General features: G+C 41.8%; 4 protein-coding genes across 4 annotated transcripts in view; 3 read left to right on the top strand and 1 right to left on the bottom strand.

Annotated features, from left to right (window-relative positions):
- The window catches only part of LOC139472875 (esterase OVCA2-like), a 9,021-nt gene extending 7,025 nt beyond the window's left edge, over positions 1 to 1,996 (top strand). Inside the window, exon 8 of the mRNA XM_071255343.1 lies at positions 1,561 to 1,996. Within this exon, the coding sequence (XP_071111444.1) occupies positions 1,561 to 1,700 (140 nt within the window). The 3' untranslated portion in view covers positions 1,701 to 1,996. The remainder of the gene's footprint in view (positions 1 to 1,560) is intronic.
- A 20,454-nt stretch (positions 1,997 to 22,450) lies between these two features.
- Positions 22,451 to 35,778, top strand: LOC139472717 (lachesin-like). The gene is made up of 7 exons (XM_071255167.1): positions 22,451 to 22,614; positions 23,314 to 23,420; positions 27,172 to 27,424; positions 28,581 to 28,741; positions 29,237 to 29,438; positions 30,098 to 30,331; positions 32,744 to 35,778. The coding sequence occupies exons 1-7, from the start codon at positions 22,551 to 22,553 to the stop codon at positions 32,875 to 32,877; spliced, it is 1,155 nt and encodes a 384-aa protein (XP_071111268.1). The 5' UTR covers positions 22,451 to 22,550; the 3' UTR covers positions 32,878 to 35,778.
- A 4,545-nt stretch (positions 35,779 to 40,323) lies between these two features.
- On the top strand, positions 40,324 to 54,571 carry LOC139472767 (protein amalgam-like). The gene is made up of 8 exons (XM_071255234.1): positions 40,324 to 40,458; positions 44,836 to 44,972; positions 46,715 to 46,937; positions 47,722 to 47,882; positions 49,324 to 49,435; positions 50,343 to 50,493; positions 52,928 to 53,073; positions 54,179 to 54,571. The coding sequence occupies exons 1-8, from the start codon at positions 40,398 to 40,400 to the stop codon at positions 54,301 to 54,303; spliced, it is 1,116 nt and encodes a 371-aa protein (XP_071111335.1). The 5' UTR covers positions 40,324 to 40,397; the 3' UTR covers positions 54,304 to 54,571.
- A 7,849-nt stretch (positions 54,572 to 62,420) lies between these two features.
- LOC139472841 (zinc finger protein 236-like) lies at positions 62,421 to 66,548 on the bottom strand. The gene has a single exon (XM_071255309.1). The coding sequence runs from the start codon at positions 66,489 to 66,491 to the stop codon at positions 62,433 to 62,435; it is 4,059 nt and encodes a 1,352-aa protein (XP_071111410.1). The 5' UTR covers positions 66,492 to 66,548; the 3' UTR covers positions 62,421 to 62,432.
- Positions 66,549 to 72,089: the final 5,541 nt, after the last annotated feature.

Below are 72,089 nucleotides of genomic sequence, written 5' to 3'. Positions count from 1 at the left end.
GTAATTATTTTTGTACAGTAGAACACGGATATAACGAACACGGATAGAGCGAGCGATACAACGAACTGTTACAAAATCCTGATTTATCTCCTATATAATATGGGGGCATGGATGGCTCAGTTATCTAAGTCGCCGCGATTCGCTGTGCAGAGTTGCACGCCAGAAACCTATGATTGTGGGTTCGAATCCCGGTTCGCCCCGATTATGTATCTAGGTTTGTCAGCACCATACCCGTGCTTGTAGGTTTCACCGAAGTGGTAAATGTCTGAGACCTGCATCACTTCGGGCTTTCCTCCCACATTAAGCTGACACGCCGTGATAGACAGTAACTGGAATACTGTTAAAAAGCGCTATTAAACCAAACTCACTCACTCCTATATAATATCACATAAAATTTACAAACATAACAAACTCTCATCAGTGAACTAACGGATACAGCAAACGCCATGAACAAAACAGGCTCAACGTGGGTTTCTGAGAGGTAAAAAAAATCCCATAAGCCCCGGTTCGAAGCAAAGAGCTGCATGCTTTTTCCAAGTCAATGAGAGTCACGCTCAATCTGACAGCTGTTTTCTATCAATTTTGAATTTGTTTAAATTCTTTAACAATATCATATTAAAACATGTCGGTAAGATAAATTTGTTGTAGGATCACTTGGGGGACATGCGGATTTCCCTCGTTAGGTTTAATACCACTCCCTTCCAGCACGTGGTATAAAACCCATAAACTCCTCAATTGTAAAAAAGAAATTGTTTTTCCATAAGACTTTTTCCTTCCTCATCGTGATCATAACAATGTATTTCACTGACATCATGATCTACATAGACTAAAATTAAGGGAGTGAGAGAGTGGGGTTTAACGCCGCTTTTAACAGTATAACAGTTATATCGCGGCGTGTCAGCTTAATGTGGGAGGAAAGCCCCAAGTGATGCAGGTCTCGGACGTTCAGTGAAGCCCATAAGCACGGATATGGTGCTGACAAACATAGAAACAGAATCGGGGCGAACTACGATCATAGGTTTCTGGTGTGTGTGCCCAATGGCTCAACTCTGCACAGCAAATCGTGGCGCCCTAGAAGACTGGGCCACCCGTGCCCCCCATATAGACTAAAAGACACTAATACTTTGTTTTACATTGAATTATATACCGTATTCGAGGTAATAAGCGCCCACGGCGACATTTGCTAATATATTGGCTGGTGAACAACCCCAATCAGCTCCCCTTCCGATTGATCAATGTTCACACGACTTATTTATTCGTGTATAATACACACTAATGTTTTATATGCACCCTTAATTATGGGCAATTAAATTCCGGAAAAATATACATAAACACTTCAGGCTGTCAGCATAAACCACGAAATTTATCTTTCAACTGTTTTTTTCACCAAAATTATATTCTAATAACAGCCCCCTATTTCTAATTTTGAGAGCGCCCTGGGCGCTTATTACATCAAATACGGTAATACCTCTGAATATATTCCAAGGAAATATCAACTAATGCTTCTTGCCAATTTGACTGCCACAGGCACTTGGTTAGATAAATTCTATTATTTTTCAGAAATGAGTGAAGCCCTTCTCCCATGCTATAAAGAGCCAGTGATTCTGCAACATCCCGGAGGACACTTCATCCCAGCATCTTCGCAACAAAAACAAGTCTACCTCCAGTTTCTTGATAAAATGGCTGCCATAAAGTCCTAGTCAGCTAGGAAATGAACGCTGTGTATTTTCAGATTTGCTGTTTTAATCCAAGTATTCGATTCCTGGAAATTCAATTTGGAACTGAGTCAACTGACGCCGTTTATGTTTATTGACACTCAGGGTTGTGCCTTGACTTACAAAACTGGGGTCCGACTCCAAATACTGAATATCAAGAGTCTTTACCGGAAATATGAGTGCATATATGTTTACTATGCATCTAATCTTTGCATTGGTGTTCAGGGGATGCACATTTCTGTGTTGAAAACAACCCTGGCATTGTAAAGTACAAAAGTCTCTCTCTCTCTCTCTCTCTCTCTCCCTCCCCCACTCTCTCTCTCTCTCTCACTATCTCACACACTCTCTCTCACTCCCTCTCTCACACTCTCTCTCTCACACACTCTCTCACACACTCTCTCTCACTCAATCTCTCTCTCCCCTCTCATTCTCTCTCACTCCCTCTCACTCTCTCTCACTCTCACACACTCTCTCTCACACACTCTCTCTCATTTTCTCTCTCCCTCTCTCTCTCACTCACACTCCCTCTCACTCCCTCTCTCTCACACACTCTCACTCACTCACTCTCTCTCTCTCACTCTCTCTCTCATTCACACTCTCTCACTCACTCTCCCTCTCTCCCACTCACTCTCTCTCTTCGTCTCCCTCCCTCTCTTTCTCTCTCACACTCTCTCTCTCACTCTCTCTCTCCCCTCTCACTCTCTCTCACTCTCACACACTCTCTCTCACACACTCTCTCATTCTCTCTCTCCCTCTCTCTCTCACTCACACTCCCTCTCTCACTCCCTCTCTCTCTCACTCACACTCCCTCTCTCACTCCCTCTCTCTCTCACACACTCTCTCTCACTCGCTCTCTCATTCACTCTCTCACTCACTCTCCCTCTCTCCCACTCACTCTCTCTCACTCTCTCACTCAATCTCTCTCTCCCCTCTCATTCTCTCACACTCCCTCTCTCACTCCCTCTCTCTCACACACTCTCACTCACTCACTCTCTCTCTCACTCACCCACTCACTCTCTCTCATTCACTCTCTCACTCACTCTCCCTCTCTCCCACTCACTCTCTCTCTCTTCGTCTCCCTCCCTCTCTTTCTCTCTCCCACTCACTCTCTCTCACTCTCACACACTCTCTCTCACACACACTCTCTCTCATTCTCTCTCTCCCTCTCTCTCTCCCTCACACTCCCTCTCTCACTCCCTCTCTCACTCCCTCTCACACACTCTCTCTCACTCGCTCTCTCATTCACACTCTCTCACTGACTCTCCCTCTCTCACACACTCTCTCTCATTCTCTCTCTCCCTCTCTCTCACTCACTCCCTCTCTCACTCCCTCTCTCTCTCACACACTCTCTCTCACTCGCTCTCTCATTCACACTCTCTCACTGACTCTCCCTCTCTCACACACTCTCTCTCATTCTCTCTCTCACTCACACTCCCTCTCTCACTCCCTCTCTCTCTCACACACTCTCTCTCATTCTCACTCCCTCTCTCACTCACACACTCTCCCTCTCTCACACACTCTCTCACTGACTCTCTCATTCACACTCTCTCTCATTCTCTCACTCCCTCTCTCTCTCACTCACTCTCCCTCTCTCACTCCCTCTCTCTCTCACTCACTCTCCCTCTCTCATTCCCTCTCCCTCTCTCACACACTCTCTCACTGACTCTCTCATTCACACTCTCTCACTCACTCTCCCTCTCTCACTCACTCTCCCTCTCACACACTCTCTCTCTCTCTCTCACTCTTTCTCACTCTCTTTCTCTCTCCGGGGCGGTCGGGTAGCCTAGTGGTTAAAGCGAAGACCCGGGTTCGATTCCCGACATGGGTACAATGTGTGAAGCCCATTCTGGTGTCCCCCGCCGTGATATTGCTGGAATATTGCTAAAAGCGGTGTAAAACCATACTCACTCACTCTTTCTCTCTCCCTCCCTCTCTCTCATTCTATCTCACTCACTCTATCTCTCTCTCTCACTGTCTCTCTCACTTAAATAGCTGGTGTCATCATTAGGAAGTGGTAAGCCTCCATTCCTTGACTTAGATACCGATCCATGAAGATGTTGAGATGTGAAACCTGGGGTAGAATAGGTCTACCCAGCAACCCATGCTTGCCCTTAAAGGCGACTATACTTGTCGTAAGAGGTGATAAACGGAATCGAGTGGTCAGGCTCGCTGATTTGGTCGATACATGTCATCGCATCCCAATTGCGTGGACCAATGCTCATGATGTCAATCAATGGATTGTCTGGTCCAGACTCGAATATTTACAGACCGCCGTCATATAGCTGGAACATTGAGTGCGGCGTTAAACAACAAACAAACAAATAAAACCCACTTAGATACCATTGCACTGATAGAAACAAGTGACAGTGTGCAGCAACATTAAAAGACAACAGAGCCCTGGAATGTCATGTCATGTGTTTTTATTTGCACAATAACAAATATGCAATCATGGGAAAATATCCGCCGTCATTTCATTCGTCAGTGTTATTTGTAGGTTCGATATTTCTTGGTCCACATTTTTTTCACATCTATAGCACCATCATCTGTAGGGAAAAGTATAATATTTCCCTGACTGCCCCTCCGTAGGCCACAAACAGGCTATCCGTATTGATAACATCTTCCCGAGGCAAGAGCGTCCACTACCCTTTTTATCAAAGTCTTGTTTCCACAAACTGAGCTTTGATATAGGCCAGTGGACACGCTTGCCTCGGGAAAATAGACTAACAACTGCTCCTTCCACAGTTAACGCTCTTCCGTTCAGACACTTAAATCTTGCCCGAAATAGAAATATAATAGAAATATCAAATTAAGGAAATTATTATAAAGAGAAAATGAGGATAAAGTCAGATAAATGAAACGAGATATGGCATGGCCTGTCACCAGGTGATTACCACCGTTCTTGATGCAACCACACTGGTTTTGAAAAAAAATAACTCAGTGATTGATATCATGAGCATCTATCTAGCACTTGGGATACGATTTCATGCATCAACCAAGTCAGCGAGCCTGACCACCCGATCCCGTTAGTCGCTTCTTACGACAAGCATGGATTGCTGAAGACCAGTGGGATTCGTATGAAAAGACTGAACCTAGACTATTGTGAATTATTTTGACACTCTGTGTCAAAATGCTTAGCGTGTACAAAAAGTCGAAATCCGGTGCGAAACGCATTATGAAAATAGGGGCGGAGCAGTCTTCGTGACAGGCACGTCATACCTCGCTGTAACCAATTCCTCACAGCCCTTTGAGTGAATGAGTGAGTGGGTGAGTTCGGTTAACGCCGCATTTAACAGTATTCCAGTTTTATCACGGCGTGTCAGCTTAATGCGTGAGGAAAGCCCCAAGTGATGCAGGCCTCAGACGTTTACCACTTAGGTGAAACCCACGAGCGAGGGTATGGTGCTGACAAACCTAGAAACAATCGGGGCGAACCGGGATTCGAACCAACAATCATAGATTTCGGGCGTGCCCAAGGGGCGCAACTCTGCACAGCGAATAGCGGCGCCTTAGACGACTGGGCCACCCATGCCCCCCTCACAGTTATAGAAACAGGCTCTCATCTTTTGTTCAAGTTTCCGAGGCATGATTCTTTACCCCAACCCCCCCAACCCCCCCAACCGTGGCCTCCAGAAGAAGCAGGGATATTAGGATGACCCTCAGCAACATTGTACACTGAAAGAAAGAAGTGTTTCATATACTTAGTGACCGACCATAATCTGATTTGGCACACTTAAAGGGCAAGTTCACACGGAAATGAACCTATTTTTCTTGTACTTTTTCCACATTAAAAATGTTAACCTAGAAATGTCAAAGACAAAAATATAAAAATATCACAAATAATTAACATATTTTTCGCATAAAAAATATTTATATTTTTCACATTTTCCAAGTGTTCTATTTCCATAACAAAAACACCATGGCTTATGCCCCTTGCAATATGACGTCATTGGTGCCAATTGATATACATGATGACGTCATTATGCTTTGTTAGAGCCGCTTCACGCTTCACGTGGTGTAGGTACAGTTGTGTGATTCTAGCGTCTCAGATGCCAGCCAGCAAAGTGCTATGCTGAGTCACCACTGCGCCGGTGTGTGTCGTAGGCCATGTTGTTTTACGGCAAACTGGTACTTGATATCTTTTGCGTTGAGAATAGACAGCGACCCAGTTGAAATGGCACCAATTACGTCATAATCTAAGGGGGATAACTCATGCCTGTTTAACTCGAAAAAGGAAGGTCTCATAACGGCATATCATTTTCACACTATTGTGAGCTTCCTACTTTCACTGTGAAAAAATTGAGTGTATATTTTCAAACACAGATACTAACTAATACTAAAATTGCAGTTTGTTTAGAAAAAGAAAGAAAGTGTACACTTCCCCTTTAAAAAGTATATTTCTTGTCACCTTGAGCAAGACGTATTCCTCATGCATTCACTATTGTTTAATTGGGCCTTTACACAGGGTGGTACCCGTGAAGATCCGGGGTAGAATAGGTCTTCAGCAACCCAAGCTTGCCGTAAAAGCCGACTATGCTTGTCGTAAGAAGCGACTAACGGGATCGAGTGGTCAGGCTCGTATCCCAATTGCGCGGTGATGCTCATGATATTAATCACTAGATTGTCTGGTCCAGACTCGATTATTTACAGACTGCTGTCATCTAGCTGGAATATTGCTGAGTGCAGCGTTAAGCAACAAACCAACCAACCAACCAGCAACACAGGCAGACGCTGAACAACTTGAGCACCTACTGCTGAACAACTGCTGGAGCAGTTACATAGAAACATGATTATCTGGGTTCAGGCCAACATTGAGTGTCCTGGCCAGTTTTTGATCGCATTACGATATTACGATTAAAACAGTGGTCTATATTTAAATTACTTGCATAGCATTGACTATAGACAGAGAATTTCGGAGATCATGTTCACCCCGTTAAAAACTGTCACAGTTATCGAAACGGGCTTTCATCTTTTCGTCAAGTTTCCGAGGCATGATTCGTTAACCGTTCAATATTTCTTAAACCCCTCCAGCCCCTGGTTTATACTGATCATAATATGTTAGGGGGGCCATTTGGTTTAAATTCTTTTCTTGAAATTTCAAGATACATACTCAGTTGTAATTGTTTTCGATACTAAGTTGAAATTTCAACTTGTTATCTTGAAATTTCAACTTAGTATGTTTCGGTTACTAAGTTGAAATTTCAAGATAATAAGTTGAAATTTCAACTTAGTATCGAAAGAAATTACAAAAACAAATGGCCCTAAAAGGCTTCCGTAGATACATATATTTTAATTTTGAAATTAATTCTTAATATTGTTTTACATGCTATACAGTCATTGCAATTCATTCATCTTCGACAGATTTTCAAACACATTTCTTTGCATCATTTTTTATCACATAATATTCTCATCGTTTTAAATATTGGTTAAGGTGAGTGAGTGAGTATGGTTTTATGTCGCTTTTAGCAATATCCCAGCAATATCACGGAGGGGGACACCAGCAATGGGCTTCACACATTGTACCCATGTCGGGAATCGAACCCGGGTCTTTGGCGTGACGAGCGAACGCTTTAACCGCTAGGCCTAGAAGACAGAAATGTCAATCTCATTAAAATCATATCTTAGTTTTCGCTACCGCTGGGGTCTTGATGGACTTGCGACGTCCCTCAACAGCTATCCTTCCCACCTAGTCTCCAAAACCACTCGCAAGACCCTCAAGAACTCTGACCCCAGGCCCAAACCAGCTCCATCGCCCATCAGAATTATCGTACCCTACCAAGGCCCTGTCACTCCCGATTTCCCGCCTCATCAAGAACAAAGCCAACATAGATGTCACCTTCTCTAGCGGCATGTCCACCAAGACCTATTTACAATGGCAGAGGCACAAGCAGCGCAAGTCCCAACCCCCGAGGATGTATATACCAGATCCTCTGCAACTGTGGCCACCAATACATTGGAGAAGCCCTTAGACCCCTCAACACAAGATTCAATGAACATCAGACCTCCTGAAGAGCCAAAACCATAACATCATGTGGGAAGCCACCAAAGTCCTGTCTACCAACAACAAATGGCGACAAAGGAAACTAAAAGAGGCCATTGACATCAGGAGACACCAGCCAGCTATGAACCGTGACCAGGGAACCTATCTGCCTAGTGCTTGGGACTTATTGCTTGGATCTTCGTCGGTGCTAAATACCTTGCTGGCTTACATTTGCCAGTTGCTATGTCCACCAACTCCCCTCCCGTTTGCCCATTGTCCATTGCCTATTACGGTGTCCTCCCAGATCGCCTAATTTCTCCCCACAAGGTACCAAAATTCAATTAGGTGATGTGTGTAGGCCATGCCTGGAGGAGTTTTATAATTAGGTAATGTGGGTAGTTGGAACAGTCCACTTTACTGAATGAAGGGATGACAAGACAGCCAGAGATACATACATATTTTAATCAACAACATATTATAACAAGTAGCCTCTATCAACAACTATGTGTGTATATCCTTCACGTCATTTGACAAAGGCAAAATATACTGATCTCTCTATCTCAGTGGTTTAAGATTCTTACTTACTTACTTACTTACTTTGGAGTTTTAACGTGCGCTTTCCGACTGATGCGTATTTCGCACACGGGCCCGGCCAGGCCATTTAATGTGTTTCCGAAAGGGGCGAAAGTGATGTGTGCAACCCAAGAGGGGGCTTTAGGGGTTGCTTATACAGAATTTGGGAATTTTGAGATTTGGAATAGATGCCGATTGGGTTGGGGAGTAGAACTAAGGGAGCTGGGTATGGTGGATGTTTGTTTGTTTATGTGATTTTGATTTGTTAGATTATAGTGTTTTTAGATGCGTTTTATTAGTTCCGTTTTGATTAAGAATACGCCTAAGGCCTTGAAGTTTTCTAGTTTATTTTGTGGGTTTAGTATTGCTTCTAGAGTGAGAGCCTTGTTTAGATTGAGGGTGGTTTGTAATGCGGTTCGATGTGTTAGGATTCTTTACTCATGTGCAAGCTATGCAACGCTAATATTCCCACTTAAGAGCAGTGTTGGTTTAAGGGTTAATCAGCTATGACTTCCCCGTTGCTCAACATGGCCTACTCCGGGAGAGCGCATGGATTAGTGATCACACAGATTAGGCCATCTGGGCTCACCAGTAATTAGACAATGTGGGTATAAATTGGTTTAGGAAATTAGACGATCTGGGTATACTCCCTATTACTTATCTATGATAACTTAAGTACAAAGCTTCCATACCTCCAGCGCTAATTACTATAAAGTGTTGGCTTCCATTGTCTATTGCTAATCACCTATCAGAACTAATCATCTATTAGCTTCCCTTGTTAGTTTCTACCCTTTGTTATTTTCCATCCACCTTTTGTTATCTTATTAATTTTGTTGTCCGTACATGTACATATATACATGCTCTCTGCCTCATGGCATTCACTACAGACCACCCTAAATCTTAAAACCGGACTTACACTAGAATCAATCCTAAATCCACAAAATAAATTAGAAAAATTCAAAGCCTTAGGCATATACCTAATAAAAACAGGACTAATTAGCCGCATTTAAACCAAATAAAATATTAAAACCCAAACTACCTTATTTAATAACCACCCAACACACACAGCTCCCTTAGTTCGCCCCCCACCCACTCTTGGCATTCTTTCCAAATCTCAAAATTTCAAAATTACTATATAAGCAACCCCTAAAGCCCCCCTCCTCGGTTGTACAAACTCCTTTTTCCCCTTTTTGGAAACACATTAAATGTTCTGGCCGCGCCGTGTGCGACATACGCTTGCAGTCGGAAAGCGCACGTTAAATCTCCAATATAAGTAAGTAAGCATGGCATTCATTCACCTGATGAAGGAGTTAGCATAAATACTCCGAAACGTTGTTTTCCTTAAAATAAAGAAGTTGACATCCATAAGTTCTCTTCCTGATGTGTATCACTTCTAAATGCCTTTCAAAGACATGATTTTCGATGATAATAAAAATATATATATATACCCGGATGAGTAATGTATCTTTCATTCTATCGGTCAATTTCTAAATATTATTTTTTTATTCCTCCGGAATTAAACTTGCATACCTAGTACTAATTCATCTCACGGGCGGTCGGGTAGCCTTGTGCTTAAAGCGTTCGCTCGTGTTCTGTGTGTTTTTAAATCATGCTTGGAATTATTTCCGAGTGTGACGTCACATGCTCGATAAATTCTTAAACCAAAAGAATAGAGCTCCGCTCGTCACGCCGAGGACCCGTATTCGATTCCCGACATGGGTACAATCGTGAAGCCCATTTCTGATGTCCCCCGCCGTGATATTGCTGGAATATTGCTAAAATCGGCATAAAACCATACTCACTCACTCACTCATTCATTCATCTCTCACATAAACACCTACCTTCTCTTGTGTGTTCGGGAACGTGGCTTCGTCCACTGCTGCAGTCGTATTGTCATAGTCCTAAAATCACTATAATTAACCCATAATTATAGTGGTAATATTTCAATAATATGTTTTGTATTTCTCTCAATATTGTATCTTACAACTAGCTATACCTAAATATATTTCTGTCGATAATGTTAGTCAGTTGCTGTGCACGTAACTGACCGTCACAAACCAGTGACTCCAGATTATCTAACTCAGCCAGGTGGCCAGGCTAGGGTTATGCCCCAGGCTATAACATGCTGTGTATGGCCGGACGCATCGTCATTTGAGTATCAGATAGGTGGAATATAAAGGATATTACGCGGTCGGTGCGCTCCGTAATTGTCGAATAATTGTAATTAATACGCCACGCATGTAGCAGATTTAGATCATAGTTTCAATATTAGGTAACTAACGCATTCTACAGAAGGCCTGAGTCCCTATATATACGGAGTCCAGTGGCAGATACTTCACTCTGCCACGAATAAAGACGTAAAGGGACTCAGCAGCCTTCTCTCTGTTTTAAAGGTAAGATATCATTATTTTCTTGTTAAATTCTCCTTGCCTTTAACTTATATGATATCCTGTGCAAGCAACTATATATTTACCATGGTTTGTAATATTTAAGAATAAGTTATATGTCATTCATTATACCGCAAAGCACCTTGAATGTTAATTGTATGTGTGTGTTTATATAGATGTTAGTAGATTAATTCACTTGTACATTAACTGTTGATATGCCAAGTGATAGATAAAGCCGTACATTACATAACATGAGAAAGAGTACATTGTGGTAAATACCCTCGGGTAATCTCACGTAAATACCGTCTCATGCGAATATTGGCCATGCTACGTCTATCATTTGGTTAAGCATTTACGGCATTGAAATTATACAGTATGTTAAATACATTTGTATGTTAATACACGAGTAACGCTAGAATACCGTAAATGTAAATGTTAACAGTTCCTGTATGAAATGTTGTAGCTAAAATAACATGAAATACCTCCCAGTCGCTTATTATTCACAATTCGTTTTTGTACCTTATTTATTAGAACAGTCCTGTTAAGAAAGTTTAAACGAGTCGCTGCCAATTCATGTATGGTTGTCAATTATATATTTAATGTAACAAGTCATTGACTGCATCTATCTTGTAATGTAATATTGTTTAAATATCTCTCTATATATGAAATTACACTCTGCCACGAATAAAGACGTAAAGGGACTCAGCAGCCTTCTCTCTGTTTTAAAGGTGATAGCCGAGTAATCAGCTCTACCAAGTTAATTCCCCCACTATCTTGGCTATTGTGACGTAGCAAACGGGACCACGCCCACACAAGGCAAAACGGCCCGAACGCAAGCTACGTCAGTTGATGGAGATCAAAGTTTCCGGTGCTGATGAAAGGCAGAACACAGAGAACAGGATGAGGCTGCAGTCTTTTAGTCTTGACTCGTTGTAACCCTGAGTTACCAGGCAGAGTCATCATCAACAACAGCTCCACATCACAGACACCAACCTCTACAATACCAACATCACCAGCAACATACACAACGTCAACATCAACGGTACCAACGTCAACGTCAACTTCAACATCAACATCTACTACTCGAAGTATTTCCTCCACAGCTTCAAACACAAGCATGGCCATGTCACATATTCAGCTTCCTAAATATTCCGGTAAGCAGGATGCAAATAACTGGTGGTCAGATCTAGAAACTTGGGTTAAACTCCAAGGTACTGACCAAGACAGAGCGTGTTTAATGTTGAACTTCCTCTTAGAAGGACCGGCCAAAAATTGGCATCATGCCTTGAGTGACGATATCAAGTCAGACTGGAATAGCTTGAAACAAGCTTTCATTACTAGATTTCAACCATCAGGACAATTTGATCTGTCAGTATTGGCAATCAATCAGCAACCTGCTGAATCAGTATCAGATTACATCAGTAGGTTACAGCAGTCCACCTCTAGTAAATCCATACCAGTCGACATCTTAGTTGCCATAGCTGTGAATGGTCTGTGCCCTTCCGTCAGACAATGGGTCTATAACAAAGAACCCCAAACATTGGAAGAAGTGCGTCAACAGGGTGAACTAGCAGCCAAGTCATACCTCAGCATCCAACAGCCAGATCAAGCTAGGCTCACAGACCAGGTGACTAAGCTATCAACACTAGTGATGTCGCTAATGGAGAGCCAACAGAAGCCTTTGGCAGCAGCAATGTCAACAGAACAGGGGACGCTTCATGATGACTGTCAGCGAAGAGTCAGGTTCCAGTCACCACCTCGATTTGATGACTACAGCTTGAGACCAAGTCATCAGTCATCTTATTCCAGTCCACAGTCGCAGCACAGACCACGTGACTTCAGACGAGAGCAACTCCAACCATCCAGCAGAAACAACAGAGAAAGATGCTCAGGATGTGGTGGGTATTGTTCTCAGCGTAATTACTGTCCCCATCGGCATACCATTTGCAATGTTTGTAGAAAGAAAGGTCACCATACATCTGTATGTTACCAGGTTCTTCTGTCTAAGATAGATAATAAATAGGGACACGTGCCTGATTCCAAGGATCCACCTAGAATCAGGCACCCATTGAAACAATCTAAACCATCTGACCCACCCACTAGGCATACTACCCCTACTTCCCCATCCTCTACTAACTCTAAACAACATCATGTATCTCTTGTAGCCCCATTATCTAAAAACACCATTCAAGTTAAGGTCAGACAAGTCAAAACAACAGCATTGATAGACACTGGAGCAACAATCAGCTGTGTTCATATGAAATTTCTGAAGAAAATAGGACTCACTGAGTCCCACCTTCAGAAATCTCATCTAACAGAGATTATTGGTGTAGGAGGAGAACGCCATCCTGTGTTAGGTTTAGTCACTCTACAACTTAACATTGGCCATGCTTCTTATTCACAGGATTTTCATGTCTTCACATCATTACATCATACCATCATTCTTGGTTTAGACTTTCTCCAGTCAAACCAGGTCAAAATTGATCTATCAAACCGCACAGTTCACCTGCATGATGGATTAATATCCGTAAGCTTGGTGGACGCCAATGCAGGGTTTGCTAGACCTCGCAAAACAGTTCAGATTCCTCCCCACTCCCAGGCTGATATTCCTGTTAAAATCTCCCGTTGTGAGAGCAACAGAGTATTGCTACTGGAACCATTTCCTGGCTTAGAGGCACTCCCACTCCAAGGAGCCAAATGTCTCATTCAAAGTGCCAAGGGTAGACCATGTATGAGGTTTCTCAACCCAACTGATAAACCTGTCACACTTTGTTGTCAACGAATAGTAGCCACAGCATCCATCATTGACCCATCATCTGTCCATACATTGGAATCTGAGCCAATCTTAGACCATCCTTCAGTCAACACTGCAGTCCCTTCTAGCCCATCAAAACTAAGTGCTAACCTGAATTTTGACCTGAGTGACTCAGATCTCACAGAGACCCAGAAGCAACAGCTTGAGTGCTTCCTGTTGTCTCAAAGATCTGTTTTCGCACGAGAATGGTCAGAGCTAGGCAAAACACATCTGCATCAACATAAGATTGAAACAGAGCATACCCGTCCTGTAAGACTCCCCTTCTACCGCCAGTCATCTTTAGTTAGAAAAGAATGTGCTAAGCAAATTAAAGAAATGTTAGACGCAGGCATAATAGAACCAAGTCATTCTGAATGGCATTCGCCAGTAGTCATGGTCAAGAAATCTGACAACAGTTATCGATTTGCGGTAGATTATCGTAAGCTCAATGCGGTTACGAAACCAATATTTTTCCCTCTTCCACGCTTGGAAGATGTCATAGATGCTATTGGTGAAAAACATGCTCAGATGTTCTCTGTTCTTGATTGTGCAAGTGGATTTTGGCAGATACCACTTCACCCAGAAACAAAACATAAATCCGCCTTCATCACGCAAGATGGCATTTTTGAATTCAATCGTCTTCCTTTCGGTCTCAAAAATGCACCAGCAGCATTTCAGCAAACCATTTGTTCTGCTCTTCAAGCTATGAATTGGAAACACATTTTAATATATGTTGATGATATCATAATCTACAGCAGAACATTTGAAGAACACTTACATCATCTGAAATGTGTTTTTGGCAAACTTAAAGAAGCTGGTCTTACCTTAAAACCAAGCAAATGTAGATTTGCAGCTAAGAGAGTAACGTATTTAGGCCACGTCTTCAGCAAAGATGGAGTAGAAGTTGACAAATCAAAGGTAGAAGTTGTTAAAAGCATCCCTTCTCCCAAAAATGTCCATGACATCAGACATTTCTTGGGTCTTGCAAGTTACTACCGCAAATTTGTCCCAAATTTTTCCCGCATAGCATCACCATTGTATAACTTGCTTCAAAAGGATGCCACCTTTAATTGGTCAGACGAGTGTGAGCAGGCACTTAACAAATTGAAAGCATGCCTAACTTCAGCCCCTGTCTTAACATATCCTGATCCCAGTAAACCATTCATTCTAACAACAGATGCTTCTACCTCAGCCATAGGGTATATCTTAGGTCAACGAGATGCTTCTGGCCAAGAACACGTCATCTGTTATGGTGGCCGTGCCCTTCATGCTGCTGAGAAGAAATGGGGCATCACTCAACTAGAATGTTTGGCTGTATTAGAAGGCATTAGAACTTTCAGGGTGTATCTCACATCGCAGAAGTTTAAAGTCTTCACAGATCATCATGCTCTGAAATGGCTTAAGGACATCAAACAGGAAACAGGTCGTCTTGCTAGATGGTCTCTCATGCTGCAGGAATATGATTATGAGATCGAACATAGAGCAGGTAAAGCCAATACAAATGCTGATGCTCTCTCTCGCATTCCATATCCTGCACAGATCATAGAACCTGTCACTGATGATTTTCCTGTCCCACCAGTCCCCTCTATCAGCTACACCTCAGCCACCACCCAGTCAAATCATCATCCAATCCAGCATTCATATGCTGAAGTGGTTTCAACACCACCCAAAAACCCATCATCAACAACCCATCACCAGATTGCTAGTCAGCTTACTACAGCAGATAATGACTATGGGATATCTCCTGAATGTTCAACTTCAGAAAACCCTCATTTATCTGGTCAGAAGGCTATAGCACCTTCTTCAGCATCGTCGATAGATCTGTATGTTGAATTCTGTTATCAAGATGAGATTCCATCAGGACCAACAGTTCAAACAATTGGAACTGATATCCCGGAAAACAATCTTGCAGAAAGACAGCAAGGTTCACCAGATTTCAAGCCGATCATTGACTTTCTAGAGAATGGTGAGATTCCCTCTCATTACACTGATTCTCAAGTCAAAGGTCTCCAAGGTCTCTCACAGGAGTATGATCTATGTGATGGCATCTTGTATCATTTCTATCTGCCAAAGCATAGAGGACACAAGAACGGACGTCACCCATTGGTTACACAACTGGCAGTTCCTATTTCTGACAGGAAGTCCCTGCTTTATGCTTACCATGATTCAAAAGCAGGTGGGTGCCACTTTGGTCGTGATGCCACCCGTCAGTCCATTTTGACCAAATACCATTGGCCAGGCTTGTACCAAGATGTTGAAACATACATCAAATCTTGTGAAGAATGTCAAAAAAGCAAACGTTGGGCCCATTCAAAACCAGCTCCAATGGTACCAATGCCTATTGAAGACAACTTTTCCAGGTTACATGTTGACATCCTTGGGCCTCTTCCTCAAACAAAGGATGGGCATAAGTATGTTCTTGTAGCTGTGGATTCATTCTCAAGGTGGATTGAAGCATTTCCATTGCACACTCAAGATGCTGTGGAAGTAGCAACAAAACTCTTTAATGAGGTCTTCACAAGGTATGGTGCACCTCGAACTCTAGTCACTGATAGAGGTCGCCAGTTCACATCAAAGCTGGTCAATGCTATTTGCGAAATCTTTGAGGTTAAGCACCACTTCACATCGTCATACCATCCTCAGACAAATGGAATGGTTGAACGACGTAACAGTACAATTGCACAAGCCTTAAAATCTTACTGTAAGCCTGACCAATCCAACTGGGCTGATATTCTTCCATGTGTTCTCATGTCAATGCGAAACACACCATGCCAATCAACTGGTTACTCACCACACCATATGCTCTTTGGCAGGGAAATGTGTCTTCCATTTGACACTACACTCACACCAAAGCCAACACTTGGTAAAAATGCAGAGACACATCTCCAGCAGCTCATCGACAATCTGAAGGTTGTCAAATCTATTGCTCGTGACAACATGTCTGTAAGTCAACAGATAGACAAGGAGCATCAAGAGCTAAAATCATCAGAACCTTCATTCATGTTAGGTCAACAGGTGCTTCTACACAGCCCTGTAGTCAAACAAGGACTTTCCCCGAAGTTGTCCCAATCATGGACAGGTCCTTATTATATCACAGACATTGGTCCAAACCACACCTTCAAAATTCACAGATGTTCAGATGACAAAGAACATAAATCTTTGGTCCATGCCAATCGCCTGAAACCCTATGTCCTCAGAGGTAATGTTGCACGGCATGTTGACGCATCAGGTTCTTCTGCACCTACATTGGTTTCAAGCAGAGCACAGGAACCATTACCAGATCCTCCTGCACAAACTTTGCAAGGCAGTCCTCCACTAGAATCACCAGTCTCTAGTGAAAAGCCAACTGCAAAAGCAGATGAAACTGTGCCATCAGAGCACAATCACAAGCAAACAAAAGATCGCAATCAAGATCAATTCTATGATGTTGAAAAACTCTTGAAGTACAAAGACATCAATGGCATACGCCATTTTCTTGTCAAATGGGTTGCGCATCCTACACCAACATGGGAGCCACACCATAATATAGGACAAGGACTTATCAGAGACTTCCACGTGCATAAAACACAGGCTGGACGCAGTCGTAAGCACAAACGATCACACAAATATTTTGTCTAATCTCTAATAATATAGTTATCCTTGACTTTGATAGTACCTGGTAGTTAGTTTCATTGTGAGTGGTTAGATGTTGTCGACAAACCTGCAGGGCCTCCTGTGTTATTAAGTGCTAGAAGGATGATAGTTGCAAATGTCATCTCTTCAAACCCGTTGTCAACACTGATCTACCCACTTGATCTTCTCTCAGAGTTGTCAGATTCACTTATCTATTATTATAGATTATGCTGTTATAATGGTGTATATTTCAAAATCGAGACAAACGTTATGTCCAAATATGACACTATTTGTCCACCTTCATTCCCACAACTATTTAAAAACTTTAAGCTTAATAGAAAAAAACAAACAGTTAACGATGTATGAACTGTTACTCATCCATGAACTAAACTGATACATATACATGTCTATGACCCCTTTCATCATGTAAAGTTTTCAAACTGCCGAATTCCTGCTGAGAACAATACTCTACATGTTCTATTAAGCCAGATGTTGCTAAAACTATTGTATTATGCTTCATTATGTTGTACCTTTTTGGGTTCTCATAACAGAACAATATTCTGTCATAACATGTTCTGTTTGGTAGACTATTGCTCAAATATTGTATTCTTTTTTCAATACCTGTATTCTGTTTGTTACCACGACAAAGGGATATTGTATCTTTCAGTAGCACTAGTTCCATGTAACATATTTTGTGCTTTTGCGGTCAAAAGCTTCCCACAGCGGAGGGATATTGTCATAGTCCTAAAATCACTATAATTAACCCATAATTATAGTGGTAATATTTCAATAATATGTTTTGTATTTCTCTCAATATTGTATCTTACAACTAGCTATACCTAAATATATTTCTGTCGATAATGTTAGTCAGTTGCTGTGCACGTAACTGACCGTCACAAACCAGTGACTCCAGATTATCTAACTCAGCCAGGTGGCCAGGCTAGGGTTATGCCCCAGGCTATAACATGCTGTGTATGGCCGGACGCATCGTCATTTGAGTATCAGATAGGTGGAATATAAAGGATATTACGCGGTCGGTGCGCTCCGTAATTGTCGAATAATTGTAATTAATACGCCACGCATGTAGCAGATTTAGATCATAGTTTCAATATTAGGTAACTAACGCATTCTACAGAAGGCCTGAGTCCCTATATATACGGAGTCCAGTGGCAGATACTTCACTCTGCCACGAATAAAGACGTAAAGGGACTCAGCAGCCTTCTCTCTGTTTTAAAGGTAAGATATCATTATTTTCTTGTTAAATTCTCCTTGCCTTTAACTTATATGATATCCTGTGCAAGCAACTATATATTTACCATGGTTTGTAATATTTAAGAATAAGTTATATGTCATTCATTATACCGCAAAGCACCTTGAATGTTAATTGTATGTGTGTGTTTATATAGATGTTAGTAGATTAATTCACTTGTACATTAACTGTTGATATGCCAAGTGATAGATAAAGCCGTACATTACATAACATGAGAAAGAGTACATTGTGGTAAATACCCTCGGGTAATCTCACGTAAATACCGTCTCATGCGAATATTGGCCATGCTACGTCTATCATTTGGTTAAGCATTTACGGCATTGAAATTATACAGTATGTTAAATACATTTGTATGTTAATACACGAGTAACGCTAGAATACCGTAAATGTAAATGTTAACAGTTCCTGTATGAAATGTTGTAGCTAAAATAACATGAAATACCTCCCAGTCGCTTATTATTCACAATTCGTTTTTGTACCTTATTTATTAGAACAGTCCTGTTAAGAAAGTTTAAACGAGTCGCTGCCAATTCATGTATGGTTGTCAATTATATATTTAATGTAACAAGTCATTGACTGCATCTATCTTGTAATGTAATATTGTTTAAATATCTCTCTATATATGAAATTACACTCTGCCACGAATAAAGACGTAAAGGGACTCTGCAGCCTTCTCTCTGTTTTAAAGGTGATAGCCGAGTAATCAGCTCTACCAAGTTAATTCCCCCACTATCTTGGCTATTGTGACGTAGCAAACGGGACCACGCCCACACAAGGCAAAACGGCCCGAACGCAAGCTACGTCAGTATCATGTGATGAGAGTTTTATATTGACTCCCGTTTTATAAATATTTGTCCAGTCTGTGTTATCCTGACGATGAAACCTAAAACCATCACATTTCAAATCTAATCACATTACAACACATTATTTGACACATCACTATTCATTATGCCTTACATCACCATACACTATGCATATGTTTGACAGATTTGTTTTGAAATGTAATTTTGTATTCATGACTCAATTGTTCTCGTCGCAATATTGCTGACATAATGACGATGCGACGTTACATTTTAACTCACTCACAACGCCATACATCATCAAACGTTACCCGACACATTACTATATACTATTCGACAGATCACTATACATTATTCAATACATTACTATACATTATTCAATACATTACTATACATTATTCAATACATTACTATACATTATTCAATACATTACTATACATTATTCCACAGTTCACTCTACATTATTCAATATAGTATTCGACACATCACTACACATTATATGATACATCACAATACATTATTCGACACATCACAATACATTATTCGATACATTATTCGACACACTATACATTATACGATACATCACTGTTCATTATTCGACACATCGCTATACTTTATTCGACACATCGCTATAGATTATTTGACACATCACTATAGATTATTCAATACATAATAGGACACATCACTATACATTATTTGTGGCGGTCGGGTAGCCTGGTGGTTATAGCGTTCGCTCTTCACGCCGATACAATATTCGGCACATCACTATACATTATGCGAGACATCACTATACATTATGCGAGACATCACTATAAATTATGCGAGACATCACTATATATTATGCGAGACATCACTATATATTATGCGAGACAACACTATAAATTATCAACACCTACCAATGTAATCACCTTACTTCTCGAGTGATGCTTGCTCGGTTATTTATGACTTGGGGTGGGTATTTTCTGGAGGTGAGATGAAGAAGTGAGTGTGTATGGTTTTACGCCGCTTTTGGCAATATCACGGAGGGGGACACCAGAAATGGGCTTCACACATTGTACCCATGTGGGGAATCGAACCCGGGTCTTCGGCGTGACGAGCGAACGCTTTAACCACTAGGCTACCCGACCGTCCGTAAGATGAAGAAATGGAGTTCAACGTCGCGTTCAAGATAATTCCACATACATAGCGACGTGCATGCACATATGTGTGTTATATTAAGTGCAGCGTATAATTATATAACGTCTCGAGTGACAAACTCCGTTTTATTTGTACCCGTCCAGAATAAAGCCGGTGTATGTAGACTAGGTGCTTGGCTACTGAAATACCATGCCGCAGTTTAACACGGATACCCAACTCAGACACAGTATACTGACTCCGAGCTAACCTTGTTGTAGCCCCTTAATGCCGAGCGCCAGGCAGGGTAACAACAAGTACCATCTTTTAACGTCTTTTGGTATGACGCGGTCGGGTATCGAACTGCCGACCTTCCGCTCTCCGGGCGGACGCTCTACCACTAGACCATGGAACCCTGGATTTTTTTTAGATAGAAAACAGTTTTATTTGAATCAAGTTGGGGACAAGTTATACTTGTGCAAATATATATAATAGGATATTTCATATGTCTCTTGAAATAGCATGTTTCCCTCGTCGAGTGGCTGGGGGTTGTAAAACATCCTCTATGTCTCGTCCAAAACCAATTATTCAGTGGCTGTCGTGATATATCTGAAATATGGACAGTGACGTCAACTCACTCACAAATTCACCGGTATATATCACGTGAGGCCCTCATATTGCCAAACAAAGTCTTGTCCTTAAAGTTGCATATATGATATCCAGCCGTGCATGATTTCCTAGTTGTTTCCTGATTTGCTGCAATCAGTTTATAGTCTTAAATTTGAGTTTGGAGTTTGGAGTTTTAACGCCGCTTGAACAGTATTCCAGTTATATCCCATCAGGATGACGTGGGAGAGAGAATGCAGGTCGTTTACCACTACGGTGTAACGATACCTCTGATTGTCCAATCAGAATCGAGTAAATTCCTAATACCTGGAAGAGCATACATTTAGGCACGAAATGGGTCAAAGGGAGAGTATATTCATAAACATAAATCTCTTCACCTAATCCCGAATAAAATGTTGATTGTACTTATGGCACCGACCCTTCGCTTTTGCATTTTGAATAATAATATATTTTTAGCAATATTCAAGCAATATAACGGCGGGGGACACCAGAAATAAGCTTCACAGAATGTACCCATGTCGGGATTCGAACCCGGGTCTTCGGCGTGACAAGCGAACGATTAACCACTAGGCTACCCGACCGCCCCTGAAAAGGCTGGAAAACCACACAGAAAATACACGCATGAAATCTCGTTTACTGGACATGCTGGATGTTCTGAAAATAATGTGTTGTAGGTAAATAAGTGAGTGAGTTTTAACATCATTCCAGTTATATTGCGTCATGTCAGCTTAATGTGGGAGGAAAGCCCCAAGTGATGCAGGTCTCAGACGTTTACCACTTCGGTGAAACCCACGAGCACGGGTATGGTGCTGACAAACCCAGAAACATAATCGGGGCGAACCGGGATTCGAACCCACAATCATAGGTTTCTGTCGTGCCCAAAGGACGCAACTCTGCACAGCGAATCGCGGCGCCTTCTAAGACGACTGGGCCACCCGTGCCCCCCGTTAAAACCAAAAATGTTCATATACAAAAGAGTCTATATGTTTCCAATACGAATTTTAAAAAGTAATATACACTACTCTAAAGAAGTTAAAGGACAGACACTTTTTCAATCCGACTATAGCCAATTAAAATGTCATTTAGTAAACACAAAAAGAAAATACTGGGGAACTAGATTTAGGAGAAATTACAACGAAGTGGAATTGGTGGAAAAATGCACTGTGAAAAAATGTTCAAAAATATATGACCGGGAATACATTCTGTATAAATAAAAGTCCAATTTAGATAATGTACCATGTTGTACTAGTTGCAGGTGTAAGTTGATGCTGTCATATTAACTTAGACGTTTCGTGTACTGATTTCGTATCCGGAAAGGTAAATATTCCTACTTTTATATTTTATTTCAGGTGAAGGCAAACAAAACAGCAAATCTGGGTCAACGAGTTTTACTCAATCTGAAAACCTGTCCACATTTGTGTTATATCGACAACGATATTTCAAACGTTAATCTTTTAAACGAAATAGAAGTCTAAAATGAATAAATTGTTAATAACTGGTATCCACCTCGATATGCGCGGACGCCGCCCAAAATACCAACACTAGTAGACGGAAACCCAGTCTAAATTCGCCACATTGTCACGTGACTTCAGGTACGAAAACGCAGGTGAAAACCAAGGTTTTGTTGCTAATTTCCGTGTGGTTTCGTCTTGATATCTTACGATCGCATGGTGTCACGATAGATGCGAGCGTCCAAAATGGATAGAATACTGATTCTGGTGGTGCTGGCAGCTCTGATGACGACAGGTGAGTTGAAGGGACAAAATTAACTTCACCTTGATGTTGGTATTTCCGGATTCGGTTTAAAATGGCGGCCCAGAAAGTATGTTGACAGGAATGAAAACTGGTTCATTAGCTAGTTTAGCTTGGCATTACATTGTTATTATTATCCATCCTAAATAAACATTAAGTTGTTAGTATTTCACTAATGATATCCTTCAAATATTAAGAGAGAAAAAAAAAACCACTCCATTTTTCTGTAATTAGTCATCAGAGAGAATATGTTATACCATGAAGTCAAATCATATATTATCTTTATGAGTTGGATATAAAGTTTATATTCACCCATTAGGATTTTGGGTTAGAACGATGCAGGCCTCCAGAAACCAATGCTGGTCTTAAGAGACGACTCAATAGATCTGGTGGTCAGGGGGCCACAGGTGGACCAGTCGTCTAAGGCAACGCTATTTGCTGTGCAGACTTGCGTCCCTTGGGCACACCTATGATTGTGGGTTCGAATCCCAGTTCGCCCCGATTAAATTCGTTGACAGACTGCTGAGTGCTGTGTTATACAACAAAAAAACACTATAGTAGCACATTAATTTGAAACATTGACAGTAAGTTTGTCCTAAGCACAGTTAAGTACTCAGGCTTAGCGTGTGTTTTTGGAAGGCTGTAACTGGCCAACAAATATTTGTAAATTCTCATTCTCGTTGATGATTACAGTTGCTGCTCAGGATCCTGAAATTGTGGACGAGATCTGGCCAGAGGTGAAGCCCGTGGGACGTACAGCTCGGCTCAACTGCACAGTGGCCAATAAATTAAACCATGTGGTGAGTGTTTGATCGTGTAGCCTAGTGGTTAAAGCGTTCGCTTGTCACACCGAAGACCAGGTTGATTCCTCACATGGGTACCGTATATGACCGCGGATAAGCCGACCCCGTAGATAAGCCGAGGTGTTAACTTGACCATTGAAATAGGAAAGATGATATGATAAAAATGATATGACCCGCAGATAAGTCGAACCAGGAATTGAAAGGCAAAAAAACACTGCGAAGTCGGTGTGCAAGACATGTGCCGGTACTCGCAGATATTCAAAAATATAAGATGAAAAATGTTGTAATTATATTAAAAAAGTCATTATTATTTCTAATAAAGATTTAACAAACCAGTCATCCACTTTCATAATGTGGGAAGCTGTTTCTCGTGGGTTTTTTTAATCTCATAATGATCGTTATATGTTGCCATCAACAACGAAGCGCCATTTTGTGAATCGGTGTATATAGAATTATGAACCTGTGAGAAAATATATCAGCTAGAGCGAAGACTCACAGTTTGAATTCAACATCGTAAGCATGGCGTTTTCGTTGGAGAATGTCAGTCAGTAAAAATATACTAACTTTTATAACCCCCTTTACACCACTATTGTATGATAATCCAATTGAACATGTTGAATTAAATAAACTATCATACTATGAACCCATTGAATGACCATCACTTACTCACAGGCTTCTCCAGTTTATTAAACTAATCTCTCGAAAACAAAGGAATTAAGCCCTTGCTACCAACACGATCGCTAAGCACCCACAACTTGAAAATATTTGTGTAAACAACATGACAATACCAATCAACCCGTTATTATCAATGCTCATTTCCTTGTGTACCGTGTTGTTTTTTAAACAACAGGAAGCAATCACAGTGGTCACCGTTTGTGACGTCACAGGAAACAGCTGATCACATGTTTTTGCAAATGGCGAACGGAATAACTCGCCGATACAGTGGTTTATTTGCCTCTTTCAATAAAGGTAGACACTTGTTCACTATCAATTTATGAACTTTGAAAAACGTACGTAATAGATATTGGCGATTTCATCTGGGGATTATATATTATAGCTGTGAATTACATATATTGTTACATGTAAAAATTGTCGAGTTTACGAAGAACGATAAACTTTGAACATTCAATTGAAAACTTATTATCGGAAGTAGTAACATGCATAACATTTTTTTAATAATGACAACATTGGTGTATAATAATAACTTTATTGATAATTTATAACAATAATGGCTCTAGTCGTGGCAACTTCCAAACTTTCGGGAAGTTGTGATCTATCAGACCGTCATTCAGGCGATGTTTCTGACAGATTACGATCTGAAAAATACTATCATGAAAGTGTATCCTGTGGATAAGCCGACCCCTTACTACAGAATCTTTTTTCTGGTCCTCAAAATTCGGCTTATACGCGGTCATATACGGTATTATGTGCCAAACCTTATGCGTGTGATGTGGCAACCCCTCCTCCTCCCTTCCCAGGAAACATGTTTTTATCAGTTATTAAATTGTTTTGTTTACATGCACCATTATATGACAAATATGATGTCGGATATCCCGATTTGAGTGGGGTATTCATGTTAAACTGCAGCATGGTATCTCGGTGGGCTAGCACTATAAAATCAGGGGCGGTCGGGTAGCCTAGTGGTTGAAGCGTTCGCTCGTCCCGCTGAAGACCTGAGTTCGAATCCCCACATGGGCACAATGTTTGAAACCCATTTCTGGTGTTCTCCACCGTGATGTTGCTGGAATATTGCTAAAGGCGGCGTAAAACCCACCATACTCACTCACTGTAAAATTGGCATTAGTCTTATCAGTACAAGCAGCCACAGACACATGCACGCACGTCGTTATGTGAGTGCATATATTCAACATGACTTTCCCCTCACTTCATGTTTGTAAATTGGTCTTGATTTAAAAGAATCAAACTACCTACCTGTCACGTTATCCCAATCTCATGAAAGTCCAATCTTGTACTCACTCTGATTAATCCCTCTCTGCATGAAGATCTGACGACACCTCCATAGAATGTTATGTTGAACCCTGAGATAACTTGACCGTCCAGTCTACATGACCTAAATGAAGCATGCGTTGGTTCTTTAAATGTGAAATTTGGTGTATATAGGTCTTTAGCTACCCATGCTTGCTGTGCGTGTAAAACGCGACTATGCTTCACATTATCTCATGAAAGTCCGCTCTTGTACTCTTATACAATACCTCTCTGCATTATCTCCACACAGAACACATATATATATTCCTTCGTTTGAATTCTTTTATAACTTGTTTGGGTGTACATGGTGTAGATGTGCTTTCTGAAACGACAGGATGTTTATTGAATACTTGAACCCAAGCCTGCAGCAAATATGAGTAAAAATTCCAAACCTGGAATTAGAAATTTCCCAATTCATGCAGTTATTATTTTAACTAATGTTATGTCTTTATAGGGTTACTTGTGTTTTAATTATAACAGGACCAATAATAAGGAGGAGACTTCAATGATTATTTTAACATTGTTGCATCGAATGCAATGTTAAAACCTCCCAATTTAGGTAAATAGGAACTTATATACCGTATTCGACGTAATAAGCGCCCAGGGCGCTCTCAAAATTAGAAATAGAGGGCTCTTATTAGGGTGAGTGGATGAGTTGGGTTTAAGGCCGCTTTTAACAGTATTCCAGTTACAGCGTGTCAGCTTAATGTGGGGGGAAAGCCCGAAGTGATGCAGGTCTCAGACGTTTACCACTTCGGTGAATCCACGAGCACGGGTATGTTGCTGACAAATGTAGAAACGTAATCGGGGCGAACCGGGATTCGAACCCACGATCATAGGTTTCTGGCGTGTCCAGGGGACACAGCTCTGCACTGCGAATCGCCGTGCCTTAGACGACTGGGTCACCCGTGCCCCCTGGCTCTTATTAGAATATAATTTTAGTGAGAAAAAAACAGAATTGAAAGATTGAATATTTCGTGGTTTATGCTGACAGCCCGAAATGATACACGACAGATATATTTTCCAGAATTGAATTGCCCATAATTAAGGGTGCATATAACACACAAGTACGTATTATACACGAATAAATAAGTCTTGTGTACATTGATCAATCGGAAGGGGTGCTAATTGGGATTGTTCACTAGCCAATATATTAGCAAATATCGCCGTGGGCGCTTATTAGAGCGGGGTGCTTATTACGTCGAATACGGTAAGTTACAAAAAAATCCAAAGAGAACAAAATAGCTTTTCCCAATTTGGATGCCAGAGACACTTAGTTTGGAATCCTAGATAAATTCCAGAGAATATTCACAACAATAAAATGGTACTGCTATGTTTATCTGCAAATGAAATTTCCGAGCTTAGAATAGTCAATAAAACCACAAATCTGTAATAAAAACACATACCGTATTCGACGTAATAAGTGCCCCGCTCTAATAAGCGCCCACGGCGATATTTGCTAATATATTGGCTGGTGAACAATCCCAATTAGCACCCCTTCCAATTGATCAATGTACACAAGACTTATTTATTCGTGTATAATACGCACTTGTGTGTTATATGCACCCTTAATTATGGGCAATTAAATTCTTGAAAAATATACGTCGTATGTAAACATAATCTACGATCTTTCAACTCAAAATAATATTCTAATAAGCGCCCTCTATTTCTAATTTTGAGAGTGCCCTGGGCGATTATAACGTTGAATACGGTAACATTTATCTCCTCCATGAAATCACTTCCTCACTTTGATCTCCTCCAGGTGACCTGGGAACACATGGACACCAACCAGATCATCAGTTTAGACGAGAGCATCGACTTGTCCTACAACCCCATCGAGGGGGGCCAGCGGAAGTACGAGGTCCAGAAGCGGGGCCCCGATAACCGCGTCACGTACATGTTGATAATCAGGCGGCTGCGGCAGCAGGATGCGGGCCGATACAGATGCTACGTGAAGATCCAGGCCCTCGACTTCACCAAGTGGCCGAGCAAGATCGGCTCCCTCACTGTCCAGGGTAATGCGCAGATATAAGTAACTTGAACGTTTTCCGTGCATGTCAGTTTTTTGTGGAATATTTAGTAGGATATAGTACTGCTTTTACAGGGACGGTCGGGTAGCCTAGTGGTTCAATCATTCGCTTGTCACGCCGAAGGCCCGGGTTTGATTCCCAACATGGTTACATTGTGTGAAGTCCATTTCTCGTGTCCCCCGCCGTGATATTGCTGGAATATTGCTAAAAGCAGCGTAAAACCATACTCACTCACTCACTGGTTATGCAGCAGGCTGATGACAACCAGAACTGCCATATGCTTGAGGCGTTCATCAAAGACAGGGTTTGTCTCACCAGTCTTGAAGTGTGCATCTTCCCGAGGCAAGAGAGTTAACCGACTTTAAAAACTTTCCACCCTTGCCGAACAAGGCTGGAATTCCTGGGCTAGATCGTAGCACCACCAGTGGCTATTATGAGTTATGTCCCTTCAAAGCTTCTCCCATGGACCAATCAGAACTCTAAAACCATGAGAGATGTCTTCACCAAACTTAGCACATAGATAGGTCTAGTGGTGAACTGGTGCCTTTTGGTAGTTTGGAATTTTTGAAAATCTATTTGAGTTTTCATATCAATGACTTAGACTTAAAATGGCAGTATGGCTCATTTCTGAGCAGATCTTGAAAACCGTACAATATTTCGTGCCTTGCACGCAACCGGACATGTCATATGATATTGGTGGGGGATATGAATATTTCATGCTTGTTGTCCCCCGCCATTACGAAGTTGGTGGGGGATATAGAAATGGGTTCCGTCCGTGTGTGTGTGTGTGTGCGTGTGTGTGTGTGTGTGTGTGTGTGTGTGTCCTGAAATCGTTTCCGGGGCATAACTCAGAAACCGTTAAATATTTCTCTAGGATTGGTTTACTGAAGGAGTAAAACAAATAAACTGTTAAATATTTCCTTGCCAAACATTGCATGTCTATATATAAAGCGCATACTGAACTAGTGCCATTTCATATTAAGGATTTTTAGAAATGTTTATTTTAGAATTTCCATTGAAGCTATTTTGACATGGGCTCAGAGAAATGTTGGGTCAGTTACCTGGTTTGGGACCATAACATGTTAAAATGGGTGGGGGATATAGATGACTTTGTCAACTATATGCTTGTTTTGCATTTCAGTTGCACCATCAATCCGGCCAGGTGAGACGACGACAGTTCTAGTTGTGGACCAGTTATCCAACTCTAACCTGACGTGTGCTGCCACTGGCATCCCAGCACCAAACATCACCTGGACACGGTCTGACGGAGGCAAGCTGCCAACAGGTGGCGCTCAGTTCAGGGTTAGTCCACTTTTTCATCGTCTGCGACCTTTGTTCATGGAATAAATTGAGTTGCTACGATGACCTGTGATATCCCGCTGATACGGTGATGGTTTTCTGATTTTCAGTTTCTGTTCTGCCCCGTGAAGATCTGGTGTGGAATAGGTCTTCAGCAACCCATTCTTGCCGTAAAAGGCGACTATGCTTGTCGTAAGAGGCGACTAATGGTCTGGCTCGCTGACTTGGTTGATGCATGCCATCGTATCCTGATTGCACGGATCGATGTTCATGATGTCAATAACTGGATTGTCTGGTCCAGACTCGATTGTTTACAGACCACCTTCATAAAGTTTGAATACTCCTGAGTGCGGCGATAAACAACAAACAAATCAAATGCTACTCGTCAGTGAGGACAACCATCATTGGATTTTTACTTGTCCACAGCACAATTTAGTAGTCTCGGTCTAGCGGACCAGCGTGAATGTCAAAGGCTGTAATCATGACTTGTTCACACAGGGAGCAGTGCTGCCACTACTGAACACCACAGTAAAGATGGGAGGCGTGTACCGCTGCGTCGCCGACAACAACATCAAGCCTCCAGCGCAGCATCTGGCGGAGGTGTTGGTGTTCAACGCCCCGACAGTGCGGGTGGTGCAGGACTCGGTCGGCCAGGCCCAGAACAGGAGGTTCTACGCCAAGCTGGAGTGTATCACTCAAGGTAGGGGAACTCCCCGTTCAAAGACATCTTTCAGTTTAATTGCAGACCGCCTCGTTGGTCTAGTGGTAGAGCGTCTGCCCGTTGAGCGGAAGGTCAGGGGTTCGATGCCTGGCTGCGTCATACCAAAAGACGTTGAAAGATGGTACTTGTTCTTACCCTGTCTGGTGCTCGGCATTAAGGGGCTAAAACAAGGACTGGTCGGCTTTGTATCAGTATACTGTGTCTGAGTAGGGTATTCATGTGAAACTGCAGCATGGTATCTCATTTGGCTAGCACTACAAATCGGCATCAGTCCGGACTAGTACAAGCAGCCACGCACACACACACGCAAAAAAACCCAACAAATTCCAAATTATCTGCCAATTGCACTTAGTTTGGAGTCCTATATAAATGCCTGGAAAGTATCAGAATAGTTCATGTCTTAAAGCATCTGTTTAAAAAAAGGGGCGGTCGGGTAGCCTAGTGGTTAAAGTGTTCGCTCGTCACACCGGAGACCCGGGTTCGATTCCTGACATGGGTACAATGTGTGAAGCCCATTTCTGGTGTCCACCGCCGTGATATTGCTGGAATATTGCTAAAAGCGGCGTAAAACCATACTCACTCACTCTGTTTAAAAAAAGTGGAAAGGGTTTGCAAAGTGCTGAAACTTCTCTTCGTAGGCTACCCTGTGCCGACAGTAAGATGGGAGCGGATTGTCAGCGGTGGTCGATCACCGATCAACGACGACGACAAGTTTGACTTCAACAAACAGACGACCGACAACCAGAACCTCAAGGCGGGGGAGCAGTGGTACACGCTGAAGGTGAAAAACGTGCAGGCCAACGACTACACCGACTACTTCTGCATCGCCACCAACACCAAGGGGGCCAGTCAAGCCACCATCACCATGTTCGGTACGTTTTGGCTGCAATCCCCTGTGAGAATTTCGGGTTAGAGTTGATCACCAACTATGAAAGAACATCCGAGTTAGAATTGATCCCCAACTATGAAAGAACATCCGGGTTCGAATTGATCCCCAACTATGAAAGAACATCGGGGTTCGAATTGATCCCCAACTATGAAAGAACATCCGGGTTCGAATTGATCCCCAACTATGAAAGAACATGCAGGTTAGAATTGATCCCCAACTATGAAAGAACATGCAGGTTAGAATTGATCCCCAACTATGAAAGAAGATACGGGTTAGAATTGATCCCCAACTATGAAAGAACATACTGGTTAGAATTGATCCCCAACTATGAAAGAAGATACGGGTTAGAATTGATCCCCAACTATGAAAGAACATCCGGGTTAGAATTGATCCCCAACTATGAAAGAACATCCTGGTGAGAGTTGATCCCCAACTATGAAAGAACATCTTCCCAATGCAAGGGAGTTAACTGACTAAAAGTCCAGTTTCCACCTTGCTGAACTAGCCTGGAATTTCTGAGTTCAATTGTAGCGCCACCAGTGGCTATTATGAGTTATGTCCCTTCTATGTATCTCCTATTGACCAATCAGATTCCACCTCTCATATCATTTGCATTTGCTTCAAACAATATGGCGGCACCCAGTCAAGTCTATCTTGTAACAGAATGGGTCTTACTTTCTCGAAGTGTGTCAAATCATGTGATTTAAAACATGAAATGATTTGGAAAATATCTGTTGACACCGAGTTTGCAGTACATGCTTTGTAAATCTGCAATCATCTGAAATCTGCACGACTTTGATTGGACTGTGCATAGATTCGTTAGTCCAGCCAAAATATAACTGCATAATTCCCGACTAGTTCATCAAGGGTGGAAACTGGACTTTTATTGTCAGTTAACTCCCTTACATGGGGAAGATGATGTAAGTATTGAGTGTTCTTTCTCTTCTCTGGAGTAGTATGTACTCCATGCAATGTTAAAATGCTTCTGAAGTTAAAGAATAAGGACTTTAAAGGAATTTTTTAAAATAACATAGATGTTTTTCTTAAAATCCCTGCCAAGAGAACTTGTTTGGAATCGAAAATAAATCTGTGGTACGCATCTAGGTCTTGGACGGATAACTCGGGTACTCGGGTAAGGTGGGTACTGAGTAAGACCCGGGTACCCACAGGACTACCCGGACCCATGGTTAGTCACGTGATATATTGTTTAATGGCAAAAAGTATCTAAAATTCTATGTTTAAACTACAAGTCACTAATGCTCGTCACGCCAAAGCCTGGGTCCAATTCCCGACATGGGTACAATGTGAGAAGGCCATTTCTGGTGTCCCCGCCGTGATATTGCTGGAATATTGCTAAAAGCGGTGTAAAACCAAACTCACTCACTCACTCACTCCTTCATCATTGGAAACAGTTGTTCAAGCATCTCTGTAACTCTTGAACAGATGAGACCGCCTCTGTGGTCTAGTGGTAGAGCGTCCGCCCGGAGAGCAGAAGGCCCGGGGTTCGATCCCCGGCCGCGTCATACCAAAAGACGTTAAAAGATGGTACTTGTCGTTACCCTGTCTGGTGCTCGGCATTAAGGGGCTAAAACAAGGACTGGTCGGCTCTGAGTCAGTATACTGTGTCTGTATACTGTGTCTGAGTGGGGTATTCATGTTAAAATGCGGCATGGTATCTCAGTGAGCTAGGACTATAAATCGGCATCAGCCTGGACTAGTACAAGCAGCCACACACACACACACACATACACGTGCATGCACGTCGCTATATAAGTGCAATACTCTTGGACGCGACGTTAAACCCCATTTCACCTCACCTCACCTTGAACAGATGACTCTACTTCTTGTTTTACTCCACAGCCAGCAATATTACAGCTGTTATAGCTATACGGAAATTAAACGTCGAACCAGCATTATTTCAGCCATATAGCTATAAGAACAAGTTGACATACACACAATTCTCATTGCTATATGGCTGAATAAAGCCAATGCAATTTTAACTCACTGTACATCTGTTGTGTTGTTTGGTTGTTTGTTGTTTAACGCTGCACTCAGCAATATTCCAGCTATATGACGGCAGTTTGTAAGTAATCGAGTCTGGACCAGACAATCCAGTGATTGATATCATGAGCATCGATCCACGCAATTGGGATGAATGACATGCGTTAACCAAGTCAGCGAGCCTGACCACCCGATCCCGTTAGTTGCCTCTAACAACAAGCATTGGCGCCTTTTATGGTAAGCATGGGTTGCTGAAGACCGAGTCTATCCCAGATCTTCATGGGCCGCTAAGTTGTGTGAATATGAATACTAATATCATGTGATGTATGATATATATATATATTACTGAAAATGTGAGTTGATTAATAAAATAATATTTTCTTTTTCTTTTCAGAAACTACTGAGTGTCAAGGTCCCAACTGTCCGTCTCTTCCGAGCTCCAAGGCCGCCGAGGTCAAGGTCTCCCTTCTTGCCATGGCAACCACTGCCCTCCTCCAATATGTCGTCATTGCATCGGACCGCAGATAATGAGCAGAAAGTTCTGTCACTGACAGAATTTTCTTTTACGTGTTTTAACATCAATTTGACAACATTCCAGTTTCAGTTAGCTATATGGTTCATGGAAATACAATTGTAAGACACCAAACCAATATAAACAGGTCCTTGCATAGGTAAGAGTTTATCAACGCCCCAATCACAAAGCGATATTTGTCCAAAGAGACATAAAAAAGTCGAATCGTTACGACCTAATTATGAAATTGTCCTTGATAGCTGCCAATCATTCCTCATTCACATGACCTCATTTGTAAAAACTGTCATGTCAGTCATTCATATCAAGCGTTACCATGGTGACGATTACATCTCCATTATCTGTGCTTGCAATGGACGAGGACGACCAGAGCCATTTATGGCACACTAAATTTGACAAAGTTTAAAGATGAAATATTTTGAGAATGTATGCGAAACAAAAATGCTAGTTGTCCATCATATGAACTGGTTCAGTGGTTTTACAATCTCGTTAAAATCCGATCTTAGTTCTCGCTACCGCTAAACAAAGATCTGAAGACATACCAGTACCGGTCACTTCAGAACGACCTTTCATCCGACCATTCAGAGCATCGCTAATCAGATCGGGAATGTGACAGTTGGAATGTGTTTTTTGATAATGCAACCTTGATAAGGCTAACACAGTAAATTCGGAATGACAATTACGGACTGAACACAATTTCCAGTGGGTCAAAATGTGTCTCTTCAGACCTAGTTCATCCTTCTTATCATCCTCTCCAGTACCAATGCACCACTTAGTATCATGATGGTGAAATAACATAATCATAGTAATATTCCATACAATCTTTCACATTAAGCATGTTTTGTTGCCCATCGGGAAATCACTTTGTAAATGGCAAGAATGCCTTATTTCGTCCCGGGTCCACCATCACAAAATGATCTAAGCGCTTCGACTATCGTAAGATGTTGGAGTACAGATTGTCCTATCGTCAGCATAGCTTTGTGTAAGTGGACCCAGATTATTATTAGCCATTTAGAAGCAATTTTGCATTGATCAATAATATAGCCGGTTTTCCGTTCTATCATTGGCTACTTAATCTGTTATGATTGGCTACGGTTTCAAAATACCCACAGGTCAAATTACAGAAATGTACAGGCAGCTTGAGATGAAAGTACAGTAAACTAAGGTTATAACGATCTCAAATTAATTTGTTATAACCGTAGTTCGTTTTAAGCAAATGTACGGAATATATACAGCAAATAGACAGGACCTAAAAAATAGTTCGTTATATCTGTCAGTTCGTTATAACTGTAGTTTACTGTATTGCTTCTGAAATGTTTTTAATTTGTGTCTACCCCAGATGTAAGATAGCAAATAGTTCACAATGCAATAATTTTATTGTGTTAAATTTTATCCTTTTTTCATTCATAATGTTAGATACATGTATTCATGAAACATTTTTTGTTTAAAAAATAATGTTGTTGATGAAAATGTTTTTAAATCTTTTCCAGTCATAAGCTTGGCTACATAAGAGCAAATTTAAAAAAAAAGTCTTTTGATATGGGTAACAATAAGTTAGTTCTATTTAATGCCTAGTTTTAGATTATTGAATACAATGTTAAAAGACTCTGAATTCAAGAAAATGGGAAACGAAAGAAGAATGTTTCCTCAGTTCATCATGCTGAAACAGATATATTCTACTCAAGAATTACAGAACACCAATTCTGTCACATTTGTGTAGTTAATCTATCATGGCATGATGGAATGACTAGTAATGTGACAGAATCGGGGGTTCTTTCACTTCTTTGTGTAGTATAATTTCACCTCGTCTTGTAGTGTCACGTTACACGTGTATTTACATTCATTGGCCGGTGAGTTAACTGGTGAGGCATACCCAGGGCTTCTGGGTGTTTCTAATTAAAGTAAATATGAACAAGACATTTGATAATCATTTCTAACAAACTTATTTGTGTCTCTCAGGGGGCGGTCATGTAGCCTAGTGGTTAAAGCGTTCGCTCGTCACGCTGAAGATCTGGGTTCGATTCCCGACATGGGTACAATGTGTGAAGCCCATTTCTGGTGTCCCCCGCCGTGATATTGCTGGAATATTGCTAAAAGCGGCGTTAAACCCAACTCACTCACGCACTGTGTCTCTCAGTTGCTTGCGGTAATTGCCATAACGATGAAGAATTTGTTTGGGGAAATATTGGTTGATTGAAATCATTATGGTAAATAAAGTTTCATCTCCCCAGATATACTACTCAAAACAAGTTAAGGACCACTCGATTCTTTCATAATACCAAAGTTAGTCTGTCATTCCGTTACAGTATAATAAATAATCAATTTGTCCTTAACTTGTTTTGAGAACTAGATTAAAATTCACAAGTTGCCTTTTCTTCCTATGTACAGAAATTCTGAACTAAATTCAGGAAATTCCATGCAGGGTTGTACAGCTGTCAACTTTACAGAATCTTTCGTATTTCTGTTATGATTTTTGCAAATAAAATGCGAAAATAGGTTTTCTTCTTTAGTTCATACCAATCCATGAGAGAAAACACCACAAGGACTAAATTTTTGTAGACTCTGGTAAAGGGAATTTTTAACTGTACACCATCTGCTACGGACCAAAGCACGTCTTGCGTAGCGATGGGTAAGAAGTCTATTTATAGTATCTGTCCAATCGAGACACTCGACTCACATTATCGGAAGCGGCTGCAGTCAAAACAGAAAACAAGTCAGGTAATGTATCATCAGGTTTTGGTTTCCCTACCAGACAATCGTAACAAAATCTGATGGTAATGTGGAAAAGTCGGTAGCCTTGGTCTTAAAGTTTGCGGAACAGATCTTGACAGAATACATTTGGGAAGCCAGGGTTGACAGATCAGAATTGTAAATATATAATACTGTATTCGACGTAATAAGCGCCCCGCTCTAATAAGCGCCCACGGCGATATTTGCTAATATATTGGCTAGTGAACAATCCCAATTAGCACCCCTTCCGACTGATCAATGTACACAAGACTTATTTATTTGTGTATAATACGCACTCTTGTGTTATATGCACCCTTAATTATGGGCAAGTAAATTCCTGTTGTGTATAATACACACATACTTTTTTGTATCATTTCAGGCTGTCAGCATAAACCACAAAATTTACGATCTTTCAATCTGCTTTTTTTTTCTCACCAAAATTAAATTCTATCAAGAGCCCCCTATGTCTAATTTTGAGAGCGCCCTGGGCGCTTATTATGTCGAATATGGTAGTTCATTATTAACTGTATATACAAACTCTGATTAGACTTTGTAGTTGCCTTATTTTTGCCCAAACATCGTCAGTCTTTGAGTGCTACTCATTTTAGGCTTTGCTTGCTAAATGTGAAATCAGTTGAATAATGTCATTTTATGCCAGATTTTATAGAAATAACAAAATAACATTCCATAACATTCAAGCAGGAAATTATACAGGTGATTTTTTTTGTATGATATTGGTTTATATTTTGAAACTGTAAATAAATTGATTCCTTGATTATTACAACTGATGTATTTTGTATTGTACAAGCATTTTATACAAAATAAACGTTTTTCAGATACACCTGGTATTTCATTGTGTGTGGCTGCAGAGACCCTTCATAGGTGCCTTGTCTTGGGAATGTATAATATTAATATATGACCGCCTCCGTGGTCTAGTGGTAGAACGTCTGCCTGGAGAGCGGAATTTCAGGGGTTTGATCCCCGGCCGCGTCATACCAAAAGACGTTAAAAGATGGTACCTTTTGTTACCCTGTCTGGCGCTCGGCATTAAGGGGCTAAATCAAGGACTGGTCGGCTCGGAGTCAGTATACTGTGTCTGAGTGGGGTATTTATGTTAAACTGCGGCATGGTATCTCAGTGAGCTAGCACTATAAATCGGCATCAGTCCGGACTAGTACAAGCAGCCACACAAACACATACACGTACTTGCACGTCGCTATACAAGTGCAATAATCTTGGACGCGACGTTAAACCCCATTTCGCCTGACCTAATATTGATATATACTACACAAAAGAAGTGAAAGAACACCCAGTTCGTTCACATTGCTGTAGTTGATGTCATGTTATGACAGATTAATATAGTAATACAAAAGAATTGGTTGGTCCTTAACTTCTTTTGAGTAGAATATGTATTATATTATCAAGGTCACAGGTGGCCCAGTCATTTCAAGTGCTGCAATTTATACTGCAGTGTTATCTCCCTTAGGCGTACCAGAAACCTATGCTCATTGATTCAAATAAGTTTGCCCTGTATGTTAGAGGTTTTTCATCTCTGAAACCATGCTTGTAGGTTCCACGCTATGTCGTGATGTAACTGAAATACTGTTCAAAGTGGTATTAAACCCAACTCACTCACTCTCATTCACTATTATATTATCAAGGGGCGTGATACAGGACCTACAGAGACAAGGGGTGTGATACTTGACATATAGAGACTAGGGGTTTGATAAGGGACCTACAGAAACAAGGGGTGTGATACAGGACCTGCAGACACAAGGGGTGTGATACAGGACCTGCAGAGACAAGGGGTGTGATACAGGACCTGCAGAGACAAGGGATGTGATACTTGACCTACAGAGACAAGGGGTGTGATAAGGGACCTACAGAGACAAGGAATGTGATACAGGACCTACAGAGACAAAGGGTGTGATACTTGACCTACAGAGACTAGGGTTGTGATAAGGGACCTACAGAGACCAGGGATGTGATACAGGACCTACAGAGACAAGTGATGTGATAATTGACCTACAGAGACAAGGGGTGTGATAAGGGACCTGCAGAGACAAGGGGTGTGATACAGGACCCACAGAGACAAGGGGTGTGATAAGGGACCTACAGAGACCAGGGGTGTGATACAGGACCTGCAGAGACAAGGGGTGTGATACAGGACCTGCAGAGACAAGGGGTGTGATACTTGACATATAGAGACTAGGGGTGTGATAAGGGACCTAGAGAGACAAAGGGTGTGATACAGGACCTGCAGAGACAAGGGGTGTGATACAGGACCTGCAGAGACAAGGGGTGTGATACTTGACATATAGAGACTAGGGGTGTGATAAGGGACCTAGAGAGACAAAGGGTGTGATACAGGACCTGCAGAGACAAGGGGTGTGATACAGGACCTGCAGAGACAAGGGGTGTGATACTTGACATATAGAGACTAGGGTTGTGATAAGGGACCTAGAGAGACAAAGGGTGTGATACAGGACCTACAGAGAAAAGACGGGGGTGACATTGGACTTGCAGGACTTTATGGGGCTTTGTCGTCTATCCTACTCTTTTGTAAATAAAATCACGTCTGCAACAGACAATCCAGTGATTGACACTATGAACATCGACCCACGCAATTGGGATAAGATGACATTTTTTTTTTGGTTTGGTTTGTTGTTTAACGCCGCACTCAGCAATATTCCAGCTATATGACGGCGGTCTGTAAAATATATCAACCAAGTCTGTGAGCCTGATCACCCGATCCCTTAAGTCGCCTCTTACGACATGCATGGGTTGCTGAAGACCAATACTAACCCACACACGGTGCACTGGTAAATAAGACTTCCGATGATACATTTTTGAATGTTTTTTTTTTCAAACAAATCATCATGATGTGACAAGAAAAAAATAAATGAAGCATACGTGTGACCACTTTTTCAACAATCACGCCCTTCCGATGGGCGTCATTTTTACAAGGAGGCCATATTTGTGGCATAACTGCATTCACAACAGTTTTGGATAAACTCACTCACGAACTCATTCAGAAGCTGGGCATGAAAAGTACAAAACATAACATGGACGGCACGCGCGCGCACCCCATATAGTTCTGATAAATTTTGGGGGCACGGGCGCCGCGATTCGCTGTGCAGAGTTGCGTCCCTTGAGCATCCCAGAAACCTATGATTGTGGGTTTGAATCCGGGTTCGCCCCGATTATGTTTCTAGGTTTGTCAGCACCATACCCGTGCTCGTGGGTTTCACCGAAATGTTAAACGTCTGAGACCTGCATCACTTTGGGCTTTCCTACCACATTAAGCTGACACGCCGTGATATAAGTAGAATAATGTTAAATGCGGCGTTAAACCCAACTCACTCACTGATAGATTTGAACGACCCCCTCTTTCGCTCTCAGTCAGCGAACCTGACTACACAATACATTTATTCGCCTATTACTTTTACGTCGCATCAGCAATTTTGCAACCATATCACGACGAGAACAAGTTATTTATTATTAATAAAATCCTGTAGACAAAGGTGAGGTGAGGTGAAATGGGGTTTAACGTCGCGTCCAAGATTATTGCACTTATATAGCGACGTGCAAGTACGTGTGTGTGTGTTTGTGTGGCTGCTTGTACTAGTCCGGATTGATGCCGATTTGTAGTGCTAGCCCACTGAGATACCATGCCGCAGTTTAACATGAATACACGAGTCAGACACAGTATACTGACTCCGAGCCGACCAGTCGTTGTTTTAGCCCCTTAATGCCGAGCGCCAGACAGGGTAACAACAAGTACCATCTTTTAACGTCTTTTGGTATGACGCGGTCGGGGATCGAACCCCGGACCTTCTGCCCTCCGGGCGGACGCTGTACCACTAGACCACGGAGGCGGTTGTCGACAATAGGACAGAACATGGCTTTGTAGGGATAACCTGTATTTAACTGATAACAGAACCAACAAATGGGAAGAGGTTTTAATTCTTAGTTTTACATCTTTTCATTAGGGGGCACGGGTGCCCCAGTCGTCTAAGGCGCTGCGATTCGCTGTGCAGAGTTGCGTCCCTTGTGCACGCCAGGAACCTATGATTGGGGGTTCGAATCCCAGTTCGCCCGCATTATGTTTCTAGGTTTGTCAGCACCATACTCGTGCTCGTGAGTTTCACCGAAGTGGTAAACGTCTGAGACCTGCATCACTTTGGGCTTTCCTCCCACATTAAGCTGACACACTGTGATATAACTGGAATACGGTTAAAAGTGGCGTTAAACCAAACTCTCTCACTCTTTTCATTGAATGCAATGTAAACATGCACTGTCAAAACACCCCCGAAGTTAAAAATAGAACGCTTTTAAGAAAAATTTGAACAAATTAACGATTTTCTCCCAATTTGCCCGCCAGGGACCCCATGCCTAGAATCCTAGACAAGTCACTGGTTTGATGTGAATACCCTGGAAAAAGAACTATTTAAGTCAATTTAATTAAAAATCGATATATTGTCTCTGATGAATGTGTAACAAATTCCTGACTTCTAAAAATAAACTATTCAGCACTTCCCCCCGTTGTTCTATTCTTTATTCTTCATATATTCCTTCAAATATCTCGCGACCGTTCTGCATTAAACATATTATTCCATTCCGTATACGATTCCAAGTTTTGAATCGGCTACAATGACTCACCTGTCCAATTGGCATACCTGAGAGGTGAGAATGTGTCAGCTGCGCATGCGCTAACGGATGTGAAATTTTAAGGGTCGGATTTTTATCAACTATCGGAGTTACAATTTGGTTGATAATCTAAAACAATATGGATCTGAGAAAGGAGCTTTGGCTCTTTCTTGCTATTTCTACAGCTCTAATACACACAGGTAAGAATGATCGGGCAGTGTTTTACCTGTTCGGCGAATGTTTACCTGTTTTCAGTACTTCCTGAAGTTGTCGTTGTGTTGTTGGTTTTGGGAGTCATTTGAACGTCTCCCTTACAATATGATCAGCCTGACAAGTTGCCACCCTTACTGTTTATGGATTTATTGCCAGAACTAACAATACCTGGCCCAATACCTGCTTGATACAAAGTATTTGAACAGCCTTATGTCAAGATAGTGGTCTGAGCTGAATGGGTTGACATTAAAAAGGACGAAAATTCAAACTGATAGTCTGCAGAGCTCCAGATAAGCTGTGTATCTGCGTAAAATACGCATAAAAAAACAGAAATACGCAGTAAAATAAAATCCAAGCGTATCAAATACGCAACGAACATTACAGATACGCGACAAAAATAAAACTTGTGCGTATCATCAAAATATTGTGAAGAAACCCCCTGTATTCGATAAGCAAATAAGCAACTTATTTTGAAATTATAAACGGGCATTCTTTCAACCATGCCAAACTCAAAAATGACAGTTACATCACGATCATTTGCCATCACACTTTCTTGTGGAAGTATCATGGTATTTTTGAGTCCTATAAAGCTCTTGAACCCACACAACACCAGTTTGCAAGGTCTAGATGAATAGTGTTTTTAAATATTTAATTTAAATACCCACAAGTGTGAAAACTAGTGGGTAACAGAAATTTGAATACCCAGATAGAATTACTGATACCCAATGATTTTATAATGCAAGGGTAAAATAACCACAACACTAAAAGCTTATCCACTGTTATCCAGAGCTCTGGTCAACTGGTCATTTGGTCTGGGATCATCACAGATCAAGTTTAATTCAGTCAAACCATACCATACTAGGGCTGGGACGAGTTCAAATTTACTACCCCGTAACCCACCACCCTATTACCCGACCCTACCCGGGTACCCGCTGTAGATAGTCAGAGATAAGTACAAACTGTCCAATTTGGAAAAGTTTGACCTTAGCCCTGGCAAAATATATTTAGATACACATGTAAAATGATCTGGTCATGCATACACTGAAGTTTACTGCATGAGGTTTTATCTTTATTCAGACATATAAAAGTCAGAAGGAATGGGAACATTAGTGACTTAAAGTGTAACCATAGAGTTTTAGATAAATTTTAAAGTCAGTTAACTCCCTTGCCTTGGGAAGATTGGACTAGGAGTGACTGTAGTAGTACACCATCTACACCTGGTCCTGGTAGAAGCGTGCTGTGGCCCTGTCTTCTTTGTTGCCACAATTCCTTCCACAGAATTACAATCCTGAGCCATGCCACCAACAACAATCCTGGGTTTGAAAGCCCAGATTCATCCTGATTATGTTTCTTGGTTTGTCAGCACAATTCCTCTATTTGGGGGTTCCACCAAAGTGTTAGGGGGCACTGGTGGCTCAGTCGTCTAAGGCGCCGCGATTCCCTGTGCAGAGTTGCGTCCCTTGGGCACGCCAGAAACCTATGATAGTGGGTTCGAATCCCGGTTAGCCCCGATTATGTTTGTAGGTTTGTCAGTACCATACCCGTGCTCGTGGTTTTTGACCGAAGTGGTAAACATCTGAGACCTGCATCACTTCGGGCTTTCCTCCCACATTAAGCTGACACGCCGTGATATAACTGGAATACTGTTGAAAGCGGCGTTAAACCCAACTCACTCACTCACTCAATTTGGGTTTTCCTCTCATGTTCAGGGGGACACGGGTGGCCCAGTTGTCTAAGGCACCGTTATTCACTGTGCAGAGTTCAGTCCTTGGGGCATGCCAGAAATCTATGGTTGGGAGGTCGAGTCCTGGTCTGCCCTGATGTTTCAGAAGTTGTTAACATTGCTCCAGATAACTTCTTGAGCAATTGAGTTTTTACTCTGGGGTTTTGATTTTAATTGGATTATTACATTTTTCATCGAGTAACCCATTTTTTTTTCACTCATCCATTCATCACTCTATTGGGTTTTTCCCAAAAATAGTAAACATTTTAAGATTTTAAAAAATGAAATAATGTTTTAGATGTTTATAACTGTTCTGAATATATACATGGTATAGGCTTGACTTGGAAAGTAAATTAGCTCGTAATTGTGTTTCGGAAGTCAGCTTCTTTGTACGCATGCTGAAAAAGCTTCATTGGGTATTTACCCGACCTGTTTTTATACATTTGAGTTTTTCATTTAATGCATGTGTTTCTTTACACAAGTTAATTGAAAGTGATTGGGTTTTGAATATTTTTGGGGGGTATTTTACGCAAATGCGCTGCTTATCTGTAGCTGTGTGTTAACATCAGAGACCGGCATCGATCCCAGATGAAGCTGACACGTTGCGATGTAACTGGATACTTACCTGCTTACTGTTCATAGCGTCTGTCACTACCATTATCGATCAATATTCTCATGTAAGCAGACTACTTTCACATTGAATGTGACAGTTAAGGCTTGTAAATAATAACAAACGGCGAAAACATAATGGATATGAATTTATTTTTACAATATGAACCGTAAACAACTCGGCGAGGCAATGATCATGAGATTGGCCAAGCGCGCTCCCCCGCCTCCGCCTCAGTTAAACGACTCATCGTCTATAACGCCCACCAATTATTTGGACCCAATTGTTGTAGCGAGGGATCACTGTATTGTCATGATCATATAGTCTCCTAAAACTGTAACTATCCAGGTCAACAATCAGTGTCAAGTGACAATGGAAGTTTCTGTCCTTGAAAAAGATTACTACCGTATTCGACATAATAAGCGCCCAGGGCGTTCTCAAAATTAGAACTAGGCGGCTCTTATTAGAAAACTATTTTGGTGAAAAACAACAGAGTTGAAAGATCGTAAATTTCGTGGTTTATGCTTACGGTCTGAAAGTTTATATATGATAGATATATTTTTCCAGAATTTAATTTCCCATTATTTAGGATGCATATAACACACATATTATACACGAATAAATAAGTCTTGTGTACATTGATCAATCGGGAGGGATGCTAATTGGGATTGTTCACTAGCCAATATTTTAGCAAATATCGCTGTGGGCGCTTTTTAGAGCAGGACGCTTATTACGTCGAATACAGAACATCTACTTGATAAAGGGTGTCATTTATTTTTATAACATAATGTCTTTTGAAGGAGTGAAGGGATACTAATTGATCCAGGCAGGGTTATTTCGTGACCTACAATACTAAGGGTCTAAAGGAGCCCCAATATTAATGTCAAGGGTCCTTGCAAGAAATATGAGGGTCCTGTAAAGTTATGAAATGGTGCAGTTTCAACCTAAGTGTTGATAGAACGACAAACATTTGGGGGTTATATGTTTCTATTTGTTATCCACTAGCATGGGCTTACAACATGTACAATAGTCATAGCGCTAAGACAATAATATTCTTGCAATTTGACAACGGGGGACACCAGAAAACTGAAAATGGGCCTTTGCTGTGTCATATAAATGCTTTTACAACCAGCCACCCTACTGACACACAATCTGACAGAACTCTTAATTACAACTGTTTATAACATGTATAATATCCGCTAGCTCACCCTTAAATGCCAAAGAGCACACTAAATATCTGTGTGGGTGCCCTTTCTTAATGACCCCGTGGGGTTTCTGGTTGTAAGAGGTGGTCGTCATTGGGTGGCCAGTCTCGGTGACTTGGTTGATGCATGTCATCGTACCCTGATAATGTAGGTAGTTGCTTACATTCACAATGTCAATCACAATATTTTCTGGTCCAGGCCGTGTGAAGCCCATTTCTGGTGTCCCCCACCGTGATATTGCTAGAACATTGCTAAAAGCGGCATAAAACCATACTCACTCACGACAGGCTGCTGTCATATAGCTGGAATATTTCTGAGAACAACACACACACACACCTACCTTTGTTAATGGCAGGCACGATTGAAATTAATACATATTAGGACCGGGATGGGTAACTTGGGGACTCACAGTACTATCCGGACCCGTGGTTAGTCACGTGATATATTGTTAAATGACCAACTCTTACTGTAGCTCAGTGGTTACACTACAAGGCGCTAATGTTTGCATTTCTTTATGACGATGCAAACAATCCTTTTGACTTATATATGTTTGAGGAAAGATGAAGCTTCAGTGTACGCATGATCTGATCGTTGATACATGGTCAGGCTTGCTGACTTGGTTGATACATGTCATCGTATCCCAATTGCATGGATCGATGCTAATGATGTCAATCTCTGGATTGTCTGGTCCAGACTCGATTATTTACAGACCGCCGTCATATAGCTGGAATATTGCTGAGAGCGGCGTTAAACAACAAACAAACAAACAAAAACAAAAGTTTTGACTTGTCCCGGCCCTAATACTCATGTATCCCCTTTTGTTCCTCAGTGTTAGGGGATGACCCCATCGTGACCATCCCCAACTCCACGCCGGACGTGGACCCAGTGGATGGATACATCAAGTGTCCCAAGGATGAGGACGCCTTCCTCATCTGTGCGGTCACCAACAAACCCGTCGACAGTGACGTAAGTAGGAGTAATCTAGTTAGTCCAGACATTTTATGTTTTTCGGATTACAAACCCGCCTACTTTAATTTTTGAGAAAATGTAAAAAAAATCGGATTTCCATTTTTTTCCCCCACTGATAGCCACATAGTCAGTTATTTTATTTGTTATCACTTTTTAATAAAAAAAATGAATTTACCTTTGTAAACTAGTAAAGAGATACATAATCTTTTTTGATCTCGAAGCTGAACATGAATAGCCTCCCTTGACAATTGTCCATGTTGTAAGTGGTAGAATTTGTATTGTTACAAGGGGCTTTATCGTCACAAATGGCCGTCTTTTGAGTACAGAAAACGTTCATAAAGTATGTCAAAGGCATTCTGCATTAAAAAAAATGCATCTGACTTTCTTTTTCTTTTTTCCTCCTCCAACCCTGGACTTTAGGCTGAAAAATCTGTAATCCTGAAAATATAAAAAAGACTGGCCTTAGAGGCTTAGACACGTACAGTAAACTACGTTTACAACGAACACGCTTCAAATGAACTGATGGCCATGATCATGATAATGAACTGTTTTTTCATCCCATCCATTTGCTGTATACCGTAATGTGCTCACAGTAATGTCTTTGTGTTGGGGGGAAAAGATCAAAACTCTTCAACCCTGTGTATAAGAGGACCCCCCTTGAAAGCCCCCTGAATTCTAGGTACGAAAAACTAGCCTCCTACATGGCGATATATGGTATACGCTGTGTATATGATTATACGGTAAAGTACGGTTATAACGAACTTAAAGGGACTTCTAATTTTATTTTGCTATAATCGTAGTTTGTTATAAGCATATATACAGCATAACAACAGCAAATAGTCGGGACCAAAATAGTAAGTTCGTTATATCCGTCAGTTCGTTATAACCATGTTTGTTATAACCGTAATTTACTGTATTTCAGTTTCTCCTTTTAACATGTTTAACAAATTAATGTCATATGATATTTTTTCACTAATTGTTTACTCCTACCTGAGGATCTATCTAGACTTGCTCAGAGGCCTGTGTTCGACCTGTGTTTCGTCTAGCAAATGTCAGTAATACTTGCCAATTTGGAATTAGAAATGTCCCAATTCCTGCTTCTATCATGATTATTGTTGTCATGGTTATCCCTGTATTTTCTTGAGTATAGTCAGCATCCAAGCATAATGCACACTCCTGTCTAGGGGATGCAACATTTTGGAAGAAAAACTTTTTTTTCGAGTATTATGTGCACTCAAATATTTTTGACATGTTTCAAATGCCGTCATTATAATATCAAACCTCAGCTGAGAACTTGAACAAAGCATGGTTCTCATGTGTACATTGTGCCATTTAGGGAATGAACATGCTGTGTTTTCAATGTAGAGCTAGGTTACCTGCGGATTTAACTGTGCTAAATTGAATTTGGAACCGTTGTTGGTTTGTTTGTTGCTCAGCAATATTCCAGCTATATGACGGCGGTCTGTAAATAATTGAGTCTGGACCAGAAAATCCAGTGATTGATATCATGAGCATCGATCCACGCAGTTGGGATCGCTGACATGCTTCAACCAAGTCAGCGAGCCTGACCACCCGATCCTGTTAGTCGCTTTTCACGACAAGCATAGTCGCCTTTTACGACAAGCATGGTCGCCTTTTACGACAAGCATAGTCACCTTTTACGACAAGCATAGTCGCCTTTTATGGCAAACACGCGCAGTGTTATTGGTTATTTTGTAGAAATGTGTCGTGTGTTCCAGGTGAAGTGGGTCATGCAGGCTGTTGGAAACAGCGTCCTCACCCCCATCAGCACCGATCTTAACAGCGAGGACCCCTTCAAGTACAGTTTGGAGAAACCGTCGCCTACTGCCTGGCGCCTCAAGGTGCAGAACGTGCAGGTGACAGACGAGGGCAGGTACACCTGCAGGGTGCAGACAGGCTCGCAGATCTACGTCCAGGCCGTAGCGGACATCAAGGTGACAGGTAAGACACTATAAATAACATTTACATAGATACTTGTGTTATTAACTGTGAGGTGCAGACAGGCTCGCAGATCTACGTCCAGGCCGTAGCGGACATCAAGGTGACAGGTGCGACACTGTAAATAACATAGATACGACTCGTGTTATTAACTGTGAGGGTGCAGACTGGCTCATAGACCAACGTCCAGGCCTCGTGTTATTAACTGTGAGGGTGCAGACAGGCTCATAGACCAACGTCCAGGCCTCGTGTTATTAACTGTGAGGGTGCAGACTGGCTCATAGACCAACGTCCAGGCCTTGTGTTATTAACTGTGAGGGTGCAGACAGGATCATAGACCAACGTCCAGGCCTTGTGTTATTAACTGTGAGGGTGCAGACTGGCTCATAGACCAACGTCCAGGCCTTGTGTTACTAACTGTGAGGGTGCAGACTGGCTCACAGACCTACGTCCAGGCCTTGTGTTATTAACTGTGAGGGTGCAGACTGGCTCATAGACCAACGTCCAGCCTTGTGTTACTAACTGTGAGGGTGCAGACTGGCTCACAGGCCTACGTCCAGGCCTTGTGTTATTAACTGTGAGGGTGCAGACTGGCTCATAGACCTACGTCCAGGCCTTGTGTTATTAACTGTGAGGGTGCAGACTGGCTCACAGACCTATGTCCAGGCCTTTTAACACCATTTCGTATGATGCTCCTGGCAGACGATGTATCCACTAGACCACACAGTCTGATTCTGTAGGCAATTCTTTTCTCTTTGTCTTGATTAAACTTGTTGGCTGTTTTCAGAGGTCCCTAGGATATCGGACCTGGCCACCAGCAGCGACACGACTGTTAAGGAGGGAGACAAGGTGATGCTGAGATGCAATGCAACAGGACGCCCCTTTCCCACCGTTGCCTGGAGTCGTATGGCAGGGGAGCTTTTACCAACAGGGGGACAAGAACTACAGGTGAGACACGCCCACTGTCAGATACACCCTTGCCGAGTCTGGGTAGAATAGGTCCCCAGTAATCCATGCTTTACATACTACAGATGAGACACGCCCACTGTCAGATACACCCTTGCCGAGTCTGGGTAGAATAGGTCCCCAGTAATCCATGCTTTACATACTACAGATGAGACACGCCCACTGTCAGATACACCCTTGCCGAGTCTGGGTAGAATAGGTCCCCGGTAATCCATGCTTGTCATATACAACAGATGAGACACGCCCACTGTCAGATACACCCTTGCTGACTCTTGGTAGAATAGGTCCCCAGTAATCAAAGGTTGTCATATACAACAGATGAGACACACCCACTTTCAGATAAACCCTTGCCGAGTCTGGGTAGAATAGGTCACCAGTAATCAAAGCTTGTCATATACTACAGATGAGACATGCCCACTGTTAGATACACCCTTGCCGAGTCTGGGTAGAATAGGTCCCCAGTAATCCATGCTTGTCATATACAACAGATGAGACATGCCCACTGTTAGATACACCCTTGCCGAGTCTGGGTAGAATAGGTCCCCAGTAATCCATGCTTATCATATAAGTACAGGATACCCATGTTATAGATAGTGTCATTGTACTGGGAAACTACTCACCTGTAGGTCCCATGACCTTTGTTTCTGATATGAGACTCGTTGCCTTGGCATCTTGAGGACCATTATACACCAATGATTTGGATCATCACTCATTCTACCTGTGAAGATCCGAGTTAGAATTGGTCTTCAGCAACCCATGCTTGCCGTAAAAGGCAACTATGCTTGTTGTAAGAGGCGACGAATGGGATTGGCCGGTCAGGCTCGCGGACTTGGTTGATGTATGTCATCGTACCCCAATTGCGTGGATCGATGCTCATGATGTCAATCGTCTAGACATTACGATTTTTTGAATAATAGATAAATGTTTGTCCAGACTCGATTATTTACAAACCACCGTCACATAGCTGGAATATTGCTGAGTGTGGCGCTAAACAACAAACAAACATCCTTGATAACCACAGTTATGAAAATTCTGAGATATTGCTAAAAGCTGTTTTCAACCACTCAAAACCTCCCCCACTGACTCCAAGGGCTAAGACTGACTCTGATCTAAAGGATAGATCAGTTGTTCAATCCCCGGCTGCATCATATCAAAAGAAGTTTAAAGATGGTACTTGTTATCATCTGGCTCTCGGCATTAAGGGGCTAAAACAAGGACTGGTCGGCTCGTAGTCAGTTTACGGTGTCTGAGTGGTGTATACATGTTAAACTGCGGCATGGTATCTCAGTGGGCTAGCACTGCAAAGTTGGCATTAGTCCGGACTAAAACAAGCAGTCGCACACATGCATCTTGAATGGGTCTTTAAACCCCATTTACCTCTCCCACCTCCTAAGACTAATACAAGACTTGGTTCTGTTTATAGGACAATATTCTGAACATCCCTAGCGCCAGGGCAGAACATGCTGGAATCTACAAATGCACTGCTAAGAACTTCGCAGGCCAGGACAACAGGAACATCTATCTTCAGGTGAAATGTAAGTGTACATCTGCTTTATTTGGACGTACGTTTATCATCAAGTTGAGGACAATACCTTTTTACATTCAATTTACGTATTTGACTGACCAGGGCCCCATTCCACAAAGTGACCGCAGCACTACGACTATCAGGAGGCTATGTTAAAGTATTGGATTTATGAATGTCTTCGTGCTACGATCACATTTGTGAAAGTTTGTGGAATGGGGCCGGGCCAGGAAACAAAAAGCCGTCGGAAAATAAAATAAGAACTGTTTTGATTTATTATAAGCTCACTTTGACACCGTCCTTGTGAACTTATGTTGTGGCCTTGTCTGTTGTCAGTCTATTTACTTGAACTTCTTAATATCAATTTCACATAATAGGTTCGAAATGTGAGGAACAAGTAACTAAACATTTCGAGTTTCTGACGGTACGGGTGGCCCAGTCGTCTCAGGCATTGCAATTCCCTCTGCGGAGTTGCATCCCTTGGACATGTCAGAAACCTATGATTGCGGGCTTGCCCCAATTATGTTTCTAGCTTTGTCAGCACTAAGCTGGGTTTCACCAAAGTGGTGAATATCTGAGATTGCATCAGATTGAACCCACGCACCTCTTGTTTATTGATGGGGGCACGGGTTGTCCAGTCGTCTAAGGTGCCGCGATTTACTGTGCAGAGTTACATCCCTTGGGCACGCCAGAAACCTATAATTGTGGGTTCGAATCACGGTTCGCCCCGATTATGTTTCTAGGTTTGTCAGCACCATACCTGTGCTCGTGGGTTTCACCTAAGTTGTAAACGTCTAAGACCTGCATCACTTCAGGCTTTCCTCCCACATTAAGCTGACATGCCGCGATATAACTGGAATACTGTATAAAGCTGTGTGAAACCCAACTCACTCTCTTACTCACTCATTCACTGTTTCCAGTTAAACCCCGAGTGACAGTAGAGAGTCCAAGAGTGGGCCAGGCTCCCGGCTACTACAAGAGTTTAATCTGCATCGTCAAGGGTTATCCTGTCCCAACAACCGAGCAGGTGTCATGGTCTCATTCAGTCAGCCCCATATACTCCGCGGGCAGGTAAGTCTCTCTCAGCCCCATATACTCCCAGGGGAGGTAAGCCTCTCTCAGCCCCATATACTCCCAGGGGAGGTAAGCCTCTCTCAGCCCCATATACTCCCAGGGGAGGTAAGCCTCTCTCAGCCCCATATACTCCTAGGGGAGGTAAGTCTCTCTCAGCCCCATATACTCCCAGGGGAGGTAAGCCTCTCTCAGCCCCATATACTCCCAGGGGAGGTAAGCCTCTCTCAGCCCCATATACTCCCAGGGGAGGTAAGTCTCTCTCAGCCCCATATACTCCCAGGGGAGGTAAGCCTCTCTCAGCCCCATATACTCCTAGGGGAGGTAAGTCTCTCTCAGCCCCATATACTCCCAGGGGAGGTAAGCCTCTCTCAGCCCCATATACTCCCAGGGGAGGTAAGCCTCTCTCAGCCCCATATACTCCCAGGGGAGGTAAGCCTCTCTCAGCCCCATATACTCCTAGGGGAGGTAAGTCTCTCTCAGCCCCATATACTCCTAGGGGAGGTAAGTCTCTCTCAGCCCCATATACTCCCAGGGGAGGTAAGTCTCTCTCAGCCCCATATACTCCCAGGGGAGGTAAGCCTCTCTCAGCCCCATATACTCCCAGGGGAGGTAAGCCTCTCTCAGCCCCATATACTCCCAGGGGAGGTAAGTCTCTCTCAGCCCCATATACTCCCAGGGGAGGTAAGTCTCTCTCAGCCCCATATACTCCTAGGGGAGGTAAGTCTCTCTCAGCCCCATATACTCCCAGGGGAGGTAAGTCTCTCTCAGCCCCATATACTCCTAGGGGAGGTAAGTCTCTCTCAGCCCCATATACTCCTAGGGGAGGTAAGTCTCTCTCAGCCCCATATACTCCTAGGGGAGGTAAGTCTCTCTCAGCCCCCATATACTCCCAGGGGAGGTAAGTCTCTCTCAGCCCCATATACTCCTAGGGGAGGTAATTCTCTCTCAGACCCATATACTCCCAGGGGAGGTAAGCCTCTCTCAGCCCCATATACTCCTAGGGGAGGTAAGTCTCTCTCAGCCCCATATACTCCTAGGGGAGGTAAGTCTCTCTCAGCCCCATATACTCCTAGGGGAGGTAAGTCTCTCTCAGCCCCATATACTCCTAGGGGAGGTAAGTCTCTCTCAGCCCCATATACTCCCAGGGGAGGTAAGCCTCTCTCAGCCCCATATACTGCCAGGGGAGGTAAGCCTCTCTCAGCCCCATATACTGCCAGGGGAGGTAAGCCTCTCTCAGCCCCATATACTCCCAGGGGAGGTAAGCCTCTCTCAGCCCCATATACTGCCAGGGGAGGTAAGTCTCTCTCAGCCCCCATATACTCCCAGGGGAGGTAAGCCTCTCTCAGCCCCATATACTCCCAGGGGAGGTAAGCCTCTCTCAGCCCCATATACTGCCAGGGGAGGTAAGTCTCTCTCAGCCCCCATATACTCCCAGGGGAGGTAAGCCTCTCTCAGCCCCATATACTGCCAGGGGAGGTAAGTCTTTCTCAGCCCCATATACTGCCAGGGGAGGTAAGTCTCTCTCAGCCCCCATATACTCCCAGGGGAGGTAAGCCTCTCTCGGCCCCATATACTCCCAGGGGAGGTAAGTGTCCCTCAGCCCCATATACTCCCAGGGGAGGTAATTCTCTCTCAGCCCCATATACTCCCAGGGGAGGTAAGTCTCTCTCAGCCCCATATACTCCCAGGGGAGGTAAGTCTCTCTCAGCCCCATATACTCCCAGGGGAGGTAAGTCTCTCTCAGCCCCATATACTCCCAGGGGAGGTAAGTCTCTCTCAGCCCCATATACTCCCAGGGGAGGTAAGTCTCTCTCAGCCCCATATACTCCCAGGGGAGGTAAGTCTCTCTCAGCCCCATATACTCCCAGGGGAGGTAAGTCTCTCTCAGCCCCATATACTCCCAGGGGAGGTAAGTCTCTCTCAGCCCCATATACTCCCAGGGGAGGTAAGTCTCTCTCAGCCCCATATACTCCCAGGGGAGGTAAGTCTCTCTCAGCCCCATATACTCCCAGGGGAGGTAAGTCTCTCTCAGCTCCTTATTCTCCTGTTAACTCCTATAAAAGTCCAGTTTCCACCCTTGCTGAACCAGACTGGAATTATGGAGTTATATTTTGGCTAAACTAATGAGTCAATGCATAGTCCAATCAAAATCGCATAATGAAATCGACATCCGGTTTGTATACCTCTGTGTAGACTTCAGTCGATTGCAGGATTTGCAAGGCATATGTACTGCCAACTGGGCATCAAGAGATATTTTCCAAATCTTTTCATATTTTTAATCAAGGCATTCAAGTGATTTGATGCACTTTGCGAAGTAAGAACTGTTTTAGCTCAATATAGATTTTGATTATAGCTCAGATGGTCTTGAAGGGGCATTAAACCCACTCACCAGTTTCTTTCCTGGTTAGTAAGCATGCCCATGTAACTTCAGATTTGAGATTACAAACATACCCGGAGCCTACAACCGCATCACGAGCATCCTCACAATCAAGGGAGTGCAGCCGTCGGACTACGGAAACTTCCGGTGTGCTGCCACCAACGAACAGGGGGATGGAGAGGCTGCAATTGAGCTGTATGGTGAGTGGACTACTTTCTGTATCCCGACACCGTAGACGCAATAGCAGATCTCCAGATAAGCTGGGTATCTGCGTAAAATTCACATCAGAAATGCAGAAAAACGCAGTAAAATAAAATCCAAGCCTATCAAATACGCAGCGAACATTACAGATACACTACAAAAATAAAACTTGTGCGTATCATCAAAATATTGTGAAGTAACCCTGCGTATTCGATACGCAAATCAGCAACTTATTTTGAAATTATAAACAGGCATTCCGTCAACCTTGCCAAACTCCACGATGACAGTTACATCATGATCATTTGCCATCACACTTTCTTGTGGAAGTATCGTGGCATTTTTGAGTCCTATAAAGCTCTCGAACCCACACGACACCAGTTTGCAGGGACTAGATGAATAGTGTAATATTTAACTTAAATACCCACATGTGTAAAAACTAGTGGGTAACATAAATTTGAATACCCAGATAGAATTACTGATACCAAATGATTTTATAATGCATGGGTAAAATACCCACAACACCAAAAGCTCAACTGGAGCTCTGCGCAATAGGTCTGAATAGAGTTCCAGTATACACTATGAATGCTGTATACTGGCAAGACCAGAAGACTGTCTCCGTGGTCTAGTGGTAGAGCGTCCGCCCGGAGAGCGGAAGGTCTGGGGTTCGATCCCCGACTGCGTCATACCAAAATACGTCAAAAGATGGTACTTCTTGTTACCCTGTCTGGCGCTCGGCATTAAGGAGCTAAAACAAGGACTGGTCGGCTCGGAGTCAGTATACTGTGTCTGAGTGGGGTATTCATGTCAAACTGTGGCATGGTATCTCAGTGAGCTAGCACTATAAATCGGCATCAGTCCGGACTAGTACAAGCAGCCACACACACACACGTGCATGCACGTCGCTATATAAGTGCAGTAATCTTGGACCCGACGTTAAACCCAATTCACCTCACCTCACCTCACCTCACCTCACCTCACCTCACCTCACCTCACCTCACCTCACCTCACCCCACCTCACCTCACCTCACCTCACCTCACCTCAGAATCATATAAAATCTAACATAGTATTGAAAAAGAAATGATGTGTGTCCCCTTCCTCCGCAGCCTCCGACCAGCCAACGCCTGACAGGACGGGGCAGATCAACAGTCGCTCGTCCGCGCTGGTCATAAGCGCCACCACGCTGCTGATGCTGCTGTCAACGTGCCTCCTCCATCGACTCAACTTGTGAACATGAGACCATCACAGACCTCAACACTTCTTTGGCTTGTATACATGGCGTTCTTCTGCCATCTGTCGATAAACCAGGCACTTACGCAATGTAGTGCTATTTTGAGATTGGTCCCAGATTTTTCCGACCAATCGACGCTCAGATCACATTGGTTTCAAAAGGAAGATGGTGAACATATCGCATCTACAATTTTTTATCGCAAACTCTAACAGAAATTCAAACATTGAAAGAAGTATCTGAAAAGAAAGTTTTTTTTTCATGTTTTTATGAGAGGGGGGGGGGGGATCTTATTACTACGTGTTAACTTTAGTTTATAGAAATAGCCATGTTTTGGCGTGTGGCCTTTGGGTGTGGACATTGCATGAATGTCTGGCATAGGGTTTGCAACATGTTCAACATGGGACTGGTTTAAATGAGGGCAGGACATGCTCACCCTTTTCGCGAACACCGGGTGTCATCATTGATTTTCAGTGATCCATTCATAAAATTTTCACCTCTATTTTGCCTTTTTCGCCCAATGGAATCTGGTCCGTCATATAATCGGGACTGGTAATTCTCTGACATTGATATTATATAATCTGTTTCATTAACGTACTGAAAATACCATATTCGACGTAATAAGCTCCCAAGGCGCTCTCAAAATTAGAAACAGGGGGCTCTTATTAGAATATTATTTTGGTGAAAAAAAACAGAGTTGAAAGATAAATTTCGTGGTTTATGCTGACAGCCTGAAATGTTTATGTACAGCAGATATATTTTTCCAGAATTTAATTGCCCATAATTAAGGGTGCGCATAACACACGGATGCGTATATGCGAATAAATAAGTCTTGTGTACATTGATCAAGCGGAACGGGTGCTAATTTGTATTGTTCATTAGCCAATATATTAGCAAATGTCAACGTGGGCGCTTATTAGAGCGGGGCGCTTATTATGTCGAATACAGTAGACACAATGTCTGAGTGTTGAGTTGTGATGGAGAAATGAAGTGTATTCATCCTTGTGAAGTATTGTGGATCTGCATGTACAGTAATCATAGTACCAGACATGCCTTCAAGACTTTCCTCCGTATCCATCCATTAAACAAAACAATGAACAATTGGGTTGATGAGCTGCTGTCACAGACTTCCTGTAATGGCCAGCCCTGAGACAGGGCGTATGGAAATAAGTTTGATTAATTCGACCAGACCAATGTATTTTCTTGTTATAAAATTAGCCTGATTAATCAACCAAAATTTTTGCAAATAGTAATATGAAAAACGTGTTGATATACTTTTATGTTGCTTGTATACATTTTTAAGAAAGAACGTTTCAAAAATTGTTTTGAGAATTTTCACTTCCCATTTTTTTAAGAAAATGACCCAAATCATTTTAACGAAATCCTGCAAACATGACAATAAAATTGTCTAGACTTATACATTCATAAGGAAGAGATTTTATGGATGTCAACTTCTTTATTATGAGGAACACATCGTTTCGGAGTATATGCTTAATTACTTCTTCTGATGAAGGAGTAAGTATACACAACACGAAACGTTGTTACTTAAAATAAAGAAGTTGACATCCATAAATTCTCTTCCTTTTGTGCATCACTTCTAAATGCCTTTCAAAGACTTATAAATTCAGTTGAAAAATCTGTATTCTGCTCTTTTTCAGGATATGTATATATATATATGCAATGATTTACTGTGAACACCCAGTTCAAGATATTTAAGACATTTTGTTATCCTTAACTTTGCCAGTGGTATGGTAGTAAAATTTTAACCTGTGATCATCTTCAGTGATGGGACAGTGTGTGCCAAGAAACTGAAGTAGGACTTGTGTTGTTAGCAACGGCAGCTTCTTGCATACCGTGTTCTACGTAATAAGCGCCCAGGGCACTCTCAATATTAGAAATAGGGGGCTCTTATTAGAATATTATTTGGGCGGAAAAATCGTAAATTTCGTGGTTTATGCTGACAGCCGAAAATGTTTATATAAGACAGATATATTTTTCCAGAATTTAATTGCCAATAATTAAGGGTGCATATAACACACGAGTGCATATTATATAAGGATATATAAGTCTTGTGTACTTTGATCAATCGGTAGGGGTGCTAATTGGGATTGTTCACTAGCCAATATATTAACAAATATCTCCGTGGGTGCTTATTAGAGCTGGGCGCTTTTTACGTTGAATTCGGTATATCATATTTGTTCTATTTGAGAATATTTTTATCAGACACCACCATTAAGGATTATAGATTGATGTCTTGCATTAATTGCAACACATGTTTATGTTTAAAGTAATTTGATTTTAAAACATTTGTTAGACAAACAAATATTCCCACATTGAATGCTATAATGAAGTATGGTGCTTCAGGTCTATTTCAGTTTGACAAATATTAATTAAAAATGTTTTGTTTTATTCATTATGCATAGTTTTTGAATGTTTGTAGGTATTTTAATTTCATCCGATCAGTGTTAAGGAAAAAGAATGTTTAATTTCAGGGTGATCTTGACATATGCATGTAGGCCTTTCCAGATGCTTGTTATCATGAGAGTCATGCAAACGTATCGTGTCATGTCGTGTCATGTCATGTCCATAAATAATAGGATGTCATATTCTGTGTGTGACATTTAACAACTCTGTGTATATATTTTGAGTCCACTTACTTGTCCCTCAACACCAGCTGGCTTTGTTGTAACCCTAGGCAACAATTATTTTTTCAAATTGTGACAATGTATGAAAGCAGTTTATTGTTAGGAATCTTGAAGGAGAGTATCTAATCAGTCTTCTCTGACGGAGGAAGAGGACAGAAATTGTATACAAGTTTGTATCAAGTTCAGTGTAAACTGTATTAGAATAAAGACTAGTATTATCATGATTATGGGATTTACATATACTCAAAGGAAAAAGTTACTGTGACATAAGTTTGTAAGTGAGAGAATCCACATCCCTAGAACTCTCAATGTGTATTGTATTGTTAAAGAGTAAATTGTTTTCTTTGCTATTCCTTCACTGTCTTACAATCTTGCCAAGTATCTAAGGTGACACAACTTGAAGATCAGAGTTGTGTCCCTTTGCTATGCCAGGATCTGCTTTGTATGATTACGATTCTTGGTCTGCCCTTAATGATGCATGATTATTTTCAGTCAAGTCATCAATTAATACAAAAACATAAGTGGGAATTGAATTACTGAGTGTTTAAATAATTATTTGAAATTTCATAGCTTTTAACAATTCTTTTTATGTGATATGTAAAGAGCATATTACCATGATTAAGGTCTTATTATGTCATAAGAAACAAAGTAGAAGCACAATTTTAAACAGAGCTCCAGATAAGCTGCGTATCTGCGTAAAATAAGCATCAGAAATGCAGAAATACGCAGTAAAATAAAACCCGAGCGTATCAAATACGCAACAAACATTACAGATAAGCTGGGGCGATCGGGTAGCCTAGTGGTTAAAGCGTTCGCTCGTCACGCCGAAGACCCAGGTTCGATTCCCGACATGGGCACAATGTGTGAAGCCCATTTCTGGTGTCCCCCGCCTTGATATTGCTGGAATATTGCTAAAAGCGGCGTAAAACCAAACTCACTCACTACAGATACGCTACAAAAATAAAACTTGTGCGTATCATCAAAATATTGTGTAGTAACCCTGCGTATTCGTTTAGCAAATCAGCAACTTATTTTGAAATTATAAACGGGCATTCCGTCAACCTTGCCAAACTCCACGATGACAGTTACATCACGATCATTTGCCATCACACTTTCTTGTGGAAGTATCGTGGTATTTTTGAGTCCTATAAAGCTCTCGAACCCACACGACACCAGTTTGCAGGGACTAGATGAATAGTGTTTTTTAATATTTAACTTAAATACCACATGTGTAAAAACTAGTGGGTAACATAAATTTGAATACCCAGATAGAATTACTGATACCAAATGATTTTATAATGCATGGGTAAAATACCCACAACACCAAAAGCTTATCTGGAGCTCTGGTAAATCATTTTAAGCCATGTACAATAATTCCTCTCATGTAAGTGTGAATATGCTAAACTATACTTATGCCTCTCGGATGTATGTACGCTGTATAACAGTTAATGAGTTTACGCAATAATTCAATTATATTTTTAACCTTCTTTTTGATGGCAAACGTTGGATATTCTTAATGTGTACATACAAGATCATGTTGATTCAGCCTCATTCATCTGTATATAGGAAATCATGTAACCATGGTAATCAACTCGACCTGGCGTGAGTTGGTAATTAGAAGTCGCATCAATATATCAGCTATCGAGCCACTAGAACCTAGATTATGGGTATCACTTCTAAATGCCTTTCAAAGACTCGAACGTAGATGTAATATATTCGTTTGAAAAGTGAGAAACTGATTTCTCTGATTTCTATTTGGAACCATCCGTAGCTTTCATCATAATACTTTTGACAGATCTTACGGAGAAATTCAGAAGCTTAATGTAGGATTAAAAAATGCAGTTCTAGTTTTGAGACCTACCCCCCACCACACCCAAAACTTAATCGTCAAAAGAGTGACTGCTTTTCAAGTCATCCGGTTATATTACCTACCATTGAGATGTCAATCATTTTCATAATACAAATGTGAATATAGTTGTTCTTTCTTTTGACTGAAAATTTTATTTTGTGGGATGGAAATCTCTCACCCTTCCCTCCACACCAGCCCAAAAAATGAAGAAACTATTTTTTTTTCTGTAATCAGCTTTTCAATTTCTCCCTTACAAAACAAGAAGTAATTTACACATTCTGTACTAATAACATGAAGAGCAACAGTAACTTGGATAGTGATATATTTGATACTGAATTTCTAAATATTCAGTGTTATCAAGATTCATCCCAAACTTGTTTTGTAATTGATTTATCAACATTCCAGAGAATTTATTTCGAAACAATGTGTACATAATTTGATAATAAACCAATTTGTATTTTCTACTCATGTGTCATGTTGTCTGATTAATCTGAGTTCACTGCTTCCACACTAGGTGTGCGGCAATATTCCAGCTATATGACGGCGGTCTGTATATAATCCAAGTCTGGACCAGACAAGCCAGTGATTGATATGAGCATCAATCCACGCATTTGGGATCGATGACATGCATCAACCAAGTCAGCGAGCCTGACCACCCGATCCCGTTGGTCGCCTTTTACGACAAGCATGGGTTGCTGAGGTTCTATTCCAGCCCGGATCTTCACGGGTCCCAAGCAACTGAGCGAGCCTGACCACTCGATCCCGTTTATCACCTTTTACCACAAGCAGAGTCACCTTTTACCACAAGCAGAGTCACCTTTTACCACAAGCAGAGTCACCTTTTACCACAAGCAGAGTCACCTTTTACAGCAAGCATGGGTTGCTGAAGACCTATTCTATCCCGGAATCTTAACGGGTCCCGAGTTGACGATATCAATCACTGATTGTCTGATCCAGACTCGATTATTTACAGTCCGCCGTCACATAGCTGGAATATTACCAGTGATTGATATCATGAGCAACGATCCATGCTTTCTGGGTATGATGACACCCTATCACCAGGTCTGAGCACCAGATCCATTAAGTTGCCTTTTGTAACCAATTCTAACCCGGAATCCTCAAGATTATGACACCATGCCTGTTTGACGGTCTACTACAAAGCAGTTCTGTATCTTTCCACTCAACTGATTACATGATCAGCATCATAATAATCAATATTGATTATCAAAAATGTGTATTGATAATGTACAAGCCTTCTAACACCCGTGAAGATCCGGGTTAGAATTGGTCTTCAGCAACCCATGCTCGTAAGAGGCGACTAACAGGATCGGGTAGGCAGGTTTGCCGACTTCGTTTGTGCATGTCATCGTATCCCAATTGCGTGGATCGATGCTTATGATATCAATCACTGGATTGTCTGGTCCAAACTCGATTAATTACAGACCGCCGTCATATAGCTGGAATATTGCTGAGTGCGGCGTACAACAAACATGCTCTGAACATTACATTATTACCCTGGGAATGGGTGGGTTGAGCTGTCCTCTTCCCTTCTTCAACCTGGTTCGTACCCCTGCTAAGTTAGAATCTGGGGAAGAATAGGTCTTCAGCAACCCATACTTGCCGTAAAAGGCAACTATGCTTGCTGTAAGAGATGACTCTGCTTGTTGTAAAAGGCAATCAACGGGATCGGGTGGTCAGGCTCGCTGACTTGGTTGATGCATGTCATTGTATCTCAATTTCATAGGTCGATGGTCATGAAGTCAAAAATTTACAGACCGCCATCATACAGCTTGAACATTGCCGAGAGCGGCGTTAAACAACAACGAACAAAACAAAGCCCATGCTTGGTGAACAGAAATTTCATGCAGTTCATTCATAAAACATGCAAATCTTTAACTATGTGCAGTGAACACAATTTGATCATTGTAGCCAGTAAGCAAATGCTTAGAATTCATGCATGAATTTCAGAATGGTCAGTAAACTGTTTATCTGCAGGTAAAACATCTTAGCTGTAATTTAATTCAACATATTTCCACCTGACATTTGGGGTATTTTCTCTTTGGCATCAAAATGAGTTTACCTTGACAACAAACACAGCAGATCCACTCAGTCTCATGCAATCTGTTGAAGCTGGCTGACTGGACTTGTCCCAGCTCAAGTACAATATGAGATAGAAAATAATGAAATGAAATAAAAAAAAAATTCTCCTGTACAATATGTGATGTTTACATGTTTTCTTGAGTGAGTGAGTGAGTGAGTTGGGTTTAACGCCGCTTTTAACATTATTCCAGTTATAATCACGGCGTGTCAGCTTATTGTGTGAGGAAAGCCCGAAGTGATGCAGGTCTCAGACGTTTACCACTTCGATGAAACCCACGAGCACGGGTATGGTGCTGACAAACCTAGAAACATAATCGGGGCGAACCGGGATTCGAACCCACAATCATAGGTTTCTGGCGTGCCCAAGGGACGCAACTCTGCACAGCGAATCGCGGCGCCTTAAACGACTGGGCCACCCGTGCCCCCGTATCAATAAACTAACCCAAATTGCAAATCATGAGGCAAATATTATAAAGGGGTTAACTCTGATTTTGCAACCTCGATTTGTTACAAATATAACCTTAAACAATTTTGATGGTCATTTTGATCAACAGAAATGAGAGAGATCTTTTATATTTTGGTTTTCTGTGAAGTATGCATAAAAAAATAAAATTTCTGTAGTCGATTGGGCTTGGGACATTTCGGAATCTTTAGCCCAACTAATTTTGCCAGTCATGGGCTAGCAGGCAGGCTATTATTTCGCACACTTTGTCACATTTCACAATTAGCCACGAGGAAAATAGAGAATTAAGGAAAATCATACATTTTTTTATTGAAGAGGCATATTTTTTCAACCACCAAACAAAGGTTTTGAGAAAACAATCTGTGCACCAATTAATAAGAAATGAGGGTTTAGATGGGTTTTGTCACAAACCGCTTTGAATCAGATATTCCACAAGAAGGACAGTAACAACAGCTATGAATTCACATTTTTATTAAATTAATATAGATATATTTTCCCTGCATTGCATTGTCAGATGTGATTTACATAGAGTCTTGCTTTGTTTTGTTTGTTTGTTGTTTAATGCCGCACTCAGTAATATTCCAGCTATACGGTGGCGGTCTGTAAATAAATAAGCAGGGGAACCAGGTTGAAGACGGGAAGAGGACAGCTCAACCCACCCGTTCCCAGGGTAACAATGTAATGTTCAGAGCATGTTTGTTGTTTAACGCCGCACTCAGCAATATTCCAGCTGTATGACGGCGGTCTGTAAATAATCAAGTCTGAACCAGACAATCCAGTGATTGACATCATGGGTATCGAAACACGCAGTTGAGATACGATGACGTGCATCAACCAAGTCTGTAAATAATCAAGTTTGGACCAGACAATCCAGTGATTGATATCATGAGTATCGAAACAAGCAGTTGAGATACAATGACATGCATCAACCAAGTCAGCAAGCCTGTGATTACCTGATCCCATCAGTCGCCTCTTACGACAAGCATTGTCTCCTTTTGGGGCAAGAATGGGTTGCTGAAAACCTATTCTACCCCGGATCTTCATGGGTCAGATCAGCAGGTGTTTAATGCCTTTGTTAGACATTTCTTTCTTCTAAATTGTCTTTCTTATGGTCAGCCATGTGGCACATAAACTCGAACAAAAATGAAAAATGTTCTGAACATAATCCGCAGTTGAATATTTGATCCTCCTTATAGTCCTTAAAATATTCCCTAGCTTCACGATGATGTTCAAAGACATGGTTCTTCAGATCTAATAACTTCTGGAACTCAAAATGACAGACTTTACATCGAAACACATGCGCCATCTTCACATTCCTGGAATGTTCATTATTCAGGTCATAACTTTTATCACATTCTAAACACCTCTGCAACTTGTTCTTAGCGCCAAATGTTGTATAGGTCTTTAGAAGGTCGTCAATGTTGACGGTTTGAAAGCACTCCTGCAAGTGGTCCCCGATGAGCTGTTTTGAAGCCTGGGGTAAATATCCGTCGGTGTCATACCAACACTTCCCACACTTATTGCACACAAGCTTGTGACTCTCCTGGTTGCCATTGTGAGTCAAGGTGTGGTTCTTCAGTCCTGTGATGTAGCTGAATCTCCTGCCACACCACATGCAGACGTGCTTGTCTGTGTCTTTGTGGACAGCCAGATGCTTTCTTAGCATATTTTCATAAACGAAGCCTTTAGAGCAGTAACGACAGATAAAGTCGAGGTGACTCTCCATCTCGTGTTTGTACAGTAGAGGAAGACTTGGGAAGATGCCATTGCACCTCTTACAGAAGTATGTCTTTGCTGGTGGAGATGTAGATGTTGTTGGTGGAGCTGATGAGGGCGTGACAGAAGAAGAGGGTGTGGCACTTGAGGAGGGTGTGGCACTTGGGGAGGGTGTGATGGTTGATGGTGTGACAGCTGATGAGGGTGTGACAGAAGAGAGTGTGATAGAAGAAGATGGTGTGACACTTGATGAGGGTGTGTTGGTTGATGGGGACTGTGATCTCTGATTGTGTCCCAGAGCATGCTTTAAGGCATGGAAAGCACCATCCGATGCTTCAGACACTGGTGGAGTCACCGACTTGGAAATATCAGTGCAAGACTCCTGCATGTTCATACGCCTAGGACTTGCAATCCTCAACTCACTTGTTACAGTTAAATGCGAAGGAGGAAGGGTTTCATCCTTTGTGGATCCCGAAGGACCCAGAACCTCTGGTAAGGACTTCAAGATAGCCAATCCTTTCTTCAGATTGTTCAGAGGAACAGACACTTCTAATCCACCAGTCTTATTCTCAAGGCTGTCGGACTCTGTGTCACCTTCAACGCCAAGGTTGGAAATAAGATCAACTAGTTTTGATCCTTGTCCTGCAGCAGTTGCTTTGTTAGATGGGTCCTCCTTCAGGGCAGAGATGGCCTTCTTTACAGCTTCATTGGTGTGAGTGTACAAGTGTTTCTTCATGACGCTCTGATAGGCGAATACTTTCCCACAGAAGGGACAGGTGTGGCTGATGTCGGGGTGGTCTCGCAGCATGTGAAGCTGCTGGGCGGCTACGTGCTGGAACACACTCTGACACTTGTAGCATGGGTAGTACCCTGCATGGGTAACGGGTGATTCTAAGGTCAGGCACAGTGCCTCGTGTTGTTGGAACGTCTGTGGGCTTACAAAGATCCTGCCACACTGCCCACAGTAGATGTTGGCAGATCCTACTGGTGTTGTTCCCTTTGAATTCTTAGCTGACCTTTTGACTGATTTGGACTTCTTCTCTTCCTGAGTTGATGTAGGGTCCGTTTTAGTTTTCCATTTTCTCCTCTTCACTGGTGTTAGTGGCAACATGTCCTTCAGCTCTCTTTTCTTCCGCTTCCGTTTTGGTCTGGTGTTGTGAGTGTGAGCAGGCACACACTCGGTTTCCTCTTTCTTACATTCCTGCTTAGCCTCCGATACATAATGATCTGATATTGTGACTCCAGATGAAGTAGAATCATCAACATCTGACTTAAATTCCAGGGGGGTGTTTCCTGCTGCATTGGCCTGCTCCTCACATAATCTGGACTTAACCTGAGGACACCCTGCCTCTGATAAACCCATTTCTCTACCACCCTCACCATCAGTCTTTAGTGCGAGACTCTGAGAACATGCATACATACCAGCCTGTGAATCTGCAGGCAGAGTTTCAAGATTGGTTTCTTTTTCAAAGTTAGTTTTGCAAATAGATAAATATTTATCAGAGGTAACATTGTTTCCACTTTGACTGTCTTCATCAATCCTGACATTGACTGACATTTGATCATCATCATCATCGTCTTTTTCAGGCGGTTCTTCCTTGATGTGCATGCAAACATCTTCACTGGCAGGTGCTTTCATCTCATGTATGTTTTCTTCACTACTGTACACTGTATCACTGCGAGCCTCCGGGACAGACTTCACTTCCTGTGACACTTTCCTTGGCCTTCCTGGACCTCTGCTACCAGAAGCCTTAGGAGGCCGTCCAAGCCTCTTCCTGGGTTCCAGACATTTTGCCAGTCTCTGTGCCTCCTTTGCTTCCTTGGCTGCAGTCTCTTTCTCCATATTCCTCTTAATGTTAAGAATGTCTTGAACAGTGTATGTCAGTTTTATACCTCCAAGTGGGTTTGTAGACACCACTGGTTTCACGAACCCTGACGCCTGATCATCAACAGCTATCTCCGATTCTTCCCTGGACGGAAGCTTGCTCGTGTCCACCCTTTTGTCTTCTACCAAAATCTCGGCATGTGCCTTCTGAATGTGATATTTGAGTTGATAGGCAAATCGAAAACCCTCATAACAAACCGGGCATACTTTTTTCTTGTTTCCAGCCTGAGTGGAATCTGTGTCATCAACTGCAGTAAGATTTTGAATCATCTTATTGTCAATGAGCCATTCTGGGTGCACTTCTTGCATGTGGAGATTCAAGTAATAAGGATGGGTGTAGATCTTGTTCCTGCAGATGAAACAGGTCTTGCTGTACCGAGCTCGAGGATTAAACTTCCCTTTTGTTCCTTTGCTCCTCGACTCTTCCTCTCTCCCATTCTTCCTCTTATCCTTTTCCAAAGTCTCTGGATGAACCTTCTGCATGTGGAACTTCTTATGGAACTCATATTGAAACTCTTTGTTACAGATTTCACACATTTTGGGGTTGACTGATTTGATCCCAACCATTTCGCTATTCTCCACGTCGTATAAGGCATACCTAGCTATCATCTTGCTGTTGTCTTCTTTGTCACATGGGACTCTGTCCACCCTGTCACATGGAGCTCCCAGATCTTGTGGTTGAACTGATGTATCGCCCATTCCTTGTTCGTGCTCTTCTTCTCTGTCCATGTAGATCTCAAACTCTGTTGAAGCTCCCTGAGTCTCCTGCCCAAGATCTTCCTCTTGTGAACAGGGTGAATCATTTTCATATTCAAAACTCGGATTTCTTTTCACTTTTCTTCCTCGCCTTGTTCTTTCAAACACTCTCTCAGATTCTGTCTCATTTTCATCTTCCTCCATCTCTTCTTCGTTTGCATCCTGTTGTGACTCCTCCGAGGAAAACACTTCCCCCTTGATATGGACATAGCTGTGGTTGTATGCGATATCGTAACTGTCATCCACACTCTCTTCTTTGACTAGTGGATGTCTGACAGTCTCAGGCTCAGCCTCTCCTGTGGTAATACGTGGGGATGATTCAGTCTCTGTCAAAGCATCATCTGAGTCACTTGGACTGTACTCTGTCTTCACAATACTGTATCTACCAATACCCTCATTCTCAAAATGATAGGATTCGTTTTGTGTTCTGTTGGTCCCAGTTTGGATGTAGCACCTGGGCAGGAGCTCATTAGCATCTTCTACTGAATCTTCTCGAGTGTATCTACGTGACATGACCTTGTAGTCATGTTCTTCAGAATCCCCTTCAGAACCTTCTTGAGAGTAACCTGGAGACATGGCCCTGTCGTCATGGTTATCCGAATCCCCTTCAGGACCTTCTTGAGAGTAAGCCTTTGACATTACCAGGCAGTCATGGCTATGAGAATCTCCTTCAGGAGCTTGTGGGTAGTCCTGGGACATGGTGCCATAGTCTTCATCATTTTCAGGTTCCTGTTTGATTATGATGTCCCCTTGGCCATAACATCCTCCTTCATCCATTTTTTGCCAATCCACCAGGATTTGTTTCAGATATGAAGTGTTGAATGTTTTCTCATTTTCACTGTCAGATCAGTGGATATCTGACGTCACTCTCTCACTGCATCTGCTTCTGATTTCATCTGCGTGTTTGCTCGTTATAAGTCTGAAAAGCAAAGAAACAAAAAAATATTAAAAATCCTGGAATGTGAACCATTCTGCAGCAAAATGATAACCAGAATAAAAGTCTATTGTTATTTGTCATGTTCTGTTCAAATTGTCAGTAAGTGAGTGAACTTTGTTAAATGTAAACTTTGAAAAGGGGGAGGAATAACATGGTTATATCATGGCATTTCAGATCAAAGTGGAAGGAATAACATGGTTATGTCATGGCATGTTAGATTAAAGTGGGAGGAATAACATGGTTATATCATGGCACATTAGATTAAAGTGGGGAGAATAACATGGTTATGTCATGGCATGTCAGATTAAAGTGGAAGGAATAACATGGTTATATCATGGCATGTTAGATTAAAGTGGGAGGAATAACATGGTTATATCATGGCACGTTAGATTAAAGTGGAAGGAATAACATGGTTATATCATGGCATGTCAGACTAAAGTGTGAGGAATAACATGGTTATATCATGGCACATTAGATTAAAGTGGGGAGAATAACATGGTCATATCATGACATGTCAGATTAAAGTGGAAGGAATAACATGGTCATATCATGGCATGTCAGATTATAGTGACAGGAATAAGATGGTCATATCATGGCATGTCAGAATAAAGTGAGAGGAATATCATGGTCATATCATGGCATGTCAGATTAAAGTGGGAGGAATAAGATGGTCATATCATGGCATGTCAGATTAAAGTGAGAGGAATAAGATGGTCATATCATGGCATGTCAGATTAAAGTGAGAGGAATAAGATGGTCATATCATGGCATGTCAGATTAAAGTGAGAGGAATAAGATGGTCATATCTTGGCAATTCAGATTAAAGTGAGAGGAATAACATCGTCATATCATGGCATGTCAGATTAAAGTGAGAGGAATAAGATGGTCATATCATGGCATGTCAGATTAAAGTGACAGGAATAAGATGGTCATATCATGGCATGTCAGATTAAAGTGAGAGGAATAAGATGGTCATATCTTGGCAATTCAGATTAAAGTGAGAGGAATAACATGGTCATATCATCATGGCATGTCAGATTAAAGTGAGAGGAATAAGATGGTCATATCACGACATGTCAGATTAAAGTGGAAGGAATAACATGGTTATATCATGGCATGTCAGATTAAAGTGAGAGGAATAACATGGTTATATCATGGCATGTCAGATTAATGTGAGAGGAATTAGATGGTCATATCATGGCATGTCAGTTTAAAGTGAGAGGAATAAGATGGTCATATCATGGCATGTCAGATTAAAGTGTGAGGATTAAGATGGTCATATCATGGCATGTCAGATTAAAGTGAGAGGATTAAGATGGTCATATCATGACATGTCAGATTAATGTGAGAGGAATTAGATGGTCATATCATGGCATGTCAGATTAAAGTGAGAGGATTAAGATGGTCATATCATGGCATGTCAGATTAATGTGAGAGGAATTAGATGGTCATATCATGGCATGTCAGATTAAAGTGAGAGGAATAAGATGGTCATATCATGGCATGTCAGATTAAAGTGAGAGGATTAAGATGGTCATATCATGGCATGTCAGATTAATGTGAGAGGAATAAGATGGTCATATCATGGCATGTCAGATTAAAGTGAGAGGAATAAGATGTTCATATCATGGCATGTCAGATTAAAGTGAGAGGATTAAGATGGTCATATCATGGCATGTCAGATTAAAGTGAGAGGATTAAGATGGTCATATCATGACATGTCAGATTAAAGTGAGAGGAATAAGATGGTCATATCATGGCATGTCAGATTAAAGTGAGAGGATTAAGATGGTCATATCATGGCATGTCAGATTAAAGAGGGCTGAGCACCAGATGTACAGGAGCTTATCAATTCTGAGAGTGCTTGAGTGAGTGAGTGAGTTTGGTTTTACACTGCTTTTAGCACTATTCCAGCAATATCACGTCGGGGGACACCAGAAATGGGCTTCACATTTTGTACCCATGCCTTGAATCGAACTTAGGTCTTCGGTGTCATGAGTGAACGCTTTAACCACTAGGCTACCTGACCGCCCCTCTCAATTCTAAGAGATATGAAACCTGCGTGGTAGAGATATGCTCATCCACCTAAAGTAGTGTTGGAAATGCTAAAAAAATGCTTTTCTGGCCTCATTTAATAAATACAAATCACAGGGCTCTGAAAATAGCATATATCAAAATAATGAAAATTACCTAACGTAGCCTATTCTTACTGACACTGTGATTGGTCCAGTGTTTTCGGAGGTAATGTTTGCAGTGTGAGGAGATGAATTCTGATGGAATTTAGAGGCATAGTCAAAGTGTGAAGGTCCAACTTTAAATATAGCATAAACCTGAACATGTGTGTTGAGACCCAACATTAACTACATCTATCCCAAATATTGTTACATTTTTACCATAATGGCTGAGTTATGGTCATTGTACCAATTGGGATACGATAACATGCATCAACCAAGTCAGCGACCCTGACCACCCGATTCCGTCAGTCGCCTCTTAGAACAAGCATACCGGTAATCACTTCTTAATTAAGACAAGTTCCAAACCGGATCCTCACAGGTCAAAGGTTTGTAGTTGTGGTTGTGGTCAGAACTGTAATTTACGTTGATTCTGATGGAGACATTTCAATGATTTTATTAACTTTTGACAGGACATTGGTCTATTTCATGATCAAATTAAAAAAATAAAATCTTCAGGACATTTATTACAATAAAATGCCAATGACATTCATCCTAGAAAATGAACCAATCTTAAACTCTGACAGCAGATTGGTTATCTGTGTATAAATTCAGCAACCAAAAAGTCCTTATACATTTGTTTTCATCATGAAATTAAATATTGTATAAAACAGCTTTTATTCACTACTGTCCATAAGCTACTGAAAAATAATAAATTGTGGACTGATCTGGTTTACAACAGTGTTTATGTATTATTTTATTCTAGTCTGTAAAATCCTGCAGAATCCTCTCTGGAATGTTGAACTTACTTTTTATAACGTTGTTTAAATTATCAACTGCTAAACGACCCTGTCATATCGACAAACAATTCTAAAGCCTTATCATGAAATATATCATGTATGTTAAATTTGTAAATGAATATGAAGAATTTATCATTTACACGTCTGTACACACATATATGACTTATACCCAATAATAATAGCAGCAATCGGCAGATACGTATCTTCCCGCTGCCAAATTATGCAAACTGTCGCTACATTTCAAGTATGGAAGTAAGTATGTGTTCGGGAGCCCCCTTCATAAAAGCCTTTATTTACATACATTTTGTAGAAATATATATCTCGAAAACAATGATTAATGAAACAGATAATAACATTAAACATACATTAACACAACATTAAATTGATGAAGTCCACTTATAAAGCTGATATTATCGATTTTTTTTATTGAAGACTGTAGAAATGCAATATGGCCGCCGGAGAGAAGACCTGTATGTCGGCCATCTTGGCTATATGATCATACAATTTCCTTTTTAACAGAAATACAAAACATTCCGAACTTGAAACACCAGCAACACACGAGGGTAAATCATTATCTTCAATACAGAATGTTGAGGAAATTGCACAACGCGAATGCAGAGGTGAAAACAACCTGGTTGCTGGAGTACGTATGTCAGAAGCAGTTGGGTTGTTCGCTATTTTGAGATCTGCGATTTGCTGAATGTACAGTCCTGACTGGTCAGTTATGTGTACCGGGTTTGCAAATCATCCGACTATGTATGTAATCTTACCTGTCTAAAAAGGCATTTGGTGAAGTAACAAGGAAGTGAAATCACAAGTCCATTCACTTTCCAGGCGGAGGCATTGACGATAGAAGTGTTTAGGGAGGGTGGAAGGGAGGTAACTCCTGCTTTGCAAACAGTTCGTCGAAAAATCAACGTATGCGACGAAATTGTTGATGACCGGATCGTATCCAAATATCTTTTTTTACATATTTTGTTTAACAGTTTGTGGCACACTGACTTTTCAGAGACTTGATTACAATAAAAGAACAGCCGAAGATTACATGACAATTTATTTCAGCAATGACACATGACACATTAATTTTGTCAAAAAAAATTACAAATGTGTCAAATCTCATTGCTGTTCTGCCACGATTTTTTTTTTTTTCACAATAAAACGCAAGCTGGTGAAAAATGCTAGGTGCGGTTACCGCATCTCCTCACCCGTTTCTTGTTTAATATCAGTGTTTCTATGTCATTAACTGGAGGGGCGGTCGGTAGCCTAGTGGTTAAAGCGTTCGCTCGTCACGCCGAAGACCCGGGTTCGAATCCCGACATGGGTACAATGTGTGAAGCCCATTTCTGGTGTCCCCCGCCGTGATAGGGCTGGAATATTGCTAAAAGCGGCGTAAAACCATACTCACTCACTCACTTCATTAACTGGAGGCTACAGATCGTACCGTTAGAAAAGTCTGCGAATGTCTGCAAAACGAAAACCGGCACGGTTTTTTGGAAAAGAGTATGGCGCCCTCCTCGAAACGTGCGTTTTCATGTGGTCTTTTGACTTTTCAGTGTGGTCATTTTAACTTTTTGATGTGATCATTTTGTTATTTCGGTGTGGCCATTTTGACAAGGGTGTCTTTGGCCATTTTGACCAGTGCCCTTTGGGATCAGCGTATGTGGGTTGAAAAAATATCCGGATGTTTACCACTTCGGTGAAACCCACGAGCACGGGTATGATGCTGACAAACCTAGAACGTAATCGGGGCGAACCGGGATTAGAACCCACAATCATAGGTTTCTGGCAAGCCCAAGGGACGCAACTCTGCACAGAGAATCGCGGCGCTTTAGACTACTGGGCCACCCGTGCCCCCTCCACACATACAGGACAGATATGGTCTACATAACTCTACATTAACGTGAAAGTTATAACCTGCAGTTTTAATAAGTTGAAGGGTGCTCGTTGGTTTCACCGAAATGGTAAACGTCCGAGACCTGCATCACTTCGGGCTTTCCTCCCACATTAAGCTGACACGCCGTGATATAACTGGAATAATGTTAAAAGCGGCGTTAAACCCAACTCACTCACTCACTAGTTTATTGATACCTTCTCCGAATCAGATTTCTGGAAAACTAAACTGTCACTTGTGTCAGCTGGTAAAATTTGAAACTGTCTAGTAAATTTTTAGGCCAGCAAATTTAGCCTGGCCCACAATATTTTGAGACTTTCAGATATGTTGAGCACTTTATACCATTCAATGGTATCTCTCTCTCTCTCTCTCTCTCTCTCTCTCTCTCTCTCTCTCTCTCTCTCTCTCTCTCTCTCTATGTTTGTCCGTTCCTTGTTTAGCGCCGCACCCATTGATATTCCAGCTTTATGACGGCGGTGTGTAAATAATCGTATCTGGACCAGACAATCTAGTGATCGACATCATGCGCATAGTAGATCATGGTAGATCGACATCTACCTCTAGATCACGGAGGCG

Source organism: Haliotis cracherodii, unplaced genomic scaffold (assembly GCF_022045235.1).
Source record: "Haliotis cracherodii isolate W230 unplaced genomic scaffold, xgHalCrac1.p SCAF_25, whole genome shotgun sequence".
NCBI lineage: Eukaryota > Metazoa > Mollusca > Gastropoda > Lepetellida > Haliotidae > Haliotis > Haliotis cracherodii.
The sequence above is the reverse complement of the archived record's forward strand: the minus strand, read 5'-3'. Positions and strand labels throughout refer to the sequence as shown.

Coding starts and splice junctions, on each gene's coding strand:
- LOC139472841 (XM_071255309.1), bottom strand. CDS start 66,491: ATGGATGAAGGAGGATGTTATGGCCAAGGGGACATCATAATCAAACAG.
- LOC139472767 (XM_071255234.1), top strand. CDS start 40,398: ATGGATCTGAGAAAGGAGCTTTGGCTCTTTCTTGCTATTTCTACAGCT. Junction 44,973..46,714: donor ACAAACCCGTCGACAGTGAC/GTAAGTAGGAGT, acceptor CGTGTGTTCCAG/GTGAAGTGGGTCATGCAGGC. Junction 46,938..47,721: donor AGCGGACATCAAGGTGACAG/GTAAGACACTAT, acceptor GGCTGTTTTCAG/AGGTCCCTAGGATATCGGAC.
- LOC139472717 (XM_071255167.1), top strand. CDS start 22,551: ATGCGAGCGTCCAAAATGGATAGAATACTGATTCTGGTGGTGCTGGCA. Junction 23,421..27,171: donor CCAATAAATTAAACCATGTG/GTGAGTGTTTGA, acceptor GATCTCCTCCAG/GTGACCTGGGAACACATGGA. Junction 28,742..29,236: donor CAGGTGGCGCTCAGTTCAGG/GTTAGTCCACTT, acceptor TTGTTCACACAG/GGAGCAGTGCTGCCACTACT.